We start from the raw sequence: 72,089 nt of genomic DNA, 5'->3' as shown, positions 1-72,089 counted from the left end.
GCCACCACCATAGGGGATAACTCATTCAGAGGCATCTCACCTACACAAGTTTGTCGAGCACAAGAACACCTCAACCTCAGGAGGCTGTTCTTCCCCTTGTACTATTCTTCATCAGCCTAAGAGGCAATCCACCAGCACACACTGGAGTAGGGTATTACACCACAACGGTGGCCCGAACCAGTATAAATCTCGTGTCTTTCTGTGTTGTGAGTTCGTCGAGTTCGTCCGCGAGATATTAGCAAGCCAGAGCGTAGATCGGTAGGAGGGAAAGAACTTCGCGCGCATCCCAGAGTTCGGACCTTAAGGGTTTTGCCGGAAACCAGATCCGACAGAGCGCCCCTCGGGCTACATCATTCCTAGGCCGCGTGGGTCCATCCCTGTGGCATGTACCCCTTTTTTTTATGTGTTTAGCTTACCTTGCTAGGGGTGCCCCTCGGGCTGCATCATCCCCAAGCCGGTTGGGCCTGACCCAGTGGCGTGTATCTTCCCTGCATTTACCTAAGCCAGTTTGCTTTCCATACCTAACCAATCTGTGGCTATCACCTGCTTGACTCTCGCCTCCCACAGGGGCTGCTCACGCTGGCACGACGCTTGTGCACGGGTCCGTCCCTGCAACGTCGACAAATTTGAGCGGCGGAGCTCTGGCTCGCGGCACGCCCCGCGCACGTCACCTCACCAGGCCCTCAGCGCCTTTGCCTCCTCGCGAAGCAACCGGGCGGACTGACAACCATAGTGGCAAACCGTGTTTCTCCTTGTGCTGGTTCGTAGGAATCTCATGAGAATGACAGCAGGCGGCACCGCGAGCTCCCTCTTCTCCCATGCAATCTGCTTGCATGTTAAAAGGGGTGCTCCTGAGCATCATGACTCAGGAGCTCCTACTGGCTCTCCAGCCCTCACCCCCTAGCCTTGACCACGGCACGCAACCTGGCATACCAGCGGCGGCTGAGCTCGCTCGAGGGCCGGGACGTGAGGACGTAGAGCATAAAGGAGAGCGTGGAGAAGAGGGGAAGGCTCGCATGGGCCTGGCCTAGCTACGCATCAACATGGCGCATCACAAGGAATCAACCCCAAACCGCCAAGATAAGTCTCATGCTCAGACTGGCTAAATGCTGGAGCCTAGGAGTCACGCTCACCACAGCCCTGTTGCGGCAACGTCGCCTCCCTTTCTTACCTTAGCACGGTTGCTTGAGCGCTTAATGGGACTTCCTGAGCATCGCGCCTCAAGGGCTCTTACTGGACCTTGGGCCGCTCACCTCCTGGCCTTGACCACGGCACGCGACCAAGCATACCAGCGACGGCTGCAGCCTGCCTGGGGATCGGGACCTGTCAGCGTAGAGCAACGAGCCGTCGCGAGGTTGGAAAGGGGAGACCGAGCCTAAACAGAGCATGTGTTCGCAAATTTTCTTAACAAGGATAGTATCAACAAAAGACATTACAGACCCTTTACACACCCCCGCGGGGTACTTCTTGATTCCTCGCAGGGAGCAAAAGACGAGAACTTAGGGGAATCCTATCTACACCCTCCCGTGGCCGACGCAATCATCAACAGTGGGCCGCGGGAGGCCGGCGCCAACCCCATCCAGATCAGCGACGGCGGCGGATGGGCGCCGCAGCCCTGCTCCAGGCGCGGCGAGAGCTCGGGGGCACGTAGCTGTCGTCGCTCGTCTCCGAAGTCTCGTAAAGCTCAAGAGAACCGCTGGACGCCCAAGAGTCGCTGCTGCTGGAGGAGCCGCAGGCCGGGCGCGCATCATCCTGGCGCTCCCCTCCAGGGCAGCACTCCAGGCGGCGGCCCTCCGCGTCGAAGACCTTGAAGAACAGAATGGAGGCGCCGTCATAATCAAAGTGGATCGCGAGGGCGCCCTCAGCACGGCAAACCCGCGCAACCTTGCCCCAGCCGCGGGTCATGAAGATCTTGCCGGAGGAGACCGCCTCAACCTCTGCTCCGGTCGCCGGAGCGTCGCAGTCAGCATGCTGCAGCCAGAGCTCGAGGGGTCCCCTTAGCGGCATCACGTCGGAGAAGAACCGCGGGAAGCGGATCCAGGTGCTTGGGGGCATCTCCGCCCACAGCACGAGCTCACGAGAAGAGTCCGCAGCGTGGATTCCAGGGGCGACAGCGTGTGTCGCCATGGCATGGCGGCCGCGGACGCGGCGCGGGCGGCGCCGCTCGTCGCTCCTTCCTCCTGAGCCCTCGTCTTGGGCATATAAGGGCAGCGGATACCCTGGAGGCGGCAGTTCGCACCAGGGCCTCGTCACTTCTGCCCTCACGACAATGTAACGACGGTGGGCTGGCCTCTTCTTCGGCGGAAGTGGCCCTGGCTCGTCGCGGGGAGCCTTTCCTTTCTCCCCGGCGGAGAACCTTCGGTTCGGCGCCATTGGTACTAGCAGAAGAGCAAGGAGGAAGAAGCAAGCAGACTGGGAAGAGATGGGCGACGGGGGCTCTGCCCCCCTCCCCATTTATAGCAAGAGAAGGCCAACCGGCGCCTCCCACGATCACAGGTAATGATGGTTTTCCCTTGCATGTCGCAGGGACTTGTCAAGTCGGGCAGTTGCCGAGGCAGCATGGGGAATCGGAGACGCACATGTCCAATCAACCGCCACGCGTCGACCAAGGCCGCAGGCTTTTGGGGTCCGCGGCGCTCCGCACTTGACCCTTGGCTTCGCCTCGAAGCCAAGCTCGAGTGCGCCTTAGGCCCGGGGGCTACTGTCGGCGTTCTGGGAACGGGGGTCCTTAGACTTGCCTGCTTGCAGCCCACGGCGTGGCTGTGCTAGCAGGCCTATATGACCCATCTTCATCAACAAGGCACTCAAGACCCTCGCGAGGGGCCAAGCCTCGCGAGGCGGACGACACAAGGCCTTTTCAAGAGCGGCCTCACCAAGTTGGCTCGCGAGGAGCGGAGAGATTAAGGCGAAGCAAACCTCACGAGGTTCTCGTGACATGAGCCATGACGATTAAGATCAGGCGGGCGCCAGGCAGGCGCCAACGTGCGCAGCGTCCTTGTTTCCTCTTTGGTGCTAAGGAGGCAAGCGCAGGTGCGGAGTACCGAGGCATCAGGCAAAGGTTCCCATATCGGTGCAACGAGACCAAGACTAGCAGGCCAGCAGTACAGAGGTCACCATGGAGGCCAAGACGGCGTCATCGCCAGAGCCCTTTCGCAGGCGAAGACCACTTTTGTCAGGATAGCTTGTACTAGCTGTCCCCTTTCAAATTGCCCGCCGTTGTTGGCTCCCTTCCCGCTCAATATTTGGGGAGAGGACCAGGGCCTATATAAGTAGAACTAGCCACCATCGTAGGAGGCATCTAGTTCGGAGCTCACAAGCAAGCCCGAGCTGAGCGAATCCACACACACAAGTTCGCCAAGCACAAGAACACCTCAACCTCAGGAGGCTGTTCTTCCCCTTGTACTGTTCATCATCAGCCCAAGAGGCAATCCACCACCACCACACTGGAGTAGGATATTACACCACAACGGTGGCCCGAACCAGTATAAATCTTGTGTCTTTTGTGTTGTGAGTTCGTTGAGTTCGTCCGCAAGATCTTAGCAAGCTAGGGCGTGGATTGGTAGGGGGGAAAGAACTTCGCGCGCACCACAGAGTTCGAACCTTAAGGGTTTTACCGGAACCCGTGATCCAACACCGGTGCTTTGACGGTGGCGACGAGGGTCTCCGCTCGATAGCGCGCCCCTCCTTCCCAAGAGCTCGTGGCGGCGGAGCCGGCCGCGAGGGGAAGGGGGAGGAGGCGAGGCCGAGGTCGCCGTGGCGCTCGAGGAGGAGGAGGACGGGGCGGTGCACCGGCCTCACCTCCGCCGGCGGTCCCTCCCCCAATGGAGGACCATGTCGGGGACCAGCCTCGCGAGTTCTTCATCAGGCTGCACCGGCCAGCGCACCTTCGTCTTCGTCTTCCTACTCCATTTGCTAGGGAGATGGAGCTTGACCCGCCACAAACTCTAAGATTGCACATGAGGGGCTGCGGGAATGGCGGCATGCGGGTTGATGTCGATTTTCCCGCCCCTCACGTCATGTTTCTTCGCCGCGGATGGAAGACCTTCGCTCGTATCCATAGCCTGACGGCGGGGCTCGTTCTCTATTTCAAATTAATGGAGAATGGCCTGCTCTATGTCAAGGTCTTTGGAGCCTTCGGAACTCGCCTAAAGTGCTGCGTGGAGAGCTCCTCCGATGACAAAGACTCTTCCTCAAGCGGGAGTGACGAGGACGACAGCGACGATGAGGGTAGTGGGCCGGAGGATGACGGGTCCGACTAGGCGTCGGGCCCACCGTTCCTGGGCGACGCCGGCAGCACCATCATCTGCATCGCCAGCTCCTTGAACTTCTCGGGGTCGTTGCCTTGGGCGGCTGGCGTTGGAGGGACGGGGAAGACGAAGAAGGCGGGTGGCGGGCCGTCAAGTCGGAGTATGATGGCCCCGACGCCTTCGTCGCGTATTGCCGGGCCGCTGCCTCGTCTTCCAGCTCTTCCTCCGGCACCGTCATCACCAGCCTCCTTTCGGACGATCGCCGATATGTTCTCTTGGCGTCTTCTGCTGCTCATACCTCGCCTAGGTGCTCCTTTTGCCCTTCTGCCATCTTGTTCCGTCTCCTGAGGAGAGTGACAAGAAAGGGATTACGGGCATCTTATCCCTTTTTAGTTTGTAAGCCTGCGGGCCTTAGTTAAATTTAAAACTTGTAATCCCCTTGCTCATGTTTACATTCCGTACGAACTGTACCTGTATGGGACGTATTAATGAAAAAAGGGTGCTTGCCGGGTTTTTTTGTGCGTGAGCGAAGCCCATGCCAAGGAGTGAAGCCTTGTTATTTTTAAGATAAACATTGTTGCCCGGCAACAGGCCTTGTCGTCCCCTTACTTCTCTCGACCATACTCACGCTCTTGGCGGAGGCAGGGGCGAAGTAGGGTTAGGCCCTTCATTTTGCCTCCTTGTCAACGCGACTACAACCAAGTACCGACCCAGGGAATAGTTCTTGGGTACAGGAAAGGGGGAGCACGATGGCCTAGGAATGAAACGAGGTTTCATATGTCCCAATTCCATATAGAAATGTATAACAGGGGATAAAGGACTTATCTGAATCTGCAGCCCTCGGCAACCTTGGCTTGCCGGGGCCGAAGCGCCGACTTGTTCTCTTTCTTCCAAATAGCTCAGTAGAAATGTCCATATACCCTGCGAACCAAAGAGGACGGAAAGGAACAGAGAAATGCACACTCGACCTCTATGCTAGGGGTTAGTCGCTGCTAAGCACTATCAACCCTAACCGAGGGAGAGACTTAACCTAGCATGCATGATAAAACTTAGGGCGCCAGCGCTTCATTTATTTATGCTCAGGGTCTGCGCCTGGCTTTGTAGAGAGGGTTACATGCCTCGCCGGCAAGGCTTGTACAAAAGGTGGTTTGCCAGGAGGCCCGGCAACCGCGCCTTATGGGTAAAACTTGCGAAGATGTTCGATGTTCCAGGAGTTGCTCACTGGAATAGCATCTTCGGTGTCCAGGCGGACTGCAACGGGCCTGGTGACTCGTATTACCCGATAAGGGCCTTCCCACTTCGGCGTCAACTTGTTGGAATTCTTGGCCGATTGAACGCGCCGAAGAACAAGGTCGCCTTCCTCAAAGCTTCGGGCATGAACCTTGCGGCTATGGTAGTGGCGCAAGGCATGCTGTTAGCGCGCTGCTCTCACAGCCGCCCAAAGACGATCTTCCTCGAGGAGCGTTGTGTCATCTTGCCGCAATTGCTCTTGCTCAAGCTCGTCATAAGCGAGCACTCAAGGTGACCCGTATGTGAGTTCCGTGGGGAGAACTGCCTCTGCCTCGTATTCCAGGGCAAAGGGTGTCTGGCCGGTGGCTCGATTTGGCGTCATTCTGATCGACCAAAGAACCGCTGGCAACTCATCAATCCAGCGCCTTCCACCCTTGTGCAGCCTGTCAAAAGTCTTTGTCCTCAGGCCTCGCAGTACTTCAGCATTTGCCCTCTCCGCCTGGCCGTTGCTCCGTGGATGTGCCACGGAAGCGAAACAGACCTTGCTGCCGAGGTCTTGGATGTATTGCATGAAGGTGCGGCTTGTGAACTCCGTGCCATTTTCGTTGATGACTCTGTTTGGCACACCAAAACGGCCGACTAGCCCCTTGAAGAACTTGACGGCTGACTGCGCTGTCACCTTCCTCACCGCTTCCACCTCCGGCCACTTTGTGAACTTGTCGATTGCAACGTACAAGTACTCAAAGCCCCCGACAGCGCGGGGGAAGGGGCCCAGTATGTTGAGCCCCAGACCGAAAATGGCCAGGAGAGAGGGATTGTTTGAAGGGCTTGAGCTGGTTGATGAAGCTTCTTTGAATGGAACTGACACGCTTCACACTTGGTTACTAGTGCCGTTGCATCCTGGAGGGCAGTGGGCCAGAAGAAACCTTGCCGGAATGCCTTGCCGGCAAGGGCCCTCGACCCTATGTGGGAGCCACATATGCCTCCATGTATCTCTGCCAACAGCTCCAGCCCTTCCTCCTGGGGAATGCACTTCAATTTCACACCATTTGGTCTTTTTCTATATAGGACGTTGTCAACAAACTGATACATGGCAGACCGATGGGCTACTTTCTCTGCTTCTTCCTGCTCCTCAGGAAGCTCCCCTGTTTGGAGGAAGCGAATGGTATGCTGTGCCCATGCCGGAGCCTGGGGCTCTACGGCAAGGACCAAAGGCATTTCCTCTGCCATGAGAGTGGCTGTCTCTATGGGCTTGACGCCCTGCCGGAGTCTGTTGCCCCATGGCAGGCTCAGTGTCCACGGCAACATCTTTGCCGGCGGCTCCTGGGAGCTCGGCGGGAAAGTACTTGCCGGGGCCTAATTTCCTTCGCTTGTTCTGCTCTATTGATGGTTCAACGGATGGCTGAGTTAACCAAAGCACAAAAGTACCTGGTTCCACAGGCAACTTGAAGGCAGCGCGTTTCGACAAGTAGCCGGCGATGCCGTTCTCCACTCGGGGAACATGCTCCGCTTGTATACCGTCAAAACGCTCTTCCAGCTTCCTCACTTCATCTACGTAAGCCTCCATCAATGGGCTTTGATAATCTTTGTTAACTTGCTTGACGACAAGCTGTGAATCACCCCTGACCATGATCTTCTTGATTCCGAGGTCTGCCGCAATCCTGAGACCGGCAAGCACCCCTCGTATTCAGCAGTGTTGTTTGTTGACATCTCTCTGGGAAAGTGCATCTGGACTACATACTTGAGGTGCTCTCCGGTGGGTGCGACGAGTAACACACCAGCACCGGCGCCTTGCTGCGAGAAAGCCCCGTGAAAGTACATAATCCAGTCGCGACTTGCTTCCTTGCCGGGGAGAGCGGTCTCCTGAATCTCTTTGTCGGGCGTTGAGGTCCATTCCACAATGAACTCCGCCAAGACTCTACTCTGAATTGTCGAAGTGCTTTCAAACTTCAACCCAAAGCTCGACAGTTCCAAGGCCCATTCCATGATCCTCCCGGTTGCATCTGGGTTATGCAATATCCGTTGCAACAGGAGGCGGGTGAGGATGATGATTTCGTGTGCTTGGAAGTAATGACGCAGCTTCCTCGAGGCCATAAGGAGGCCGAAGAGCAATTTCTGCACACCGGAGTACCTTGACCTAGCCCCCTGCAAGAGGGAGCTGACAAAGTAAACTGGGTGCTGCATCATCTTCTTCTTCTGCACCATCTTGTTTGGTTGCGTTGCTTCTGCTTCGCCAGCGTCGGACTCTGTCGGGGGCCTTGCCTTGCCGGCACCAGGCCCTCCCGGGGGAGCCCTGGTTTGCCATCAGCCAGCCCTGCCGTTGCCACTGCCTCTTCGTCGACCTCCCTCTATGCCACTAGCGCGGCGCTGACCACTTGGTTCGTTGCCACTAGATATAGCAGCAACGGTTCTTGTGCTTTAGGCGCAACCAGTATTGGCGTAGAGGAGAGGTACTTCTTCAAATCTTGCAGGGCTGCCTCGGCCTCTGCGGTCCATTCCATTGGGCCCGCCTTCTTCAAGATTTTGAAAAAGGGAAGGGCACGCTCAGCAGGCTTGGAGATGAACCTGCTCATGGCGGCAACGCAGCCAGTGAGCCGACGCACATCCTTGATCCGCCTAGGCGGCTCAATTTGCTCAATGGCCTTGATCTTGTCTGGATTCGCCTCGATCCCACGCTGTGACACACTTCTCAGGGTTTAGCTTGAGGTTGATCTTGCGCAAATTTGCAAACGTCTCTTCTAAGTCTTGCACGAGTGTTACCCTGTCCTTGGTTTTGACCACTATGTCATCCATATAAGCTTCCATATTTCTATGCAGCTGAGGCTCAAAACCAATCTGGACTGCTCTTGCAAACGTTGAGCCAGCACTCTTCAACCCGAAGGGCATTCGTAAAAAGCAATACGTACCACATGGGGTGATCCTCATCTTCTTTCATCATGAAGATCTGGTGGTATCCCGAGTAAGCGTCGAGGAATGATAACAACTCACACCCGGCTGTGGAGTCAACAATCTGGTCGATGCGCGGTAATGGGAAAGGGTCCTTTGGACAAGCCTTATTGATGTCTGTGTAATCAATATACAGTCTCCACTTCCCATTTGCCTTGCGCACCACTATAGGATTGGCCAGCCACGTCGGATGGAACACCCCTCTTACTAAGCCTGCCGCTTCCAACTTCCTAATTTCCTCCGTGATGAACTCTTGCCGTTCTAGAGCCTGCTTCCTGACCTTCTGCTCGACGGGTCGTGCTTGAGGACAGACAGCAAGGTGGTGCTCAATCACCTCCCTGGGAACGCCGAGGATGTCGGATGCTTGCCACGCAAACACATCGACATTCGCCCGCAGGAAAGTGACAAGCGCGCCTTCCTATTTGCTGTCAAGGGTGGAGCTTATGGTAAAAGCCCCTCCCGTGCCATCCTCCTTGACGGACACCTTCTTGGTCTCTGGTGGTGCAGCTCTGGATTTCTAGCTCTTGCTGGTGGAGCTCTCTGGCACCTCCTCGACGAGAGCACTACACTCCAAAGAGGTGCGCTTGCCGGAGTGGGTGCGAGAGGTCTTGCCGGTCTTCTTCCCTCCCGGGGCTTCGGCGGCAGGAGCAAGTGCCTTGGCGGCAGTTGCTGCAACTGCCTCTTGGTAGAGTTGGTCAGCGCAAATCAGCGCATCCTTCTTGTCGGAGGGGACAGTGATGACGGTCATCGGCCTAGGCATCTTCAGCGTGTTGTAGGCGTAATGTGACGCCGCCATGAACTTGGCTACTGCCGGGCGGCCGAGGATCCCGTTGTATGGCAAGGGGATCTCATCTACATCGAAAACGATCCTATCTCTCATGTAGGTTAACTCGCCTCCAAACGTCACGGGCAGCGTGACCTTACCCTTCGGCTGACTCCTTCCCGGGTTGACCCCTTGAAATGTGCCCGTCTCTTCGAGGTCTCCATCAGGAATCAGTAGCCTCTTGATCACAACAGGCGAGATCATGTTCAGACCGGCCCTGGCGTCAACTAGCATCTTTGTCACCTTGAGGTTGCGTATTGTTGGCGAAACCAATAACGGCAAACACCCGACCGCAGTCGTGCGATCCGGGTGGTCCTCGGTGTCAAAAATGATAGGCGCGCTGGACCACTTCAGTGGCTTTTGAGCATCGAATGATGGTTCCGCTACTGTGATCTCACACGCCCATTGCTTGAGCTAGGGGTGAGAGGTGTGCAGCGAGGCGCCGCCGTCGACGCACATGGCCTCCGTAGATTTTTGGAACTCATGCTCGCCGGACTCGTCGTCCTCATCATGATCATCGTCTTCTTGCTTCTTATCGCGGCCCCGAGCGGGCCTCTCTTGCTGGTTATCCTTGCCGCGGCGACCTCCTTGGCTGCCACACTTCTTAGCGGATCCCTTGGCACCATCCTGACCCTTCTCCTTGTCCCGCCTCTCATACTCAGCTTTTTGCTTCTCAGCAAGCAGCTCAACTTGCCGGCAGTTCTAGAGGTCGTGGCCCTTGGTGCGGTGGATCTTGCAGTATTGCTTGTCGGAGCCTCCTGGCTTGTCGGCAGCCGCCAAGGCCCGGCAAACGGCGCACCCGGCAATTTCCTTGCCGGGGTCGTCTTCCTTGGCCTTAATGGCGGTGCCGGTGTCCTCGGATCCCTCAACGGCAAGCACGGTCTTGCCCTTGCGCTTTCTGTTGCGGCGCCGGCCCTTCTTCGTCGGGGCGGCTGTGTCTTCGTTTGTGCAGTCGGTTTCCGCGCCGGCGTCCTCGCCGGGGTACTTCCTCCCCTTTTCAGCTCGAATGCACCTGTCGGCCAGAACATAAAGTTCAGCCACATCTTTGACCTTGTTCATCGCCAACTCTTCACGCGTCTTGCGGTTGTGCATGTTCTAATGGAATGCGCTGATCACGGCGGCGGGATGAACATCTGGGATGTTGTACTGCACCCGGCTGAACCTCTGTATGCACTTGCGCAGGGTTTCACCTTCCTTCTGGGGGATGATATGCAAATCGCTTGTCTGGCCATGAGCTTGGTGGCCTCTGATGAAGGCGCCAACGAACTCATGACACAAATCCGACCAAGAAGAAATGGAATCCGCCGGCAAGTGCATCAACCATGACATGACATTGGGTTTAAGTGCCAACGGGAAGTAACTGGGAAGCACCTTGTCATCGCGGGCTCCAACAGCTTGCATTGCGATGGCGTAGATGCTGAGGAACACCGATGGGTGGGTCTTGCTGTTGTACTTCTCGCCAACGTCGGGCTTGAACGTGCGGTGGGAGGGCCACTGGAACTGCCGCAACTCACGGGTAAAAGCTGGGCAACCCACCTTGTAGGGTAGGCCACCAGAGCCTCCCGGTGCTGGCTGGTCCGTAGTGGGCCCTGCCCACCTGTCTGACTGGTGGCGTGCTTCGCGCCGGCGTTCGACGGTGGTTCGAGCTTCTTCAAGGGCTCGCTCCCGAAGAACTTGGCGCTGATCGCGGCGGGTCCGTGGGTCGGACGATGCTATGGAAATGTTATCACAAGCGTCATCAGGACGGACCGGTACCCGCGGGAAGTGGCGTGGGGGAGGAGAGTGCACCGTGGCTGCAGCACCTCCGGTCCTTCCACCACTGGCATGCGGTGGCTCGACGAAGCGTCGGCCTGAGGGCCCCGCTGGTCGCGGCTCATCTTTGTTGGCGACACCGACGAGGCTCCGGATTGTGGCCCTCCACTTGTTGAGCTTTTCCGCAGCAGGAGGAAAGTCGAGGAGCAGCTGCACGCGCACCAAAGCTTCTGTTGGCGTGGGTGGTGGCGAAAACTGCGTGGACCGTGACGCGCTCCGACTTCTAACCATGTTAGAAGGAGCTCTATCACGGCCTTGTGGGTGTGTGCCATTTTTGCCAGCACATCAGCGTGCATGCTGGCCTCCTTCGTCTCGCGAATGATGCACGGGACTCTTCCCACAGCAGCGCCTGGGGTCACCAACGTGGTGACGCTGCTCGCCGCGCACAGCCTGGGAAGAGCACGTCGTGGGCGCCGGCGTGGGCGTCTTGGAGGTCGCCGCGCCGCCCGTAGGTGGCACGGCGCCACCCTTGGAGGGCCCTGCGCCGCCTACGGGGGGGCCAACTCTCTCTTTGGATTCGGCGGCGTGCGGTGCACGAACGATGCCGCTCGCCAGGCTTTGACTGCCAGAGCGATGTGGGTGTTCGCGGGCCGTGCCTCAGCTCCCGTCCGCGACCGCCCCGCTATTCGCCCGCACTGGTACGGGCCGTCTGGCTCCGGATGAACCGATCACCGTGATCGTCTTCTTCTTGGGAGCCATGGCGATGAAGAACTGCTAAACTAACTGCTAGACTGGATTTTCACAACTGCGCCCCCTACCTGGCGCGCCAAAGATGTCGGGGGAAAACGACACCTATGGAATCGCTGAGATCCCTTCTACAGTTGGCGGGCGCGAGGTTGTACAAAGAGCGGGTCTAGAAGTCAGCACAAAGATCGTTTACCCAGGTTCGGGCCGCGAGGATGCGTAATACCCTAGTCCTGCTTTGGTGTATATTTGAGTGTTCTTGAGTTCTTGAACTAGCGACGGGTGTCACTTGTCCAAAAGATCCGAATCCCTCTCCAGTACGCCTCGGGCCTCCTTTTATAGACAAAAGGGGTTGCCACAGTGGCACACAGGAGGTGGAAAGGTATACAGTGTACAAGCTTATCGCCTATCATTACGGGACAAGGCGCATTAAATGCGCTCCTTAGGTGTCTCGTTGCTTTATTGGGGACGGCAACGAGGCCCATCCCGTCCGTCACCGCTCCGCCTCGCTCCGACACGCGTCCAGGCCAACGAGGCATGCAGTGCCACGTAGGTTGGCAGGCTGCTGAGATGGCGTGGTGGTAGGGTCTTCATGAAGATCTGCATGCCACCACGTAGGTGCTTGCTGAGTTGGCCTGGAAGCCGCACGTCGCCACACAGGTGCCTGCCGAGTTGGTTGGGCTGGCAGCTGTATGGGAACGGTGGTGGAGCCTTGGCAGGCGTGGGCCTGGCTGTGACCTCGCAGGTGTCCTCGGCAAGGGTCTTGCCAGGGCCCCGACAAGGGTCTTGCCGCGGCATCGCGGTCGTCCCCGGCAAGGATCTTGCCGGGGGTCTCGTGGATTTCCTCGGCAAGGACCTTGCCGAGGATCGTCGTCTTCTGGTCCTCATCTGATCTTGCGTGCTTATGATCTTCGCAAAGATCTGCATGCCACCATGGAGGTGCCTCCCGAGCCTTGGTTCCAATGTGGTTGATGGTGTTGGAAACTGTCGGGTGGTAGGTGCGACATATGCCAACGGGTGGCTTATCATTGTGGGAGCCAGTAAGACGTCGCCGGTGCCTGGAAACGGGATGAGGCGAAGACATGCACGCCGGCGAATCTTACCCAGGTTCGGGGCTCTCCGTGGAGATAACACCCCTAGTCCTGCTCTGCGGGGTCTCCGCATGATCACTATATCAGAATGAGTAGCTACAAACGCTCCTTGAGCTGTCGGGTTGGAGGGAGAAGAAGGGCCAGGCTAGCTCTCCTTTTCTCTCAATGTGGTGTGTGTAATTCTATGAGACCAACCCTTTGCATGGGTGCCCCGGGGGGTTTATATAGGCCTACCCCCCAGGGGTACAATAGTAATCCGGCTGGGCGCGGGTCCCAGCCGTCAGTGTCTGAGTTCGCCGGCTTCTCCGCCGGTCATTGGGGCCCACCGACTGGTGGGTCCCGCCGGCTGCCGGCCTCTTGGTCGACAGGCCGGCCCCACCATTTGGGGGTCTTGTCGGCGGCTGGTTACTGTTGCCTCACCCCTGATGACGAGGGCTTCGTTGAGGTAAGCATGGCTACAGTGCAGCCGCCTTGCGGGCTCTCACTGTAGCCTTACCTCGTCTTGTCTACTTAATGAGGCACATGTTTCGAGGGAGGGAGGTAGCCGGCTCTTGGGAGCCGGCTACGCCCCTGGCCGACTAGGGGAGGCCGGGCCGCCTTCAAGCGTCTCTCTGGCTAAAGTGGCCCGCCGCCCGTGGGCCGTACTGGCGCTTGTCGTGGGTGACGTCGAGGTCAACATGGCTACAGTGCCGCGCCGGACGGGAGATGGCTGACCCGTATGGTGTCCTGTGGCCATGCCTGCTTCGGGATTCGGGGGTAGTGGGCTATACTGCGGCCACGCCCCGTCTTATCACCGTTACGTGGATGCAGTCTTGGTGGGTGCGATCTGGGCCGGCTTCTGGGAGTCGGCATTCTTCATGGCCGGCTTCTGGGAGTCGGCATTCTTCATGGCCGGCTTCTGGGAGTCGGCATTCTTGGGGCCGGCTTCCTGGAGTCGGCCATCTTGTAGCTTTCTTGGGGAAGGTTTCTGAGACTGGGTCGCCTTCTGGGAGTCGGCCCTGGGGATAGCCGGCCGGGGGAAGGCGGCCCCATGCTTTGTATGCTTGAAGGCTTAAATGGCCTGATAATTTTTGAAGAGCCTGGGGGAGCCGGCTACCCGTGGCCATTTACTCCGACAGTAGTCCCTGAAGCTGATTGGGCTTCGAGGTTGGGTGGAAGTCGAGAAGCTCGGTCAGCTTCCTATCTTGACGAGCCGGCAGCTGGGAGCCAGCTTCGGTTGGGCGCGCCGTCTTGACGAAAATTTTTAAAGTCAGAGGGCGGGAGTCTATTGGCGCGTGTGCCGGGTTGCGGGCCGGCCGCTCGCCGCCTGCGAACCACGTGGCATCCCTTGGCTGAAAAGCCTGCCAGCCCACGCGCGCGACAAGACGTCTCCGCAGGTCGGGGGCCCACCACTCCTACGCCCGGGCCCAGGCGCTGATTCTCTGCGGCCCAAAGCCGCCCGCATGTCTTCCTATGGCGGTTTCGACACGTCTTTAGGGCGCGGTAATCGCGGGACGTGGGGGAGTGGGTGCAGTTAATCCCACGTCCCACCCCACGCCTCGCCTCCTCGGCTTCGCCGCACGAGGCTATAAGTAGGGGGAGGGGGGAAGCGGCAGGCGCTCGCACGCTCCTCTCCTCTCCGCCATCTTTTTCCTCCTGCTCTCCCTCGCAGTAGCGCCTCGCCGCCGCGCCGTCCCACCATTCCTTTCCCACCGCCGCGCTCATTCTCGCCGGCCTCAGGCCGCTATGCAGTACGGCGAGGACTGGGACGGCTCCAACGTCCATGAGGACCACGTCAAGTTCCTCCGCAAGACGCGGCGGCTGCCCGGCGCGGACAAGGTGCGGGTCCGTCTCGCGCCGGAGAAGGAGATCACGCCGGAGCCGGAGAAAGGCGAGCGGGTGGTCTTCCGCTCGCATTTCTACCGCGGCATGGGCTTGCCAGCAAGTGCCTTCTTCCGCTCTTTTCTCGAATTCTACCAACTCCAGCCGGACCACCTCACCCCGAACACGGTGGTGCTGCTGTCCGCCTTCGGTATCTTGTGCGAAGGCTATCTCGGCGTCCTCCCCACCCTCGAGCTCTGGGGGAGTTCTTCCAGTCCAAGCTGGGCATGCGTATGCAGGGCGTGCCGGCTCAGAGTGGCGCCTTCATCGCGATGCGGAGGGTGACAGCCGACAACCCCTTCCCCGTCATCACGCTGATCCAGTCGGTGAAGCTCTGGCAGAAGTCATACTTCTACGTGAAGAACCTCGCCCCGCAAGGCGACTACGTCAATTTGCCGGCTTACGTAGCCGGCCCTCCGGCGGGTAGGAGCCCCAGTGGTCCTATCGGACCGTGACGCTGGCGCCGGCTGGAGCCGCGGCTGTCGCCCGACTGCGGGTGATGATCCAGTCGGAGGGCCTGACTGGGCCCGACCTGCTGGCCGCCTTCGTCACGCGCCGGGTGCTTCCGCTTCAGAGCCGCCCTCATCTGATCTGTCAGATGAGCGACCAGCTCGATCCGAGCCGGATGTGCACCAAAGACATGCCGCACGACGAAGTGGCCCACATGGTGAACTACCTTGCGAACTACAAGCTCTCCGCAGAGTGGCAGAGTGGCAGTTTGGCAAGGAGCCATAGTGCCGAGCTCACCCGCGCCCACGGTATGTTCCCTTTTCCCTTTTTTCTCTTAGTTTTGTCGTCGAGTTCCTTTTGGCCGACTCTGACTAGTCGACATGTCTCGACAGAGCCCTCCCCTTCGGCCTGCAGGCGGGTCGGAGGCGGAGCGCCGATTCGTCCCCGACCGGACGGAGCACGATCTGGAGGACCCCGACTTGGGGGCGGCCGCCATGGATGACAACACCGAGGCGAGCGGCGGCCAAGCCAGCGGCGAGGCAGGCGGCTCCGGGCTTGGAGTCAGCTTCGACGACTGGCCGGATGATGACGAGGCGGAAGTCGTCCCACGCCGCCAGCCGGCGTCTGGCCACGGCGCAGGTTCCTCCGTCGCGCCGCCTGCTCGGAGCGGCGGGCAGAAGCGTCGTGTCGCGTCAGGTTGTTCGGCAGTCGGCCGAAGAAGCCCAAGGGCGGGGCAGCGGCGACCAGGCGGGAAGAGGCGGCCGCGAAGGCGGCCCGCTTCCGCAAGGCGGTGAAGCAGCCGCAGACGGTGTCGGCGTAAGTATATACTCCTTCATGTATTCTTTCCTCTTTTCTCTGCTAGTTCCTGAATCCTTGTCCTTTCTCAAAAAATCAGGGCTCCATTGTCGCTCGAGCGGGTTGCTGCTGCCTCCGTCGATGGGTCGCCGGGAGGATCCGGGAGCACCACTCGCCGCGCGGACCCCCGTGCCGATCTTCAGGCAGCGACAGAGCGGAACGTGCGGGAGGCGCGGGAGGCGGAGGCATTGAGGGTGACCGCTGCCATGGCGGCACAGGAGGAGGAGGCGGCGAAGGCGCGCGCCGAAGCAGCGGCCAAGGCCCAGGCGGAGGCTGCGGCTGCGGCGACGGCAGAGGGGGCCTTGCTAGTCACCCCTCTGCGCGTCGCGGCGCCTGAGGCCCCAGAGCCCCCGCCAAAAGAAGCCGGCGGTGACCAGCCGGGGTTGGAGAGGGAGGACGACGTCGTCGTCCTGGAGAGGGAGGCGGCACCGGCCCCGCCGACTGGGGTGACCCAAGGCGGCCGGCCTAACTTGCCGCCTGCGCAATCGGCCGGGGGCGAGCCGGCTGCGAGGACTGATCTGGTGGTCCAGACGCCGTCGCGCCAGCGCGCGGGGAAGGCCGCATCAGAGCCACAGAAGGCTGCATCGGAGCCACAGAAGGCCGCGGGCTCCAGCTCGTCGGCCCAGGACATGGAGGCGGCCAGCGCCAGCTTGGGGTGGACACCGGGTGGAGGGACGGCCGTGATGAACGTGGCCGCGCAGGACGTCCGGACCCGGCTTCAAGCCCAGGCTGCGGCGCTGAGGAAGTACAACGACGAGTTCCTTGCGACGCGGGCGGCCATCCGGGTTAGTCTTCTTGTCTTTGCTTTTTTGATCTTGGTTTCTTACGTGGGGGTGCGTCAGCGCACCCACTGGGTGTAGTCCCCGAGTTCCGAGTCGGCTGCTGAGCAGGCGGCTTGGAACTTCCTAGCGGACCTTGTTTTGCTATTCTTGTTCTCATTCGCTCTTCTGCCTGGCTTGCAGGACTACCACAACCTCCGCGTGGCTGCCTTCAACTCCCAGGCTCGGGAGCTGACCCAGAAGACTGCTGACTTATCTGAGAGCCGGGGTAAGTGCTTCGTCTTTTATCTCACGTGGGGGCGCGTCAGCGCACCCACTTGGTGTAGTCCCCGAGATTCGGGCCGACTGCTGAGCAGTCGGGTCGGATCTTCCTTGACGACTTCCTCTTATTGCTTCTTTTTTCTCTGCCATCCCTGCAGCGGCCAACGCCAGTCTAAGGGAGCAGCTGGGCGGGACTCAGGCCGCCCTCCGCGCTAAGGAGGCCGAGTTTGCCGCCTTGGCATAGGAGCGTGACCGCCTGGCCAAGAGGTTGGCCGACCAGGAGGAGAGCCACAAGGCGGCCCTGAAGGCGGTGCGGGACAGCGAGGCCGCCCTCCAAGCCGAGTATGAAACAGAGGCGGCCAGCTGGGCCGAAGCGAAGCTGGCGCTGATCAACGGCTATGGCCAGATCGAAGACTTGGTTGACGGTAAGCCGCCTTCCTCTTCGTCCTTTCTTGCTGCTTGCCGTTTTGGCTTGTTTTTCTGACTTCGTGTTTTTCTCTTCTTTCTCTTTCTTCCTTGCGCAGAGTACTTCCCTGGCTACTCTACCGCCGCCAACCAGGTCATCGAGGCCCACCGCGAGGCACAAAGGCAGGCTGGCGCCGAGATCGCACCAAACGCTCGCCGGTCGCTGGAGGAGCAGCTCTTGGCGATCCAGGCCCGCCTCCAGCCGGCTCATCGCCTGCTCCGCCGGCTTCAGCGTGTCGGAGCGCAGGTATTGGCTGCTCTATGGCCTGGTGAAGTGATTCCCCGCACCCCCAGTTGGACTGCCGACTGGCTGGAGGTGGCGGTCGGCCGCTTCGAGGCCTGGAAGGCTTCGGCGGCTTGGTCCGGCGCCAGGCGGGCGCTGGAGTTCGCCAAGGCCTGGTATCCCGGGCTGAGTCTGGACCAGCTGGCGACCTGGCGGCAGCAGGCCGACACGGAGCTGGACCCGGCGCGGCCGGCTATCATCCGGTGGGCTTCGGCGATCGCCGACTACACCGACACCAGCGCCTTCGCTCCTGAGGTGGACGACAATGGTGTTGCCCAGCCGGAGGAGTGGTTTGGGCTGAACCCGGCAGACGGCGAGGACTCGGCGGAGGAGATCGACTCCAACGACGAGGGCGAGGAGGAGGAGGAGGGTGAAGACGCCGGGCCAGATGGTGGAGCGGCCGGTCAGCCTCAGCTTGACCGTGCCTCCAGCAACAAGGCACGCGCGAGTGCACCGCCTACAGCCGGCGATGATCAAGCCGAGACCCGCCAGCCGGCCACTCCTCCAGCCGGTGGCGCCGTCTCCACCTACCAATCCGGCTCCCACACCGCGCCCTTAGTCTAGTCTGCCGCCTTTATTTTCCTGTCATGCCACTCTTGGAACAGGATTTTGTTAGGTTTGCACAATTCCATCCATTGGGGGTGTATCCGAACTATATTGATTGCCGGCCTGTTGGGGGCCTTATATGTAAATATGATTATGCATGTGTTTGGCTTTCCCTTGTTCTTTGCTTTTCATCCTTCTGTTGTTTCCTTTGCCGCCCTCCCTTGGTTGCCGCCTCCCCAGTCGGACAGTTGCTCTGCAATCTGTGGCTGGAGAAGTGTTTGGCCAGTTGGGAGGGCAAGTACTCTAGCTTTGTTGGATTATAGCGAAGTGTTTGGGAGGCCGGCCAGCCAGCTGTTTTGACAGCCGGCAAGCGTGGTTGAAGGCCGTCTTCTCGTTATATAAGTTCGTTAGTCCTTAGCCGTTTTTCGTGTGGCAATCATTTCTGCCTTTGGCTCTTGCTAGTCGGATAGTCGGTTCTTCGAGCTGCGACTTTCAACAAGAGAGGGCTCGGGAGCCGGCACACTACTTGTCTGACTTCAGGTAGAACTTTAATATAACTTGAGGCGGCCAGTCCCCGGGCCGACTAGTCGAACCCGGAGCCAGAGAGAAAATCAAATGTAATAATACATTCATGAATATGACACTCGTCATTCATAGATAAAGGAGGGCAGTCCCCGAGTGCTCCTCGGGGGGCCCGTTGTTTCGTACTTAATACAAAAGGGTAGCATGATACATACTGCTTTTAACTGTAAAATCTTCTCAGGAGGTTCGCGTTCCATGGTCTCTCTGACTCCTTGCCGGAATCGTCCCTCTTGCGTGCTCTTGGTTTTTGTGCGTCGATCAGGTAGTAGGAGTCGTTGCCTAGTGCCATGCTGATGACGAAAGGGCCTTCCCAAGGGGCCGAGAGCTTGTGCTGGCCGGCTGTTCGCTGGATCAGCCGAAGCACAAGGTCGCCCTCTTGGAAAGATCTTGGCTTGACCTTGCGGTTGTGGTAACGGCGCAGCCCCTACTGGTAGATGGCGGACCGGCTGAGTGCTAACAGCCGGCCTTCTTCCAGCAGGTCGACGCTGTCTTCTCGCGCTTCCTTGGCCTCCGCCTCCGTGTACATGGTGACCCGAGGCGAGTCGAACTCGATGTCGGTTGGGATGATAGCCTCGGCACCATATACAAGGAAGAACGGAGTGAAGCCGGTTGACTTGTTAGGGGTTGTACGCAGGCACCAGAGGACAGCCGGCAGCTCATCGAGCCAGCAGCCGGCCGATCGCTCCAGTGGTACGACCAGTCGGGGCTTGATGCCGGAGAGGATGAGTCCATTTGCTCGCTCGACCTGGCCGTTTGACTGCGGGTGGGCAACGGATGCTAAGTCCAGTCGGATAACCTGCGTCACACAGAAACGTGCCAATGCTCCTTTGGCAAAGTTTGTGCCGTTGTCGGTGATAATGCTGTGCGGCACGTTGTACCGAGTAGTGATGTCGGCAATGAACGTGACGGCAGTCGGCCCGTTCAGCTTCTTGATTGTCTTTGCTTCGATCCACTTGGTAAATTTATCCACGGCGACAAGCAGATGTGTCAAGCCGCCGCGGGCTGTCTTGAATGGGCCCACCATGTCCAGCCCCCAGACGGCAAAGGACCAAGTGAGGGGGATGGTCTTGAGTGCAGAAGCCGGCAGGTGTTGCTTGGAACTGAAGACTTGGCATCCTTTGCAGCTCTTGACTATCTCTTTGGCATCTTCCAAAGCAGTCGGCCAAAAGAAACCGTGGCGGAAAGCTTTGGCCACAAGTGATCTTGAGGCTGCGTGGTGGCCGCATTCGCCTTGATGGATATCCTTGAGGATTGCCACTCCTTTCTCTGGCTCGACGCAACGCTGGAAGACTCCAGTGACGGTGCGCTTGACAAGTTCTCTCTTTATTATTGCATATGCTCCGGCTCGACGTTGCACTAGTCTTGCCGAGATCTCATCAGACAGCAGCTCTCTGTTGACTAGAAAGTTGAGGATGGGCTGGGCCCATGATGGAGCTGTGACTTCTTCTACTGTCAGTACGGCCACCGTGACTCGGGTGGGTGGGGAGTTGGAGTCGGTCACCGCTTCTTGTGTCGCTGCAGTCCCCGGGCCGACTGCTGCAGTCCCGGGGCTGGGTTGTGAAGTCCCCGAGCCGGGTGCGACTACGGCAGTTCCCGGGCTTTTTGTCGAAGCCCCCGCGCCGCTTGTTGGGTTTCTCCAGTCGGATCCGACTGCATCGGGGGAAGGCGGTACGAAGATAGAGTCCGACTCTGGGGACGGCTTGATGGACGGCTTGAGGAGGCGCTGAAGAGAGACATCGATCGGTATAGTCTGTCGGGTGGAGCCGATCCGCGCCAGGGCATCTGCTTGGTCGTTGTCGGCCCGTGGCACGTGAAGGAACTTGCACCCTTCAAAGTACCCACTAATCTGCTGGACGAGGAATCGATAGCTCGCCATGTTTGCATCCTTGGCGTCCCAGTCGCCAGATGACTGCTGGACCACCAAGTCTGAGTCGCCCTAACACAGGATCCGGCGTATGCCGAGTTCTTTGGCTAGCCGGAGCCCGTGTATGAGCGCCTCGTACTCGGCCACGTTGTTGGAGGCGGCGAAGTGGATTTGCAGCGTGTATCTCAGTTTGTCGCCTTTGGGAGAGGTGAGGACGATGTCGGCTCCCAAGCCGGTGCGCATCTTGGACCTGTCGAAGTGCATCCGCCAATGGGTAGAGTCGGGAGCCGGCGGTAGGTACTGGGTCTCGGCCCAGTCGACGAGGATGTCGGCCAATGCTTGGGACTTGATGGCGGTGCGGGGCTGGTAGAAGATGGTGTAAGGTGCCAGCGCAATGGCCCATTTTGCCACCCGGCCGGATGCATCCCGGCTGCCTATGATCTCGGCAAGCAGGGCGGTGCACACGACCGTGATGGGATGCTCTTGGAAGTAGGGCTTCAGCTTCTTGGCGGCGAAGTACACTTCATAGCACATCTTCTGGTAATGCGGGTAGTTTTGCTTTGAGCTGGATAGTACTTCGCTTAGATAATACAGCGGCCTCTGGACTAGCTGGGCTCGGCCTTCTTCCGGGCGCTGGACCACAACAACTGTACTGACCACTCGGCTAGTCGCGGCAATGTAGAGGAGCATGGGCTCCTTTTCAGTTGGCGGCGCCAGGACAGGTGCAGTAGTCAGCATCCTCTTCAACTCATGGAAGGCTTGGTCTGCTTGGTCATTCCACTCGAAATGAGTGGATTTCTTCATGAGTCGGTACAGGGGGAGAGCCTTCTCTCCTAGCCGGCTGATAAAGCAGTTTAAGGAGGCCAGGCACCCAGTGAACTTCTGCACGTCCCGCAACTTGGTAGGAATCTCCATTCTCTCAATGACCTTGATCTTCATAGGGTTGCACTCAATGCCGCGTTCGGAGACCAGAAAGCCTAGAAGCTGGCCGGCTGGTACTCCGAACACGCATTTCTCGGGGTTGAGCTTGATCTGGAATCGGCGCAAGTTGGCAAATGTTTCTTTGAGGTCCTCCAGCAGGGTGCCGCGCTTCTCTGTCTTCACCACAATATCGTCTACGTAGACGTGGGCATTTCTGCCGAGTTGCTTGAGGAGGCATTTCTGCATGCAACGCTGAAAAGTGGCACCGGCATTCCTTAAGCCGAATGTCATAGTCAGGTAACAGAAAGCTCCGAATGGTGTGATGAAGGCGGTCTTCAGGTGGTCTGCTGGGTCCAACTTGATCTGGTGGTATCCTAATTAGGCATCCAAAAAACTCAACAGCTCGCATCCGGCTGTGGAGTCTATCACTTGGTCAATCCGTGGCAAAGCAAACGGATCTTTGGGGCAGGCCTTGTTGAGGCTGGTGTAGTCTATACACATACGCCATTTGTTGTTCGTCTTCAACACCAAGACTGGGTTGGCAAGCCACTCTGGGAAAAATACTTCCATAATAAAGCCGGCGGCGAGGAGCCGGGCTATCTCTTCTCCTACGATTCTTCGCTTCTCCTCTGATAGTCGGCGGAGGGGCTGCTTGACCGGCTTCACGTCGGCTCGGACGTGCAATTTGTGCTCGGCGAAATCCTTCGGAACACCCAGCATGTCCTTTGGGGACCATGCAAAGATGTCTCGATTCTCACGGAGGAAGTCGACGAGCTCGCCTTCCTATTTACTGTCCAGGTTTGCACCTATGACTGCAAACCTTTCTGGGTTCTCCGGGTCCAGAGGTATCTTCTTCGTCTCCTTGGCCGGCTGGAAGGAGCCCTGCGCATCATAATCCTTGGGGTTGGGGGACAAGGCCGGCTGCTTGCCGGCCATGGCCACAACTCGTTCCAGTATCTTCTTCTCTTCTGCCACCACGAGGGACTCGGCCAGCCGACTGCTGGCTGCAGCGCACTCGATGGACTTCTTGTAGTCGCCGGCTACAGTGATGATCCCCTTCGAGCTCGGCATCTTCATCTTCAGGTAGGCGTAGTGGGGCACAACCATGAACTTGGCCAGAGCAGGTCGGCCAAGCAAGGCGTGGTAAGGGCTCTCCAGATCTACTACCTCGAACCAGATTGCTTCTCAGCGAAAGTGATCTTTGTCTCCGAAGAGAACATCCATCTTGATCTTGCCGATCGGGGAACAGGACAGGCCGGGTACGATGCCATGGAACACGGTCCGGCTTGGCATGAGCTGCTTTGCCTTGATGTTCAGCTTCTCCATGGTATCGCGGTACAGTATGTTGATACTGCTTCCGCCATCAGTCAGAACGCGGGAGAATCGGGCAGCTCGCCTCTCCGTTGCGAGGGTGACATCCAATACTAATGCGTAGGAGCGAGGGGACGGGATCACCTCTGGGTGGTCGGCCCGGTTCCAGTTGATAGGCTTCTCGCACCAGTGCATGAACTCGGGGTTGCTGGAGGCGACTGCGTTGACCTCTTGGTGCTGTCGGCGCCGGCTACGCTTGTCTTCAACTTGGCTTGTGAAGATGACGTAGGCGGCGTGCTCCTCAGGGAACTCATCTTGAATGGCTCCGACTGCTGGTCGAGCAGCCGGCTGCTGGGGGGCTGGAGGCGGCGGGCCGGGAGGCGGAGGCGGTACCAGCCCCTCGCCCTTGGAGATCCGTGTGAGCCAGTGGCACTTTCGGGTCGTGTGGTTGGACGGCTTCGCGCCACTGTGGAACTTGCAGGGGCATCGAGAGTCTACTCGTAGGAGAAGGCCGGCTGCCAAGCCGGCCTGCCGCCCTTCTTCTTGGGGGCGGGCCGTTCTTCGGGTTGCTCATCTTCAACTGTGGCCACCTGCCGACTGGTGGAATGCGGCATAGGGGCCTTGCGGTTCTGGTCGTTCTGGTAGGGGCGCCGATTGGACTCGCCAACCGGCGTCTTGGGAGCCGGAGCGAGCACATTCCCAGAGGCGTCCACTCGGAGCTCGGTCTTCATCGAGGAGTCGGCCGTGGCGTACTTGTCCGCGATGATCAGCAGTTCGTCGAGGGTAGCCGGCTCGTCGCAGAGGAGTCGGTGCTTGAGGAGGGTGCCCTCTCGGCACCCGGCGGTGAAGTACTCGATGGCCTGGAAATCGTGCACCCCCTCGTAGGAGTTTCGGAGCTCGGCCCACCGCGTGAGGTAGTCGCGGGTCGACTCGTTGGGCCCTTGGATGCATAGGGAGAGCTGGCGAGGCTTGGGAGGCCGCTTGTACGTGCTGGTGAAGTTGCGGACGAAGACTTCCGTGAAGTCCAGCCAGCTGTTGACGCTGTAGGGCTTGAGGCTGTTGAGCCAGGTGCGCGCCATGCCTTGTAGCATGAGGGGTACGTACTTCACGGCTACGCGTCGGTTGCCGTTGGCTATGCTGACAACAGTAGAATAGTCGATGAGCCAATCTTCCGGCTTCACAGAGTCGTTGTACTTGGGCGTGTCTCTGGGGAGCGAGAACCCTTTGGGGAAGGGCTCGTCGTGGATGCGGGGGGCAAAGCATGGCGGGCCGACATCGTCTTCTTCTTCTAGCGCCAGGGATCGAGCTAGGCGGTCGATCCGGTGGCGGGCGTCGTTCTCGCCGACTCGTTCGCGGTGGCCTAGTCGGCCACCAAGAGTCGGATGCGTGACAGGCGGCGGGGTGGGACATCTCTCCCCTCGAGGCGGGGGAGCAGGTGGATTTCCTTGGCGCTCCACTGCTCGAGGGCGGCCTTCCGAGTCGCGCTCGATGGTGATCCGAGTCCGGCTGCAGCTAGCAGCCGGCTCCTTGTCTTTCCTCGCGCGGGTGCCGCTCGCAGTCGGCGACCGGGATGTCGCGGCGTGCTCTCGGCGCGGGGGAGGACTCTCAGCGCGGGCGCCGGCTTCATGCCGCTCCGTGGCCGCATCGATCAGCTGCTAGATTCGCCTTGTCATGTAGGGGAGCTCATCGGCTCCCAGCCCATTTAGCTCTTCAGCGGCCGCCTGAGCGGCTCGCAGATTCTCGAGTGGGGTGGCGTAGATGGGGCGGTCCGCCCCCAGCATGCTGGCGATGGCCGCGCCGCGCTTCTGGATGAGGCCGGCTCGGCTCGGCCCGCCATGAGGCGGCGTGCCAAAGGTGGCGCGGTCGACTTCGCGCTGGTGAGCATCGGTGAGGCGTCTCATGGAGGCTATCTTCTGGCCTTCCGCGATGAGGGCGAGGCGGCGTGCCTCCAGGGTCTCGGCGTCGGCGTCACCCGGGATGGGGACGGATAAGTCATACATCGCCGCTTGCAGGGCGTCGTGGGTGTTCTCGCCCGAGTTGGCGACGTAGCTGATGACCAGCACTTCGGTGACAGCGCTGCTGCCGCTGTCAGCTCGAGGGAGAGGGTCGTCGAAGACTACCACGTCAGAGGGGTAGGCGTCGAGTGATGCCGTGTCGGAATCGACAAGCATCGGGTCGGTGGAGCCGACCGACTCCAAGTCTACAGCAAGCTCGCTGGAGACGTGAAGTTGGTCGAGGAGGCTGACGAGGCGGATCTCGAGGTAGCCCGTGCCCGCGTCGGACGCGGGCTCGTCGGAGATGCGAGTCTTGCCGAGCAGATCGGCGAGGCAGCTCGCTGCACAGGTGTCGTCGACGCCTTGCAGCGCGTCGGGGCAAACGTCGTCGGGCGCAGCAGGCTGGCTGCGTTCGCGGGGGAGGAAAAGGGTTCCCGTCCAGAACAGGTCTCCGGACGACGGTGCACCTGGCCCCACGGTGGGCGCCAAATGTCGGGTGGTAGGTGCGACATATGCCAACGGGTGGCCTATCATTGTGGGAGCCAGTAAGACGTCGCCGGTGCCTGGAAACGGGATGAGGCGAAGACATGCACGCCGGCGAATCTTACACAGGTTCGGGGCTCTCCGTGGAGATAACACCCCTAGTCCTTCTCTGCGGGGTCTCCGCATGATCACTAGATCAGAATGAGTAGCTACAAACGCTCCTTGAGCTGTCGGGTTGGAGGGAGAAGAAGGGCCTGGCTAGCTCTCCTTTTCTCTCTATGTGGTGTGTGTAATTCTATGAGACCAACCCTTTGCATGGGTTCCCCGGGGGGTTTATATAGGCCTACCCCCAGGGGCACAATAGTAATCCGGCTGGGCGCGGGTCCCAGCCGTCAGTTTCTGTGTTCGCCGGCTTCTCCGCCGGTCATTGGGGCCCGCCGACTGGTGGGTCCCGCTGGCTGTCGGCCTCTTGGTTGACAGGCCGGCCCCACCGCTTGGGGGTCTTGTCGACGGCTGGTTACTGTTGCCTCACCCCTGATGACGAGGGCTTCGTCGAGGTAAGCGTGGCTATAGTGCAGCCGCCTTGCGGGCTCTCACTGTAGCCTTACCTCGTCTTGTCTCCTTAATGAGGCACATGTTTCGAGGGAGGGAGGTAGCCGGCTCTTGGGAGCCGGCTACGCCCCTGGCCGACTAGGGGAGGCCGGGCCGCCTTCGAGCGTCCCTCTGGCTAAAGGGGCCCGCCGCCCGCGGGCCATACTGGCGCTTGTCGTGGGTGACGTCGAGGTCAACATGGCTACAGTGCCGCGTCGGACGGGAGATGGCTGACCCGTACGGCGTCCTGTGGCCATGCTTGCTTCTGGATTCGGGGCTAGTGGGCTGTACTGCGGCCATGCCCCGTCTTATCAGCGTTACGTGGATGCAATCTTGGTGGGTGCGATCTGGGCCGGCTTCTAGGAGTCGGCATTCTTCATGGCCGGCTTCTGGGAGTCGGCATTCTTGGGGCCGGCTTCCTGGAGTCGGCCATCTTGTAGCTTTCTTGGGGAAGGTTTCTGAGACTGGGTCGCCTTCTGGGAGTCGGCCCTGGGGATAGCCGGCCGGGGGAAGGCGGCCCCATGCTTTCTATGCTTGAAGGCTTAAACGGCCTGATAATTTTTGAAGAGCCTGGGGGAGCCGGTTAGGCTACCCGTGGCCATTTACTCCGACAGAAACCATGGGCTCAAGGGTGGCGTGCTCCGCTGGCGTTGGGCAAGTTGCCCCGGCAAGGGTCTTGCCGGGGGAGTCTGCCTCGCCTTTGCGCTCTTTGTGCTTCTGGTCTTGGCGTTGCTCTGCTTGTCTTGTTCCCCCTGGCTGGAGCGCTGTTCTGGTATTCTTGCGCTTCTGCTTCCTCCCTTTGCCCTGCTAAGTGTGGCCGCTGGCGCGGCTCTGACTGTCCATGCACAAGTAGAGGGGTCAAAAGGAGAGCCCCTACATTTGTACACGACAGCTACCGATATCCTGAACAGTGAGCAGATATAAGCCATGGGATGAAACTAACCTTGATGGAAAGTAGCAGTCGTTCCCAAAATTGTCCTGTGTTGGTACATCGAGAAGCATGTGAAGCACAACAGGCTAAACATCAACCAAAATTATACATGGCAGACAAAATAATCTCCAAAAGATAGCTTCAGTGTGTAGGTTTAAGCACGCTAGTAAAGCAAAACAAGTGAAAAGGTGTGCTAACTGCAACAGGCCTAACATTTAACAACAAGCAAACATAGTCATTCAAACTGGTATTGTGCTGGTCTAAGTACACTGGTTATGGTTAAATAAAAATGGAAAGGCGTGTTAACTACAAGATGCATCAACCAAATGTAGTCATTCATAGTGGTATTGTTGAAACTGGTACTGATGAAATTGAACTGCACAGTTCATACTTGCACATATAGAACATCACGTTGTGAATAACTGGAATAAACAAGGCATACTACGAACAACCAAAGATAGCATTTGAAACTAAACATATGCTAACTACAAACAACCGAACAACCAAAAAACTTTAAAAGAGGCATATGCTAGCTATAACAGGCTTAACAACAAGCAAATATATGCATTCCTGTCGATATGTTTAAAACTGGATTGATGAAATGCACTGCACAGTAAATAATTGCACATATAGAGCATCACATTGTGAACAACTGAAATAAACAAATCATGGGTTTCCTCACTTTTCATAGATGGGCTCGTTCCCGTGGGAAGAGCACGGACCCTGGATGCGCTCCATGTTGTCGCAGATGGGCTCCTTCCCCTTGGAAGAGCACGACTATAGGGTGCCCTCCCTGATGTCGCAGACGGGCACTTTCCCCTTGGAAGAGCAGATGGGCTCTTTCCCCTTGGAAGAGCCGGAGAGGGTGCCCTCCTCGTGGTCGCCGTCAATGAGGTCTGACTTGGAAGCTGTGGATCCCAAGCTAGCATCATAGAACGTGTCCTTCAGAAATGACAAAAGGGGCTCGATGGCGATGTAGAATGGCAAATTGTTGACAGCGAGCCAGAGGAGATCAACGGCGGGGCCATGGATGAGATCGACGGCGGTTGAAACCGAGGGGTTGGGGGTGGGCCACTTAACCTGTGACACAGCCCGCCTCAGGCCGTCGCTGTCGATGACCTCGATGTCGTCGCCGGCAGCCGAGACATGCCCGCATACTCTAGCCCGCTGCTTGAGTGCCTGCTGCTAGTAATGGTCGTCAGCTTCCTCGGCAACGTCGGGCGAAGAGACTGCTATACACCTCTTTTGGGCCAGTCGCTCCTCGAGCTCCACGGGAAGCGTACCCGGGCTTAGGCTGCGATGCTCTGGAGTGGGGGATGGGGATCTGTGGGAAAGGGGGCGTTTGGCAGGCGTCATCTAAGAAACTCAGGGCGGCCTGGGTATGAGATCGGTGGGTAAGCTGCACGGGCAAACCGGCAGATGTTGACAATGGAGGCCTTGCGGCGGCGGCGGCAGCGGCGGCGGGGACCTTGCTAGTGTTTCGAGCGACGGAGGGGGTGTCTGTGTGCGCGCGCGCACGTCCGAGGAGGTTTTGGTGTGTGTGTGTGTGTGGAGGGGGGCGCGGGGTGTTTGAGGAAATGACGTGGGTACTGAAAATTTTACTACGCGGGAGTGAAATGCCGGGCTATTGAAAATTTTGATGATAGTGCATCGCACACGGTCCGGAGATAACAACCATGTGTTATGAAACAGAAAAACCCTCGAGACGGGCACATATTTTCTAGGGATGCATGCGGGATTGGGAACAAGAAACATCGCACACGGTCCGGAGATAACAACCGTGTGTTATGAAACAGAAAAACCCTCGAGGCAGGTAGATATTTTCTAGGGATGCAGGCGGGATTGGGAACAATAAACATCGCACCCGGTCCGGAGATAACAACCGTGTGTTATGAAATAGAAAAACCCTCGAGGCGGGCAGATATTTTTGGGAGGGGGAGCCTCGTGGAGCCCAATGTACTGTGCGGATGTGTGCATGACAGGTGCACCGGCGTGGCACACGGTTAGTTTGAGTGAACCGTGTCTGTTGCGTCATCCGACTTGTCTAATGTTCATAAGTTTGACGAAAAATGACGCGAGAGAGGGTTAGAACACGAACACACTTGCATGTGGACCAAATTTATGTATCAAAAGGGTGGTTTGGTTTTCAAATAGCAAATGCAACTTCGATGTGGCACCTCTCTCGCAAAGCGCACGGTATTGCTTGCCCCCACCCCCTCGTGTCGGCACGAAGGGAATCCTAAGCTTTGAATGCATGCCCCCTCCCCCCCAACCGAGGTTCACCTAGCAAAGTGCGAAGTAGCTAGCAGCCCCCTCCTCCCTCTTGTCGGCACGAAGGGAATCCTAAGCTATGAATGCATGCCCCCCAACCGAGGTTCATTCACCTAGCAAAGTGCGAAGTAGCTAGCAGCCCCCCTCCCTCGTGTCAGCACGAAGGGAATCCTAAGCTATGAATTAATGCATGCCCCCCCCAACTGAGGTCACCCTAGCAAAGTGCGAAGTAGCTAGCAGCCGCCCCACCCTCGTGTCGGCACGAAGGGAATCCTAAGCTATGAATGCATGCCCCCCCAACCGAGGTTCACCCTAGCAAAGTGCGAAGTAGCTAGCAGCCCCCCTCCCTCGTGTCGGCATGAAGGGAATCCTAAGCTATGAATGCATGCCCCCCAAACCGAGGTTCACCTAGCAAAGTGCGAAGTAGCTAGCAGCCCCCTCCCTCGTGTCGGCACGAAGGGATTCCTAAGCTATGAATGCATGCCCCCCAATCGAGGTTCACCTAGAAAACTGCGAAGTAGGTAGCAGCCCCCCTCCCTCTTGTCGGCACGAAGGGAATCCTAAGCTATGAATGCATGCCCTCCCCCCTCCAACCAAGGTTCACCCTAGCAAAGTGCAAAGTAGCTAGCAGCCACCCCTCTCTCGTGTCAGTAGGAAGGGAATCCTAAGCTATGATGCATGCCACTCCCCCAACCGAGGTTCACCTAGCAAAGTGCGAAGTAGCTAGTAGCCCCCCTCGTGTCAGCATAAAGGGAATCCTAAGCTATGAATGTATGCCCCCGTCCCCCCCAACCAAGGTTCACCTAGCAAAGTGCGAAGTAGCTAGCAGCCCCCCACCCCCCTCGCGTTGCCACGAAGGGCATCCTAAGCTATATATGAATGCATGCCCCCCAACCGAGGTTCACCTAGCAAAGTGCGAAGTAGCAACCCGTCCCCCCACACACTTTCAGTCGGTGGGCCAGAGAGGCATATATCTCACCAAGATGGATCATAAAACGGACCAAGAATAATCCACCTTGGTCCTACAACCTCGCTCTTGTTGTTGGTCAAAGTGATGGCCGTCCATGCGACCCCGGAGATGGGCTAGCTCGCCAATAATCACACAAGTAGCTAGTCCCCGAAGACAACCACTTCATGCGTGTGGCCCAAACATATGTATGGAGAGGTGTGGCACCGTGATGAATGACTTTGATGTGGCACCGTGATTTCGAACTAGAAATCCACACACTGAGTGAGGGTTAGGTTGACGATGCATATGTATGTTACACCACACTTCAAGCCAGCGACGAGGATTCATTCATGCATGCGTGCATAGTATATGCGCTCAAACTTAATTAGGTCTGAATCTCACCATGACCTATACTACGATAACAGGAACCAAATGAAGAATCCGCCATGGTAACCTATCTTTTTGTTGGTCAAGGTGGTCATGGATGTCCACGTGGGCCCACGAATATATAGGCTTGTCGCCGATAACCACGCGAGGGAGTGTATCGTTCGAAGGCAACCACTACATGCATATGTATGGAGGTGATGCGTGCATGCATGTTTGAATACACAACATTGATGTGGCGCGTGTGTCAAAAATCGTTCACTAGCTCCCCACACAGAGCGAGATCGGTTCATGATGTGTCGTTGTACTAGCCACTTCGACTCGATGGGAGGGATTCATGCGTACACATGCATGTGTGTGTGCTCAAACTGTATCATGCATGTCATCCCAGAGCAAAAATAATAATCCCCTCCTAAGTCAAATTAACCTCTCTTGTTGTTAGGAAAAAAGTAGTGATGGACCAAGCGGGCCCACGGATGGAAAGCATCGATATCGCTAATAACCGCTTAAGTGGGTGCGAGAGGACAACCACCACCTATTTGCATGTGGGCCAAACATATATATGTTGAATACCCAAAATGCACAACTTTGATGTGCCATATGCCTCAAAAACCGTAAACCATGCACCCACACAGAGTGACGTTCATATCAAGCGTACTACATATGATGGTCCCCTTCCCCCTCTTCACCGCATACCATATGCTCCTGCCGTAATATATGTACAACCCAAAAGAATCCTCATCGATGGTGAAATTAATTAACCTCTCCCGATGTAGGTCAAAGTGATGCATGCATGCATCAACGATGGCCTCGTGGGCCCATAGATGGAAGCGTCACACGTGAGTGTCCTAGCTAGGATATGCATGTGGCCCAAAAAGGTGTTGTGCGATGTTTGAATAACCAATTTCACAATTTTGATGTGGCACGTGCCTTGGTAACCAAAAAGTCCCGACACTGAGTGAGTTGTACTTGTTCACGGACGTGTACGTATAGTATATATGCTAGTCCCCTCCCACCTCTTCGACGCGTACTATATACCACCATAACACAAACAAAAAAGATTCTACCTTGCTGGTCAAATTAACCTCACTGCCGGCGGTTCGTCAAAGTGATGGACGACGACCTCGCGGGCCCATAGAAAGCGTCACACGTGAGTATCGAGTGTCGTGTAGGACAACCATCGACTGCATGTGGCCAAAACATTTATGTATGAAAGGGTTGTGTAATTTTTTAAATAACGATTTCACGACTCTGATGTGGCACCGGCCTGCCTAACAAAACGGCCAACCCACACGGTGGCTCACAACTCGTAGTGTACTGCAAGCCACCCGCCACCCCCAGACGCACACACCCACACACACACACACACCACGAATCCACTGCAACTACGATGCATGTTAAATTAATTATCCCGCGGTGAACATACATGTTACCAAAGGAGGGACGTTTTAATTTCAAAAAAAATCACAGAGATCATTAAGACGTTTTAGTACATTGATTGATTTTCTACAGGTATAATGTGCAAAAATCAAATTTGAGCTACATGCACACGTGACAATGCACCTAAATGGATTGCAAAAACACATGTGTCTCACTGGGTGCATGTTTACTCCCCGTGCAACAAATTTCAAACATTGAGAATCTTGATTTTTAAATTCTAGTAGATCCAAAACTTATTTGAAGTTCATGAAACTTATCGTGTTGTCATATGGACACCAATACAAAGTGGCATTGGACATTTTTTGGGTCAAATTTGAGACCAGTTTTGATGTAATCTTTATCTAATTACAGACGGGAGATTACTAATAATTGGGAACCAATATCCCAAACGGATTATTTATTCGAACCTTGAGCGTTAGACCAACAATGGATACGTGCCATGCTTCGGTTAAGCAATAAAGCGGCAGCATTAATCATCCAAATAGAAAAACAATATACGTGCCGCCGCGCGACCCGTGTGGCGTGCGAACAGGCGTGAGTTGACGGGACGCATGTGAGCAGTCCGCCGCACAGGCGGACGGAAAGGCGTGCGTGCAGGTGTGTGAACTGACGGAGGCGTGCTCGCTGCGCAGTGTCATCGGGAGGCGTGCGAGTAGCTGTGTGAAACTTTGGTAGGGATTCCAGCAGTCCGTTGCGCAGGCTCACCAGGAGGCGAGCCATCGGTTTAACCGCCGCCCTCCTCTCTCCCACAACTCCCACTACTCCATATTAATGGTGCGCCCGAGCGGCCACACCCCCATCCTCACTACACACACACAATCCTCTCTCTCCGGTTGCATCCTCGGCGCCGCTCTCAGTCTTCAAAGCCGTCAGTGTATGAGGATGCCGCCCAAGCGCCCCATCGGAGGGAGTGGCGACGCCGGGGCTGCTAAAGCACCGGAGCACGGTGTGGATATGGAGACAGAGGTTGCCGTCACCGCCGGCGAGTTATCGCTGCACCCTGACGTCGTCGACGGCGTCGAGCTTCCACAGCCGGAGGCGGAGTTCCACACCGACTCCGACGACCACTCCGGCGACAACTCCGACGACCACTCCGGCGACGACTCCTACGACGACGGACAACTGGTTAGTCATCTATACCCATTTATGTGTCAAATAGATCATAGGGTTTCTCTAGTTACTCCTGGCTCCCCCTTTTTGGAATAGAAATCCTGTGGTTATGTTCTCCCAATCCATGAAATCTGAGTAAGTTTCGTTAGATCCGTGTAGTGTATTGATTGTTTGAATGGTACATGTGATAAGTGATTAGTTGTTTCATCTGTGCAAATGATTTCTGCTAGTAATCCGACTAGGGTTAGTGTTCGTGCTAATAATTCCTAGTAAGGACTTGACAATTGATTTTGAATGACCTACATATGTTTGTGCCATTATTTTCTTCAAGATTGGTCTGTACATAGACGACTATGCTTAAAAATTGAACCATAATCTCTGGATATGTATAAATAAATAGCCATAAATTCCTAATCCTACTTCACGGCATGTACTCAGTGATTTGATGCCAAATTTGTTTTACTATTTGTATTGGTGTTGTCTGACGATGTGGACAGCGAGGATGAAGATGCCCAGAGGAGGTACAAGAGGCGAATCCTGAGGGAGCTTTATGCGGGAATGCATAATAGGCGTATTAGGACCTGGAACCACGGCTATGGATGCCCATTTTGCAACCACAAGCTTCATGACGCGTATCTAAGTGTTCTGGCGCATGCAAGAGGACGGGCCGTTGGCTCCTTCAAGCAGAAGTATTCTCGCAGGGTGGCGCACGGCGCGTACGCCGAGTACCTGGAGATGCTTCAGGATCGTGCCAGCCGCATGTGAGATGAGATGTGGGATGGATCGAACTATGTACGCTTGAGTATGCTTAATGACGGTTGAACTATGTACTTATGGTTGAACTATGCTTATGTACATGTAAGCTTATTATCTATGTCCGAGTATGTTAAATATTTGGTCAAAATTTGGTAAAAATTGCAAACGGGGACCAATAAACCAGGAAACGGAGGTAGTACGTCAATCACACACGGTTCCCAAAATTGGAACCATGTGCAATGGCTTTCATTTTGCCTGTTGTGTCTATCACACACGGTTCGCTCTAGCAAACCGTCGCCCCCAAAATTCTTTGTGGGAAAGAAAACCCTCACCACCCAATTCAAAAAAGAAAAAAGAAAACCCTCACCATTCCCACGTCACAAAAACCCTCAGCCCGCTTGCCACCCCCTCCAGTACGGTCCCTATTCACACCTGCACAAGCTCCTCCGCGTCTATGCCATGGCACCGCCTATCGCGGCGGTAAACACTTAGCTCGCTGCCTGACGCTGCCACCAGGCTGCCGGCAAAGCCCACCGCATTTCGCCACTTCCGCTTGCCGCCGCCTATCACCATCGCCTTTCTCGACGCTGCTCGCGGTCGACCCAGCTCCGCTCAGTTGGGGAATCTGTTGTACTGAGGGTTCTTTCTCATGGACGACGAGGTAACTAATTTAACGAGATATCATCTCATCTCTTATCCCAGTTCATCTGCCTCCTTTAATCACCCGGCGGAAATCGCCGTGAATTCATTTTTATTCGAGCTGATTTGAGGGTTTTCTTTCATTCATAGAATGTACAGTGCGCCGACACTTCAGGACTTTGCGACCGCCGCCAGAGATTCCATCTCATCGTACCAGATAACTTGAGGACGCACGCGGTATGTTCAATCTCACCCTAAATCGGTTGGCATGGCCTACTTTCCTAAACATATTCTAAATATTGCTACATTTGGATAAAAGGTGCCACATGCACCATATACGTCAAAGGGGATTTTCCCCCTCTTCTTTCTATATTAGGCAAATTAATGATGTATTGTTCTTTCGATTACTCTCATTTTTCCATGACATCATGTTTACCCTATCTGTTTAATTATAGATTTTTGTCCTTCGATTTCAAATGTTGTACAGTTCTTTCAATTATGCCCATATTTGCATGTTACCATATTTTCTTTAACAATCCTACCATTTTCTGCAGAACATCGCTCGCTATGCAACAGATTATGTAGTGCACAATTTTTCCCTTTACATACATCAAGGCTCCACGAATGTCATACTGCACACAAACCATGGATTTACAATCGTAGCTACTGTAAGACTTGATGAACGTGGTGACTCCTATTTTGGCACCGACTTTTGAAAAGAAATTGCAAAGTTTTATGTACTGAAAGCTGGCACTAAAATTGCACTGCACATAGAAGGGCTTGGTCATGAGATATATGCTAACTTCCCTGACAACATCATCCATCCAGACTTTGTTCGAAGTAAGTTTTCTTTTCAACTATCTGCATATGTTGACTTACCCAGCAATGTCAATGAATTGTGTAGTATTTAAGCAACCAATTGTTATTCCCTTTTCTTACTATATTCCTACCTAATAACTTCTAGTTACCAATACACTTTTCTATTGCCCTGTTTTAACTAAATATTCCTTGTACTCCCATTTCTATCAAAAAGCGCCGCTGACAAGGAGACTCCGGAGGTGGAGAATGGGGCTGGCAACAAGCGGAGGCGGGGTGAGCTAGAACCGCAAGCGACTCCATCAGGCCTAGACTTAATCAGCAGCCTCCCCGATGATATGTTGAGAGTCGTCATCTCCCTCCTCCCAATCAAATATGGGGCGCGGACAACCCTCCTTTCCCGGCGGTGGCGCCCCCTATGGAACACCAGCCCTCTCGACCTCATCGACACCCACGATCTCTGCCATGGCTATCGCAAAAGCTTGGATGCGTTCTCCAAGATCCTCAGCAGTCACCTTGGCTCAACCAGAGGCCTTAGAATGGGCAAGTTCCGTTCCAATGGCAAGGACCAAGCCAAGCTTGACGACTGGTTCCGATCCCCCGCCCTAGATCAGCTCGAGGAGCTCACTTTTGATGATGGGCATATGCGGTTGCTGCCAACGTCCGCACTCCGCCTTGCGCCCACGCTGCGCATCGCCAAGTTCAGCAACTGCCATTTCCTGCCCCTTAATGACGCACCCGCTCTTATTCTACCACGACCGAAGCAGCTCGAGCTGCTCGTCGTCTGCCTCTCAAAGGGTGACATGGAGCGCCTTCTCCGTGGTTGTACTGCACTAGAGTACCTTCGTCTTCAGGTGATCAATGGGTTGAGTACCTTCCACATCACCTCCATGACTCTGGATTATTCATGTGTGTTGCTGGTGCGGCAGGAAGACATCACAAAAGTTGCTGGTGTGGTCATCCAGGACACACATGCACTTGAGAGATTACTTGTAGTTGATCAAGAAGGTCCAACAAGAATCAATGTCATTTCTGCGCCAAAATTGACAGTGGTGGGCCACTCGTCTGACAAGTACTCCGAACTCGTTATTGGATCCACACCCGTTCAGGTACAATAGTCGCCTTCTACCTCTCCTTCTAAAAATTAACATTATTTCTAATTTTGAAGATGTTTGTTCGTCTGTCATTCAGAAAATGATTCCAACAAGCTTGACCCCGAAAGTGCACACAGTGAAGGTCTTGGCACTAGAATCTATCGGCCCCGACCTGGAGCAAGTTTTCAGTTTCCTGAGATGCTTTCCGTGCCTGGAGAAGCTATATATCGAGGTGATGTTCCTTTCCTGTTAAATGTTAACCATAAGGGAGTTCAATTTGTGACACCTTTTTCCAACTTTACAATGACAATGTACTACGATTTCTGAAGGTTCTTTTGGAGGATTTCAGTACATACATGCCCCCCATATTGGTTGCTTGATCCATATGGTTACAATCAATAAGCATTTCTCCTTTGGATTCATCTGTACTAGTTTTCTTAGGGAACTTTTCATCCACTCCAACCTCTTTTGAAGAAGGCTACATTTTCCTAGAATGTAATCAAATGCCTATGTTAATCATGTCAGATCGAAGATGGCATGTTAGTGCATTTTACAAATCCTGCAAACCAAATAGGCCTGTCGTAATGTTCAAAACTGCATGTAGGCACTAACACGTTCTCTTCTTTTGCAGATAAGATTAGGCCTAGTGGTGGATAATGTGATACAATATAACAATCACGTCGAATGCCTAGATCTGCATCTCTCAGAAATTACTTTGAAGAACTACCGAGGGACCTTACCAGAGATTATATTCACCAGGTTCCTTGTTCTCAGAGCAAGGGTGCTGAAGGAAATGAAGTTTGACCTACATTTATTTCGCAAAAATGAATGTTTTGTTGATCAGCGCCGGCGCCTGTTGAGGGAGTCCTGGACTAAGGGGTCCTTGGGCGTCCGGCCTATTAACCATGGGACGGACTGATGGGCTGTGAAGATATCAAGACCGAAGACTGTACCCGTGTCCGGATGGGACTCTCCTTGGCGTGGAAGGCAAGCTTGGCGATCGAACATGTAGATTCCTTCCTCTGTAACTGAACTTATGTAACCCTAGATCTCTCTGGTGTCTATATAAACCGGAGGACTTAGTCCGGAGGGATATACTCATTACCATAGTCCTACAGGCTAGACTTCTAGGGTTTAGCCATTACGATCTCGTGGTAGATCAACTCTTGTAATACTCATATTCATCAAGATCAATCAAGCAGGAAGTAGGGTATTACCTCCATAGAGAGGGCCCGAACCTGGGTAAACATCGTGTCCCCTGTCGCCTGTTACCATCGACCTTAGACGCACAGTTCGGGACCCCCTACCCGAGATCTGCCGGTTTTGACACTGACATTGGTGCTTTCAATGAGAGTTCCACTGTGGCGTCGATGACAGGATCGATGACTCGCCTCGTCCTTAAAGATAATATCACCGCCGGAGGAGGCCTGGCCCCAGGCCAAACCCTCCGGCTGGGCGGCTTTACTATGACTGCCCGTTCGGTCGTTAAGCCGACGATGACCTCTCGGGCCATCGAAAATCCCCTTCGTATCGACTCCAAACACTCCAAGCAGATGGATCCGGCGGAGTTCTCGTCTTTAAACGAACTCCTGGATCGCATCGCCGCCGTGGGAATTGCTACAGATTACGATCGGATCGGGCTTAAACCCGACCAAAGAGAAATTAAATCTCCACTGGTCACCCACCAGATAGCGGTAGTCGAGGAGCAAGACGGCGACTCTTCCCCTATACTGAAGACGGACTATGTTCGGATCGCCGACCCTGCAGAGCCGGATACCCGCCAGCGAAAGGATGTGACCAGCCTTCTGAACATAGAATCGGACAGCGGGCATAAGAAATCTGAAGATACTCCGGAGTCCGGACTGTTAAGTCTGAAAAACTTCAGACTCCGGATCATCGGTCGGGTCAGGGTCCAGATTCAATTCCACCCACCCACCCAGACGTAAGCGCTCTTATGAGCATACAACAGCAGTCTCAGGAAACGGTCCACCACTTCTGGGCAAGATTCCTCCTTGTCAAGGACAAGGTTAAAGATTGCCGCGACGAGGACGCGATATCTGCGTTCTGCAACAATTGCATGGACGAAGGAATCCTCAACGCCATTAATCGCCGCCATATACTACACTTCGCAGACTTGGCAACTATCGTACAGAAGTACAGCGCAATGGAAAGCGCCTGGAAAGATCAGGCAGCTTGCTGGGAGCCATCGATCCCAACTCAACCGCTCGTCTAGGCGAAAAGGGCGCATCCCCATGACACACCCAATCCAATATCCAAGAAATATAAAGCCATTACGCGGCACGGAACCGTTCTGGAGGGATGGCTCGATGGCCCATGCAAAATACACACAACACCGGATACCATATCAACCCACAGCCTTAGAGCATGTTGGATACTCCGACAGGTAGCCAAGAGCAGCGAGGACATCCTTACCAAAAATGCCCCAGAGCAACACCCTCCAGAAGACGACGACCCCAGAGTATTGACGGTCTTCAAGACATTCGCTTCAAACAATAAGCGCAAAAGGGCACTCCGCGACCTCATCGAAGTCTGTCAAATCGCCGCGATAAACCCTTGGAACGACACGGCTAGAACCTTTAATTCCGGTGACGAACCAAAATACAGGACAGTCCGAGCACCAGCCGCATTAGTCCTTAGTCCCATCGTGGACGGCTTTCGACTCACCAAGGTCCTCATGGACGGAGGCAACGGACTAAACCTCATTTACGAGGATACACTCAACAAAATGGAAATAGACAGGAGCCGCATCGAGCAAAGCAGCACGACCTTCCAAGGAATCATTCCCAGCCGGGAGGCACGGTGCGTGGGAAAAATAACACTCGACATGGTATTCGGCACGCCGGAGAATTATCGGTCCGAAGAAATAACTTTCCAAGTGGCCCCTTTCAATAGCGGATATCACGCCCTCTTGGGGTAAGAGGCATTTACACGCTTCCAAGTTGTACCTCATTACGGGTACATGAAGCTTAAGATGCCCGGGCCCAACGGCATAATCACTCTCGCCAGTGATCCGGACATAGCACTCTGCGCCGAAAATAAAACCGCGTGCCTGGCCCTTGAGGCATTATCTAAAGCCCTCGCGGCCGAAGAGTTAACCGCACTGCGCTCCACGGTGGACCGGGACGATGTGATCCTAGACAAACGCCCCAAATCCACCTCCTTCAAGCCAGCGTGAGAGATAGTCAAATTCCAGGTCCATCCAACGGATCCCAAGAAGACAGCATCTATTGGGGTGCAACTAGACCCAACGGCCGACACCGCGCTACGGGATTTTCTTCCCGAAAACTGGGATATATTCGCCTGACACCCTTCTGATATGCCAGGAATCCCGCACAAGCTGGCCGAACACAGCCTCAACATATTAAAGGGATATAAACCGGTCAAACAAACACTGCGGCGCTTTTCCAAGCCCAAACGCCAAGCCATGGGAGAGGATCTAGCCAAGCTAATCGAGGCCGGATTCATTATAGAAATAAAACATCCGGACTGGCTGGCAAACCTGGTAATGCTACCAAAGAAGGATAAATCCTGGCGCCTGTGCGTCGATTGCAAAGACCTCAATAAAGCTTGCACTAAGGATCCCTTCCCCCTCCCCCGCATTGACCAAATCATTGACGCTACCGCAGGACACGACTCGCTGTGCTTTCTCGACGCATATTCCGGATACCATCAAATCAAAATGGAGGAGTCTAATCAAGCTGCAACAGCATTCATTACCCCATATGGGCCATTCTGCTTCAACACTGTAACGCCCCGGATCCGATGCGCCAGGTGTCATCCAGTTATTCGCCGTTGTTGACATGTTATTTGCTTGCTTGTTGCACTTTGCCATGTCATCATGTGCATTGCATCATCATGTTTTTCAAAACTTGCATCCGGCCTTTTTCCCCGTTGTCCGTTTCACGATCCGACTCTCCCACGCGCGGCCGTCGCCCCTCTCAGACCTTGTTTCGTGAGTGGGACAAAAACGTTCTCAGAATGGGCCGAGATTTGCCGAGTGGCCTTGGTATATCACCGGTAGACAGCCCGTCAAAATTCGTTCCATTTGGAGGTCGTTTGATGCCCCAACGGTTAACCATGTACCCCATAACCCCCTTTTGTTTTGCAGCCCAACACCCCTCCAAATCAGCCCACTAACCCAGCAAACCCCCCTCCATGCTCTCCGTCGTTGGATCACGATCGTGTGGGCGAAAACCGCACCTCATTTGGACTCTCCTAGCTCCCTCTACCTATATAAACACCCCCTTCAAAATCGCAGTCCAAACCCTAGCCCCGCTCCCTCGCGCCGCCGAACTTTTCCCCCGCCACCGACGGACATGTCCGCCGCCGCCTCCCGACCTATCACGGCGTGCCACGTCGCCCCACCGGCACTCTCTCTCCTCCCTCCGCCGCCGGGCCCGCGGAGCCCAGATCGGGCCCGCCCCGGGCCGTGCCGGGCCCGAGGGAGCCCGCGCCTCCGCCGCCGTCCTCCGGCCCCGCCGCCCATCCCTCCGGCCGCCGCCTCTGTCGGAAGTTCGCCGCCGCCTGGCGTCCCGCGGCCGCCCGCCGCCGCAGCCCGCCGGCCGCGCCCGTGGCCGCCGCCGCCCGCGCCCGCTCCGGTCGCCGTGCCTCCCCCGGCGAGCTCCGCCCCGACCGCGGTTGCGCCGCCCCGGCCTCCTCCGGCGAGCTCCGCCGCCCCGCAGCCTCTCCTTCCTCGTCTCCGGCCGCCGCCACGTCAACCCCGACGAGCTCCCGATCTCAGATCTCAGATCCATTTTCGAAGGTTGCCCCCGATTTTCTGCCAAGTCCTTTTTATTTACATATTATGTTGCCCTGTTCATCATGCCATAACTTTGTACTCGGTGCTCCGACTCATGCATATAATATATCGAAATGTTCACTCTGAGATACTCTTCAATTTGTTCCATTGTTTTATGCTTGTTTGAGTCCATCTTGATGCCCTAATAATCGTTGCAAGACTGCTATGTGATGTTATCTGCTGTCTGTTAACAGAACTTGATGATTTATCTTTTTCATTGCCTTTTATGTGTGCATCCTATGAGCATGAGCTCTACATGTGTTTTGTACTACATCATGCCACCTTTACAGGGGTGCTTGTATTGTATTTTTTGGTCTATTTGGTGACTAGCACAAGCATGCAAATAGCCTCCGTGATGTTGTTGATTTCTGTGACCATGAGTTCTATAGCTGCTGTCACCATGAGTTCTATGCATAATCTGGAGATGTTCACTAAGGGTGTTTTGTTATATATGTTATTGGTGTATCCATCCATGCCTTGTTTGCATTTATAGCCTGCTGTAGCTTGTTGCAAACTTGCTCTCAAATTGCTAAATAATGTTGTTGTCAGCCTGTTAACATGAAGTTCGTTATTGCCATGTGTTTTGCTAGTGATCCATGCACCCTATGAACTTTCTGTTGCCATTCTTAGCTTCATAATGATGCCTTCTTACTGTTGGTTACCTTGCCATGCCATGTAATGCTCTGTGGTGAGTGGTTCAAGCTCACCAACATGCCTACTTATCGTTGTTTCTGCCATGTACTGTTATTTTCACCAAGTTTGAATCTGTCATATAACTTGCTATGTTTACATGGGTGCCATCATATCTTCTGTGCCTTTTTCGCTCATGTTCACTAAGGGACTTCTGTTCTATGCTTTGAGTAGAATCATGACATGCCTTTGGTTGCCTTGATAAGTTCCTGTAGCATGTTGTTTGATAGCTCTAAACTTAGCAACCTGATGTTATTTCTGCCATGTCCAGTGATTTCTGCCAACTCTGTGAAACTGTTATTATTTGTAATCTTGCCATGTCCTTTTGAGCATGTTATAGTGGTTTCTAAAGATAGCTTAGTGTTCATGTTTTGTTATGCTTTACCTGTACATCATGTCCATGCCTTTTGTTTTCATGTTGAGTTGCTGTAGCATATTGTTTTGATGCTTGCAATATGCATAGTTGCTGTTTTAGACCGTTTGTTGTTATATCTTGTTTGGAGTGTATGTGTTGCATCGTTGCTCCGTTTTGAGCATGATCTATATGAAACTTGTTTAGTGCTGCATTTAATTTCATATTACCTTGTTGCATCCTTATCTTGAGTGTGTTTGCTTGATGTTTGAATGCATTTTGCATCAATGCCATGTTTAACTTGTTTTGCTCATATCTTCTAGGCCGTAGCTCCGAATTAAATGAACTTTATATGTAACTTGACTAGAATTTCGTGTAGATCATCTTGGTGCATCTTAACTTGCTGTTTAACCACTTGAACATAATGTTTATTCAGTTCTGGACCAATTTCGAAATTTGCATACGAGGACTTACCGGATTTGTTATATGTTAGTTCCGGCCTCATTTAAACTTGCTTTGATGTGTTGTCCTTGTATGTATCATCTCTTGCCATGAGTAGCCTCATGTAGCCTTGTCATGCATCATACTTGATTGAGCATCATGCCTTGTTCATGTGTGGTGTGTTTACCATCTTATGTGCTTCTTCTCGATAGTTTCCGTTTCGTTGCGATCGTGAGGATTCGTTCGTCTACACTTGGTTCGTCTTCGTGGCTTCATCTTCTTCATGGACTCGTTCTTCTTCCTAGCGGGATTTCAGGCAAGATGACCGTCACCTTGGATCTCATTACTATCATTGCTATGCTAGTTGCTTCGTTCTATCGCTATGCTGCGCTACCTATCACTTGCTCTTCAAGCCTCCCAAATTGCCATGAACCACTAACCTTTGTCACCCTTCCTAGCAAACCGTTGTTTGGCTATGTTACCGCTTTTTGCTTAGCCCCTCTTATAGCGTTGTTAGTTGCAGGTGAAGATGAAGTTTGCTCCATGTTGGATTATGTTTATGTTGGGATATCACAATATCTCTTATTTAATTAATGCATCTATATACTTGGTAAAGGGTGGAAGGCTCGGCCTTATGCATGGTGTTTTGTTCCACTCTTGCCGCCCTAGTTTCCGTCATACCGGTGTTATGTTCCTTGATTTTGCGTCGCTTACGCGGTTGGGTGTTATGGGAACCCCTTGACAGTTTGCTTTGAATAAAACTCCTCCAGCAAGGCCCAACCTTGGTTTTACATTTGCCTCACCTAGCCTTTTTTCCCTTGGGAGTCGCGCTCCCGAGGGTCATCTTATTTTACCCCCCCCCCGGGCCAGTGCTCCTCGGAGTGTTGGTCCAAACTAGAGCACCGTGCGGGACCATCCCTTGGCAACTTGGGTTACGTCGGTACCTGTACGCTTAGCTTATCCGGTGTGTCCTGAGAACGAGATACGTGCGACTCCTATCGGGATTGTCGACACATCGGGCGGCTTTGCTGGTATTGTTTTACCATTGTCGAAATGTCTTGTAACCGGGATTCCGAGACTGATCGGGTGTTCTCGGGACAAGGAATATCCTTCGTTGACCGTGAGAGCTTATAATGGGCTAAGTTGGGACACCCCTGCAGGGTATAAACTTTCGAGAGCCGTGCCCGCGATTATGTGGCAGATGGAATTTGTTAATGTCCTGTTGTAGAGAACTTGACACTTGACTTAATTAAAACACATCAACCGCGTGTGTAGCCGTGATGGTCTCTTCTCGGCGGAGTCCGGGAAGTGAACACGGTTTCTGGGTTATGTTTGACGTAAGTAGGAGTTCAGGATCACTTCTTGATCATTGCTAGTTTCACGACCGTTCCGTTGCTTCTCTTCTCGCTCTTATCTGTGTATGTTAGCCACCATATATGCTTAGTTGCTGCTGCAACCTCACCACTTTACCCCTTCCTTACCCATTAAGCTTTGCTAGTCTTGATACCCATGGTAATGGGATTGCTGAGTCCTCGTGGCTCACAGATTACTACAACAACAGTTGCAGGTACAGGTTTTGCGATGATCATGACGCGAGAGCGATGTTACTTGTTTTGGAGTTCTTCTTCTACTTCTTCTTCAATCAGGGGATAGGTTCCAGGTCGGCAGCCTGGGCTAGCAGGGTGGATGTCGTTTGAGCTTCTATTTGTGTTTTCATCCGTAGTCGGATGTTGATCTTATGTATGATGTTTTGATGTATTCTTGTGGGATCTGTATGCCTTGTATGTATCCCCATCTATTATGTAATGTTGATGTAATGATATCCACCTTGCAAAAGCGTTTCAATACGCGGGTCTATCCTTGGTGGGACCTTCAAGTTCCTCGCGGATAGGGTCGCATATTGGGCGTGACAAACACCATGCCCTTCGGGCTCAAGAACACCGGCGCCACATATCAACGCATGATTCAAACATGCCTGGAGAATCAGATCGGCAAGACAATTGAAGCCTATGTGGATGACGTCATCATCAAAACTAGGCACGTCAAAACACTAATAGACAATTTACGTCTCACATTCGACAACTCCGCGCGTATGACATTAAGCTCAATCCGGAAAAGTGTGTTTTCGGCGTCCCCGCTGGAAAACTGCTGGGCTTCATTGTTTCCAATAGAGGAATTGAAGCAAATCCAGCCAAAATCCGAGCTCTGTCACAATTGGCTACGCCAACAGACCTTACACAAGTCCAAAAACCCGCGGGTTGCGTGGCAGCTCTAAGCCGCTTTATCTCCAGATTGGGAGAAAAAGCACTACCACTCTATCGCCTTCTACGGCGAACCGATCACTTTGAGTGGACGGACGCGGCAACAGCCGTACTGGAAGAAATAAAAACCCTTCTAGTGAGCAACCCAATCCTGGCCGCGCCAAACGTCGGCGAACCCATGTTGCTATACATGTCGGCAACACATCAGGTGGTGAGCGCCGTACTCGTCATTGAACGAGAACAAGACGGACACAAATTCTCGCTTCGGAAGCCAGTATACTACGTATCCACTGTCCTTACACCAGGCAAATCCCGGTACCCACATTATCAATAGATAGCATATGCGGTCTTCATGGCACCCCCAAAGCTACGACACTACTTCCAAGAGTGCTCGATCACGATGGCTTCCGAAGTACCACTCAACGGCATAATAAACAACCGCGATGCCACGGGCCGGATTGCCAAATGGGCAATTGAGCTCCATCCATTTGATATTACATACAAACCACGTCGAGCTATTAAATCCCAAGTACTGGCTGACTTCGTCGCCGAATGGACAGAGGCCGAACTCCCTAAAGAGTACGGCACATATTCCAATTGGGTTATGTATTTCGATGGCTCCAAAATGCTGGCAGCGCTAGGAGTGGGCTTCGTTTTAACGTCCCCCACTGGAGACGTCGTTCAGTACATACTCCAAATACTATACACAGACTCCAATAACGCAGCCGAATATGAAGCCTTATTGCATGGTCTCCGGATGGCTGTCTCCATGGGCATACATCACTTGGAAGTGCGCGGGGACTCGAACCTCGCAATATCGCAAATAAATGGAGACTTTGATGCCAAAGATCCGAAGATGGCAGCTTATCGTAATGTCGTCCTAAAAATGTCGGCTCGGTTCGAGGGGCTCGAGTTCCATCACGTGGCCCGAGAAAGTAATCAAGCAGCGGACGTTCTTGCTCGTATCGGCGCTAAGCGCAACCCCGTCCCACCTAATATCTTTCTGGAAAGGCTTTTTAAGCCATCCGTGGTGTGGCAGGGGGGAAGTAGCAACACTAGTCCGGATCCAAACACAACCCCAGATTCCTAACACACAGATATCATCGGCGGCTCAGCCACCGAAATAACACCGTCGGCCCATCTCATTATGACAGTCATCGACCCATGGACCAAACCATTCCTGGCCTACCTTAATAGGAAAGAACTCCCTGAGGATCAGAATGAGGCCCGCCGCATTGTCCGACGTTCGAAGGCCTACAAGGTCCACGACGAAGAGCTCTATAAGAAAAGCGCCACTGGAGTCCTTCAAAGGTGTATCTCCGAGGAGGAGGGGCGGCAGCTCCTGGCTGAGATTCATGCCGGTCTCGGCAGGCACCATGCCGCAGCTCGGGCCCTTGTTAGCAAGGCCTTCCGTACAAGATTCTACTGGCCGACGGCCCGAGCAGATGCACAGGACCTTGTCCAACGTTGTGTCGGATGCCAACTCTTCGCCAACCAAAGCCATATGCCTCCCACCGCCCTACAAACAATCCCCATCACTTGGCCTTTTGCGGTATGGGGACTGGATATGGTTGGACCCCTTAAAGGAGGAAGCCATAAGAAAAAATATCTTCTGGTCATGGTGGATAAATTCACTAAGTGGATAGAGGCCAAACCAGTTAAAACGGCCGAGTCTGGGCCGGTGATAGAATTCATATCCGGTGTCGTACACCGTTATGGTGTTCCGCACAGTATCATCACCGATAACGGCTCCAACTTCACAGCGGACGAAGTGAAAACCTGGTGCGCTAATCTGGGCATCAAGCTCGATTACGCCTCTGTATATCATCCACAAAGAAATGGTCAAGTCGGAAGAGCCAATGGTCTTATTATGAGCGGCATTATGCCCAGACTAGTGCGGTCTTTGAAAGAATCAGACAAGCACTGGGTTGAGGAGCTCGACTCCGTACTCTGGGGGCTGCGGACCACGCCCAATCGCACTACGGGATACACACCTTTTTTCACGGTGTACGGCGCAGAGGCAGTGCTACCCTGGGACATTATTCATGATTCACCTCGAGTGCGCATGTACGAAGAGAGAGAGAGGCCGAGCTCGATCGGCAGGACAGCCTAGATGCCCTGGAGGAGGAGCGCGACGTCGCAAAATCCCGTTCCGCATTTTATCAACAGCAGTCTCGCAGGTATCAAAGCAGAGAAGTGCGGGCCAAACATATAACGTCGGCGAACTTGTTCTACGCCTGCCGGAGAAGAAAAAGGACAAACTCAAGCCCAAGTGGGAGGGTCCCTTCATCATTGACAAAGTTCTCACTGGAGGAGCGTACCGCCTGCGTGATGCATTAGACAATCGCCTAGAGCCGAACCCCTGGAATGCGGTCAGACTCCGAAGATTCTATGCCTAGCACCGAACACTTTGTTTGTTTCCTTCTCCCTATTGTTTCCATTACTTTTTCCTCTTTTTTGCTTTTTCCCTCTTAGCCTTAAAAGCTTTTCGTGCGGTTAAACCGTGCACCTGTGACATACACATCTTCAAATATGTACGTCCATTATACCCAGGGGCTTCTTGGACAGAAGCTTATTATTGTTATTTTCCGAGCATCAAGCTCATCACATATGTGTGTTTTCCCCATATGTACCTTTTCTTCACCATTATATGCATCAATATGACTTAAGTTTTGGCCAAGCTGGGTTGCCTGGCTCCTGTGCTTATGCCCTACGTTCCCGTTAGTTCGGCTAGGGCATAAAGGGAGCACCTCTGCGATTGTTACTGCCGGGTCATCCGGATGTGTACCTCAGACTGGGTGAAGCCAAAAGCTAGCGTTCTTAAGGGAATATTCGGTCGTTGAACTAAAGATGTTTTTGCATTTGTCCCATCGTGAACCCCCCTGAAGCTATACACATTGTGATTTCTTCATCACAGTTCGGACATGCACATCGATGCATGCACACCCAGGGAAAGGAACCCTTAACGGAACTATTCTCTCTTAAAGATGTTTCTTACACTCTTAATGTAATATAACATAACTAGCCGGATAATTGTCTGTTCAAGCAACTATGACCCCTACGCCCAGTTTCCACGCATACCCGGTCTACTCGGCCGCTCTCGTATTCGGAAATACTCCGCACCTTCGGGTCTAGAGGTCGAAGCGAAAAGGTCTGCCATGACAATCATTTTATAATATAGATAGAGTTGCGTATGCAAAGGAAAGTACATAGTCACTTAGGACTTAAAAACTTCCTCCTCTATGCTGTCCAGCAGGCTATCTACCTTACAATCCTGCTGGGAATAGTTGGTGGCTAATGTTACTTGGTCATATACTAAACTAATGGGAATTTCTTCCCCATTTGACCCTAGCGGTCCGACCCGGGCCATGTGATTTGGATCCAGCTTGGTATACCGCGTTTTCACCATGGCCCAGGCCTCTCGCGCACCCTCTCGGCAGGCCAATATCTTCCATAGTCGGATACGCCGCCGCGCTCCCTTGAACAGCTCTACAAGCTCCTCCATACTCCCTGGAGGGGAGGTGGACGGCCATAAGGTTGGCTACACTCCTCATTGCCTGCAGAGCTTGCTCGTGCAATTGCGACAGCCCTAGCAGAAGATCACTTGATGATCCGGACACCTCCTCTTCAGGATGTCCCGTCAACATACCTGCAATCATAGCTATATGAGCTACTTTTACCTCCAAACTATTATAAGGTAAAATCCGGCCACGTACTGAATATGCCGCCTCGCAGCTTTTTATTCTCCTTCACGGAGTCGGCTAGCTGGGCCCACACATCTCTCAGTTCTTCGCCCAGTTTGGTGTTTGAGTCCTGGAGTTTGTGTTTCTCCTCTCTGACTCGGGCCAAGACACGCTCGCCTGTGGCGTGTAGTCTTTTTTCCTCTTTCTCTCCCGCTTGAGCGGTTTTCAACTTATTCCAGTTATCTGATGATCCTATTATGAGATAAGCAACAGTATTAGCACAGCTACTGTATAATTATTATTCCTTGATGGAGGGGATCATTACCAGAAGATGCCTTCTTGGACTTTTTCTGTTCGGCGGTAGCAGCATTTAGCTGTGTCCGACACTGCTCCAGCTCTTGAGCTAGCAGGTTGTTCTTCTCCGTTAGAACCTGGTTATACAGCAATCCTTAAATCACTTGTGCCAACTGCTTTCAGTCTCGGGGGCTACTAGCATGTGGTTATCCTTTCCGGACAAAATAAACCTTACGCGCACATCCGTTAAATGTTGCTTTGTGGCTCTGCCAAGCCCATCTCGAGCAGCTCGGATGTATGCGTCAGCCGAGCTGAAGGCATCAAACGCCTCTTTTGAGAAGCCAGGGTCTTGTAAAACGGCCCTCCGTCGCCGATGATTCATGGCGCTCTCCACTTCCGAGTTGGTAACGGACATATCTTCCGAGCCCTCGTCCGAAGGACTGTCCGGTGTCATTCCCGTATCGGCCCCTGTCTCTCCGGCAGGGTCCGCACCCCGGCTGTTGGGAGTACGACTGGCCGAGTTCCCGGACATAGTTCGGCGAACCTTTTTCCTGATATAGGACAAACATAACAATCACAGTTGGATGTGACTACTAAAGCATACTTTCAAATCCGTACCTCTTTGACGAAGGCCCGGTCGTGCCTTCATCGGCCCTTCTTCTAGAGGCCTTGCTCGGTGCAGGAGCCGCTCTCTTCGGAGTCGCCCTCAGGGTAGCATGACGTGCCGAACGCCTCCCCTTTGGAGCATGAGACAGTGAGGTGGGTGAAGCAGTGTGAGGAAACTCTTTCAGGGGGGATTTCTCCTGATGACTTACGTGGGAAGAAGGAAGAAGACCAGGATAATCGGCGATAATGGCCACTTCTGTTCCATCGTAACTCGCCTGGTAAAACACCCCTTCCGCAAGTACCACGAATATATCCTGGTCCTCTTCGAACCCTGGATCAAGCTCTCAGTCGCGGTGCTCTAGCTGTGGGGCGGGGCTGTGTAGCCCCTCGATCGGTGATCTTTCGCCAGTGCTGTTATAAATAGACGGACTAAGAATTCATTAAAGGTGACTTGGAGAGCGGAATGAGTAAAAGTGGAGGGACCAGGACTTACCCAGCTGGGAGGGTTATACATGGAGTACCCATCTCTGCGATGCGAAGAAATTCCTCTTCCTCCCCTTTGAACAGCTCGACCAGTATCTTGGGCAGAGCTGCGGGGGTATCCGGACCTTTCCGACCACAGCGGGAGGCGTCATCCTCCCCGTTGTAGTGCCACATTGGGAGCCCTCTATATTGAAGTGGCTGAACCCCTCGCGCTACGGAGGTTGCCATTACCTCAACTATTATTAATCCGGACTGGGCGAGCGTCTTTATCTTGCCCATGAGCTGACGAACTTCCGCACTATCATCCTCTTCAAGACTTCGGGGATGCCAACTATGGCGTTTCTTCAGCGGAACGCTGGCAAATTCGGGAAGACCCTTTCGAAATGGGTCAGGGAGTGCGACGTTCTCAATTTAGAACCATTCAGAAGGCCATTCTTCAGATGCCTTCCTTGGTGTGCCGGGCAGGTATCCGGTATTGGCGATGCGCCATACTTCGGCTCCGCCCACTTCAAATATTGACCCCTCGTGGTTACGCGGGACAAGGCAAAACAACTTTCTCCACAGTTCAAAATGGGCCTCGACGCCCAGAAATAGTTCGCATAAAGCGACATAGCCCGCAATGTGCAGGATGGAGGCGGGAGTAAAGTTATGCAGCTGGAGGCCATAGTATTCCAAAAGCCCCGGAGGAACGGATGGATTGGAAATCCAACGCCCCTTAGCAGATAGGGGACGAAACACACTCGCCCCCCGGATGGATTGGGGAAGTCCTCCGCCTGGGTCTCGCCATTAAAGGAGGCCAGCCCTGCTCGAACCGGGACCAGATCCGCAGGGGGAAGAAATCCCTGCGTTTGCAACTTCAACAATTGACTGTGGGACACAGAGCACCTCTTCCACTCACCTTTCTCCGGGTCGGAACGGGAGGAGGAGGTGGGAATGCTAGCCATGATGGAATGGTCTTTCCTAGCAGTCTCTGAGGATTTTCTCCGCGTGGTGCCGAATGGATCTAAGATCCAATCTCTTAAATAGACACTCTTTATGGTCGGGGTGTTATTTGCAAAAATACCCTGACCTTCCGCATTCATTCAACACGTGGAAGCTGAAGTCATTGATACACGGAAGCCGAGGAGGGCGACATTGAATGGAAGGCCGAATACATTACTTAAAGGTCATCGGAGGAGGAACCCGCCTTGCAATGCCGAAGACAATCTATGAGCCGAACACCTCGTCATTGTAGACTGGTTCGGGGGCTACTGAGGGACTCCTGGACTAAGGGGTCCTTGGGCGTCCGGCCTGTTAACCATGGGCCGGACTGATGGGCTGTGAAGATATCAAGACCGAAGACTGCACCCGTGTCCGGATGGGACTCTCCTTGGCGTGGAAGGCTAACTTGGTGATCGAACGTGTAGATTCCTTCCTCTGTAACCGACCTTAAGTAAACCTAGATCTCTCCGGTGTCTATATAAACCGGAGGACTTAGTCCGGAGGGATATACTCATTACCATAGTCATACAGGCTAGACTTCTAGGGTTTAGCCATTACAATCTCGTGGTAGATCAACTCTTGTAATACTCATATTCATCAAGATCAATCAAGTAGGAAGTAGGGTATTACCACCATAGAGAGGGCCCGAACCTGGGTAAACATCGTGTCCCCTGTCTCCTGTTACCATCGACCTTAGACGCACAGTTAGGGACCCCCTACCCGAGATCTGCCGGTTTTGACACCGACACCTGCGGCAGAATGGAGTAGGCTCGAAAATGCTGAATTTCATTTTGGAACTTCGTATGACAGAGTAATCGGAAGTCATTCCGTCAAGCCCATACATGACTTCTCAGTGGCTGACCCCTTTGCAGAAATTGTGAGGTTTCGAAACCAGACTTAGAAGCGGTGATATTAGTTTGAACCTCTCTGATATCCATGTTCAGCGGATCAGCGCGAGCGTTTGCAGCTGATGAGCTTAATTTCATTTCTAATATTAGTTTGAACCTTGTAATCTTCGAATTTGAGCCATATAACTCTGGAATTTGAACCTTGTAACATTTCGAGCTTTTGTGGTACAATCATTGAAATGGCATCGTATGAGACTCGTATATGCTAGCACTATTTTGACCTTAATATGCAATGGTCTTAGATTTTATTAACCATTCTCGAATCATTTTACCTTGTCGATCTCACAGCACACAATCTGTATAGCTAACTCGACTGCGATCTTCGACATTATTGCACATAGTTGGTTTCTTCCACCGTGTGCACTGTAGAGCGCATAATTAATTATCGCACTCGAGTGTCCATCATCACCCTTCTGTGTAACTTTGACCTCATCACCCAAGGGTAAACTTATGACCGAAGTCATTCCACACACTTTGTTTTTACAAAGCTTTTTGCCAGTAGATGCCCATGATTTTTCCCTCTTCTAGCTGACGCATGGCCAAACTAGCCGGGCGGGAAGCTTGCAGGGTAAACAGCGAGGTAGCGCGGGAACAGGCTCACCGACAATACATTTGGCGCTTGTTCGAGCCCACGCGTGCGGTGTGGTGTTGTCAAGCATGCACTAGAATCCTCCGCTATGAACGCCGTGACAAGACGTGACGATTACAAGCCGGCCGGCCCCCATTTATTATAGCAGCCATTTAACCTACCCTTGTGTCTCTTCAACCTTTCGATCGCGCCCCACCATTGCAAGAAGCACACCCACCACGAGAAATTCTTAGAGGGTATCCTGCGCGGCTCCAATGGCGCTCCGAGCGGCTGCCGACGACGAGAAGCAGTTCACCATGCGTGCCATGGTGGACACCCACAGAAGGTTCGTGGACCTCTCGGTGGTGTACACCAACGATCCGGTCTGGGTGGAGCACTCCATCCACATCATGGAGCTGTTGCTTGCCGAGGATAAGTACAAGGTGGTTGGGTTCAACCTCGAGTACACCCGCGCTCGTGCCGGGTCTCGTCCCAAGGTCGCCGTCGCCCAGATGTGCATGCACCACCACGTCCTCATCTACCACTACTGCCTGGCCACAAGGCCTTGCGAGTGTTTTGCCAGGTTTGTCAACAGCCCCCACTACATGTTCGCTACGGTGGACATCACCAATGATGTAAAGGCGCTCGAGAGTTCGGGCATCGCCTCCCAGAATCTTGTCGACATCCAGGGCCAATACAAGATCTGGGGCAGCAAGGAGCATGAGAAGGACTCACTGGTTCACCTCGCCGAGGCCATCATCGACCCCTACTACAGAGACATGAAGGATTCGTGCAACAAGGACAAGCGTGCCTGGCACTCGGCCTGGATGAAGAAACTCGACAAAGCTCAGGTCGTGTACGCGGCCAAGGAGGCGTACACGAGCTACGACATGTACAGGCGGATCGTTGACATGAGGAAGTGCCTCCTTCCCCAAAACGGCCAGGGATCCAGCCGGAAGCAGAGCAATGGCAAGCGTCGTCGCAACAATAAGTGGATGATTAGATCCTCATTTCTCCTACTTTAGAATGCATGTAATTGCTTACTTTGGTGTGTGCAAATGTTATGTGTGTAGTCACTTGTGTAATTGTATGCTTAATTTGGTTATGCAATGCTGTCTTTTTAAGTATATATGTTGATGCTCTGTAGACAGAGCGTAGTCGCACACAGACTAAACAATGGAACCCGTCGGTGATGTTTTCATCAATCACTCACAATTGTATACTAGCAACCGTTTGCTCACAACACACACGGCTTGTTAGCAGTAATCGTCTGTGTTCTTATCGGTCTTCACACACATTTCTGATTACAGACCTGTTTGCCGCATATCACACATCTTGTTAAGTTGAACTGTTTATGTTCTCATGTCTCAACGCAAATAGTTCATCCGAGTGAACCGCATGCCATATATCGCACACACCTTTGATCTGGCTGACCGTTTCTTCTGTATTGCCTAATCACAAACAGTTCATTCGAGTGAACCGTATGCTGTACATCACACACACCTTCATCTGGCTGCCCGTTTCTTTTGTTCCTCCTTATCACAAACAGTTAATTGAACTGAACCGTATGCCCTTCATCGCACATGCAACTAAAACCTGAACCGTGTTTGATGCATCCGTCATCGCAAACGTTTTGTACATTTCTGACGGTTTTCATACACCACCGTTTGCGATCATTGCATCGCACACTGTTTCTCGAAGGGTCTCTGATCGTAGTGTCGCGTTAGCAGCATCCTGCAGTAGTGCATGTCTAGCCTCTATTCTATCAACAAGTGCACTAGTCTAATCCCTAGCCTCTATGCTAGCTAAAAGTGCTAGAACATCTACTAAATTGCGCTCTATCAATATATCGATGTACTCTTCTTCCCAATACCAAAACTTGCACCCATTCTACACAATAAAATATTAAGTTAGCACAACTAGTCTAATCCGAGAGCACAACCGAAGCTAAAGTAGCACATACCCCATCGGTTGAGCACTTGATGAACACCCATCCGGGATGTTCCGGCGTTGTAGACTGATAACCCACAAGTATAGGGGATCAATTGTAGCCTCTTTCGATAAGTAAGAGTGTCGAACCCAACGAGGAGCTAAAGGTAGAACAAATATTCCCTCAAGTTTTATCGACCACCGATACAACTCTATGCAAGCTTGACGTTCGCTTTACCTAGAACAAGTATAAAACTAGCAGTACTTTGTAGGTGTAACGGGATATGTTTGCAAGAATATAAAGAGAACGTAAATAAAATCTAGGGGCTGTTTAGATAAAGACACAATAAAGTTAGTATAGTGAGTGTGGAAAAGTGGTGGTAGGACTTGCGAAATTGTCCCTAAGCAATTGACTACTTTACCAGACCGATAGCAAGTTTTATGTGGGAGAGGCCACTGCTAACATGACATCCCTGACTTGGAATTCTATGCACTTATGATAGGAACTATTAGCAAGCATCCACAACTACTGAAGTTCATTATGGTAAAACCCAACCATAGCATTAAGATATATTGGTCCCCCTTCAATCCCGTATGCATCAATTTCTATGCTAGGTTGAAGCTTCTGTCACTCTTGCCCTCCAATACATAGTCCTATCAACATACAACTAACCCTATGCTGTGATCCACGCGCGCGCTCATATCATGGGCACCAAAGGACAGCAACATAACCATAAGCAAATTAAACCAATCATAGCAATTCACCAATTACCGATAGGACAACGAAAATCTACTCAGACATCATAGGATGGCAACATATCATTGGATAATAATATGAAGCATAAAGCACCATGTTCAAGTAGAGGGTACATCGAGTTGCAGGAGAGTGGACCGCTGTAGATAGATGGGGGAAGGTGATGAAGATGTTGCTGAAGATGACGGAGGTGTTGGTATAGATTGTGGTGACGATGATGGCCCCGGTGGCACTTCGGCGCCACCGGAAGCGAGGGGGGGAGAGACCCCCTCCTTTTCCTTCTTCCTTGGCCTTCTCCCTAGGTGGGAGAAGGGTTCTCCCTGTGGTCCTTGGTCTCCATGGCATGGGAGGGGCTAGAGCCCCCCCGAGATAGGATCTGTCTCTCTGTCTCTCTTTGTTTCTCTCTGTTTCTGCGTTCCAGATTCTGGCCTTTCACCGTTTCTTATATTCCCGGAGATCCGTAACTCCGATTGGGCTGAAATTTTAACACGATTTCTATCCGGATATTGGCTTTCGTGCGGCGAAAGAAGGGCACCAACCACCTTACGGGGTGGCCACGAGGGTCAGGGGCGCGCCCCCTGCCCCGTGGCCCCCTCGGGCATCGTCTCGCGTTGATTCTTCTTCCCAAAAATCACATATATTCCAAGAAAAATCTCCGTAAGTTTTTATCCCGTTTGGACTCCGTTTGATATGGATTTTCTGCGAAACAAAAAATATGCAACAAACAGGAACTGGCACTGGGCACTGGATCAAGATGTTAGTCCCAAAAATAGTATAAAAAGTTGCCAAAAGTATATGAAAGTTGTATAATATTGGCATGGAACAATCAAAAATTATAGATACGACAGAGACGTATCAGCATCCCCAAGCTTAATTCCTGCTCGTCCTCGAGCAAGTAAATGATAAAAAAGATATTTTTTGATGTGGAATGCTACCTAGCATAATCTTGGTCATGTAGTCTAATCATGGCATGAATATTAAGACATGAGTGGTTCAAAGCAATAGTCTATCATTTGACATCTATTATATATAAAAAGTATTTGACGGGTTGACCAATAAAAAGAGAAATAAGCTAGAAATTACCACAATAATTAGAATTATCCGACCATTGATTAAGTTAACCGTTCAATCGCAACCGAGGGATCTATTTACATTAGAGATCAAAATAATTACCCACCTATGCCATTGATAAGTTTGTTATTGTACCTCTTCGTTCTACAATTCTACAAAGAAAAGAATTACAAATTAGGGTTACCAACAGCTCAAAAAAATTAGGGTTACCAACGACCCTTGCATGTCCTCATGTACGCCGCCGTCGTAGCTATGCCTCGGCCAGTTGACCGATTGTTTTAGGCACCACCAGAACACATGCACGGAGCTTCGCAAAGCTAGCTCTGTGGACTGGCTACATTGGTGTGTGCATGGCTGGAAACTCCCCGCACAACAAAGCTAGCTTTGTGGGATATATTTCTTGATCTGTACGTGTGCATCTAACCTAGCTTTGTTGGATGTATTGCTTCATTGGTACATGTGCAGCTAACTGGAAACTTTCCAGCCGTTAAACTATTAGGGCTGGCTTGTTCTAGATAAATTGGATCGATCTCTTCCGGCCGAACGATCGAGCGTGCAGGCAGGATGTATACGCTGACAACTCACGTACACAACCAAGTGGGCAAGCAGGTGGATGGATTTTGTGTCTAGCTAGCTTAGCACACTAGCAACATCAAGTCGTTGGCCGGCTTGATTTCTCTAATCACACACGCGACGACGAGACACTGAGATATTGCCACCGGAGCGTGTCGCTCCTGTTCTTTTTTTATTGATTGTCGCTCCTGTTCTTCTTTTATTGATCTTCACGGTCTGGTATTTATGACATAGGCACATAGCTCTTCTGATATTCTACATATCTACGATTATACATAGAAAATAACAATAGGATGCATTGTGTAGGTATATTCAAATATTTGAGATATTTAGAGGAGGAATTCCATTGCTTGAACTCCTATGTTGGCATGGGTTTCGACCTTCATGATGCGGTCACGATGTGCCCGTGCAAAGCTAATGGCGGCCGATCCCTGGCGGCCGATCGAGCATGTACGTAGGATGTATACGGCGACAACTCACGTACACAACCAAGTAGGCAAGCACGTGGATGGATTTTGTGTCTAGCTAGCTTAGCACACTAGCAACATCAAGTCGCCGGCCGGCTTGATTTCTCTAACCACATACGCGAGAACGAGACGCTGAGATATTGCCATGGGAGCGTGTTGCTCCTTTTTTTCCTTGATCTTCACGGTCTGGTATTTATGACTTAGGCACATAGCTCTTATGATATTTTGCTAGCTACAAATCTACGATTATACATAGAAAATAATAATAGGATGCATTGTCTAGGTATATTCAAATATTTGAAATATTTAGAGGAGGGACTCCATTGCTTGATTTTGTGGCAGTAAATAGATGAACAGTAGAAACCCCATGATCGCCCAAAAAATTATTCTATGATAATGTCCATCTTTTAAGAGCCATTTTTGTATTATGATGTTTGGCCATTGAATATTGTTGTACTATTATACTATTTTGAAAATATGGAATGTGAATCGTTCACGCAGTGTTCACATCTGTAATGGCACTACGCCTGATGAGGTTGGTCGATGCAATGGCGCCATTTATTTCTCCTTATTTGTTTCATTAAAGTAAAAACAGTACTCTAATTTTTGTGGTGAACATACCAGTATTCTTATTGTTCGCAGTGAACTTATCAATATTCTTAGATAAGGAAGCTAGCGAGAGAGCCATCCTATTGGTAAAAGAATTTATTTCCCTATCTCCAATTCATGTAAGAGACAACAGTTCATATCTATATCTTCACTGGTTAACCATTTCTCAATTAAGTGCCTACTTCAGATTTTGTTTCTACTAATGTAGTTGTAGTTGCACATCTATGTGTTCTACACCATAGGAAGTTACAGTGGAACTGCATAACTACGCCCATTTCATTTGCTCGACTAGAATGATCATATTGCCATGAGTCACTACAATGGATCTTTTATTTATGTATCAATGTATATTGTACAAAGCTACAATAGCTCATCTATGTGGCAAAAACATATAGATATAGCTTAGTTGGGAATGATCAAGGATTCAGTTTCTTGGATGATGAATTATGCTCTCGATTGGCATGCATTATTTCTAGATAACCACCATCGATGTTTAGTTTACCTATTTTCTGATGTGAACAGGAGAGTCTTGCAAAGTAGCATTTTACGCTAATAATCTGACAAGAATTTATGTCCTATAACCGCAAATCTTTTTTTGTTTAATTATCACCGAGCAAATGTTTGTGAGTTTGAAGTTATTTTGATACAAATGATCTAGACAGAGAAATTGGAACATACGCTACAAAAAAACAGGAGTTCCTTCATTCTCTAGGCAAATATGCAAATTATACTGCATTATGGCGAGTACCCTATATTTAGTTTTTGTTCTAACATATTATAGATGTGGTCAAATCAACCTACCGCTCTGAACAATATAGACATTTACATAAACCACCAAATTCCTCTTGTATTGTACAAAGTGATATCGATCATGATAGAATCAAACTTAATATAGAGAGTACGCATATAATCGTTTCAGTCCTATACTAGCAAAATGATATTAGTAAACTCGCACTTCAGAAGTTATACTTGCATTAACATTTATTCTTTCAAAATGGGTTGACTTTAGTATTGCTTTGTATAATTATAAGAAATTTGAACATTAAATATAGTACACAACTAAAAGATGCAATGGCCCCCGCAAATGTGAGGGCATCATATTTAGTGCATAAATACATTAAAAATAAATTTATATTTTCATACATGTATATACTATGCGATGAAGAGGAATAACATTATATAGCCATGACAAATTAAATTGTATTTAATTTCTGAACTAATTATTATGAAAAATACAATGCTATAATAACTTTGTTTCTCAAAACTATTATAGATGATGGTGTGATAGAGTTAGAATAGCTGTTATTAAGCTTATTTATTTTACTTTCACACTTTCATTTAGGCGCCTCACAATTTTCATGGTCTATACGTCCTTTAGCACGCAAATTCTGCGTCACTATGGCCATAAAGGCTTGTAAGGCATGGTTATGGCTCTCAACTTTAACCTTATTTTTTAAATCGGTCATCAATTTTTCATGTGATGCAACTACTCGACGATAGGAAACTAAATACTGCCCGCCTTATAGTCAATGATTTGGTTTTCTATCCAGCACATGCACATACAACAACTTAATAAAGATATATAGGTTATACAGCAGGGACGATGACCATTCAAGAATACATACCATAAAGACTTTATTATTAGTGTTTAAATATAAAATAGCACCCTAACATTCATTCTATCTCTCCACATTTACTCGCAAGTCAGAGCAGATCAATCATGTGTTTTCGATGCATGTAATTTGTATGTGAATTAAATAGTGCGTTAGCATAGATCCAAGTAGGTATTAGCTATGCAATTACTGTTAAAATAGTGCACCCTCATATGTGGCAAAAATAATGAAAGTAATACTTTTTATGAATACTCAGTCTCAAAACATCTTAGGGTAATTTTTTTTCTCTTTGATCTATCAAGAAAGTACATTGTATGTTCTCCATCTTAGTTCTTTTACAGCAATAAAGCAAAAAAAATGTTGGTGTTTATTTGATTGAGCATTATGGTATAGAGAAATATTATAAAAATATCATTAATATGTATCAAATTATAAACCGATGAAATTTGGTATTCCCTGCTCATTTTCTTCATCCTGTTCACCACCATCTTAATCTAGGAGCACCTTTGAATTTCTGACGCATGCACATGCATCTAAAGCACATACTAACAAATTTTATAAAGTTATTAAGAAACAAATAATTACAATTGCCGATAATCCAAAGTAAAAACCAGAAAAATATTCATATTAATAATTAGGTGGCCCAATAGGCTAACATCAAGCACCAACGTTCGTACTCCTATGACTTCACAAAAATAATATGGTCATCTTTTTACAGACCAAAAGGAGTACTTATTTTATTTTGAATGGGGGCCTAAATGTTTTGAACTATTATGGTTATCTTTTTATAGAACAAAAAATGTCATGTACATCTTAGTTCAACATTTTGGGCTACTGAAGGAAAGAGCCATTTTCACAAATTACTATCTCTCATATCTTTATTAGAAAGTCGATAGTCAAAATACATGCCAAAAGATACTTTATCAGTGTTGATTAGAGAAACATATTAATCTTGGTCCAACCATAAAAGACGGAATTCATGAAATCTTATATTTGTAAATACCATCACATTCAGTTTAAATTTTTGCATAGAAAAATCAGATAATCTATTCTCATTATTAGACTTTATAATATTCTAGCCCGCGCATCGAGCGGGCCACTTTGCTAGTTAAGACAATAATACTTCAAGCATACTAATAAAGCAATCATGTCTTTTCAAAATAACATGGCCAAAAAAAGTTATCCCTACAAAATCATATGGTCTAGCTATGCTCCATCTTCACCACACAAAATATTCAAATCATGCACAACCCCGATGACAAGCCAAGCAATTGTTTCATACTTTTGACGTTCTCAAACCTTTTCAACTTCATGCAATACATGAGCTTGAGCCATGGACATAGCACTATAGGTGGAATAGAATATGATGGTGGAGGTTGTGTGGAGAAGACAAAAAGGAGAAAGTCTCACATCGACGCGGCTAGTCAACGGGCTATGGAGATGCCCATCAATTGATGTCAATGCGAGGAGTAGGGATTGCCATGCAACGGATGCACTAAGAGCTATAAGTGTATGAAAGCTCAAATTGGAAACTAAGTGGGTGTGCATCCAACTTGCTTGCTCATGAAGACCTCGGGCATTTGAGGAAGCCCATCATCGGAATATACAAGCAAAGTTCTATAATGAAAATTCCCACTAGTATATGAAAGTGAGAACTCAAGAGACTCTCTATATGAAGAACATGGTGCTACTTTGAAGCACAAGTGTGGTAAAAGGATAGTAGCATTGCCCCTTCTCTCTTTTTCTCTCATTTTTGTTTTGTTTTTTTGGTGGGCTTCTTTGGCCTCTTTTATTTTTTGTGGCTTCTTTGGCCTCTTTTATTATTATTTTTGTAAAGTCCAGAGACTCATGCCAACTTGTGAGGGAATCATAGCTTCCATCATCCTTTCCTCACATGGGACAATTCTCTAATAATGATGATCATCACACTTTTATTTACTTACAACTCAATATTACAACTCGATACTAGAACAAAAATATGACTCTATATGAATGCCTCCGGCGGTGTACCGGGATGTGCAATGATCTAGCGTAGCAATGAAATCAAAAAACGGACAAGCCATGAAAACATCATGCTTGATATCTTACGAACATGCAAAGCAATATGACAATAAATGCTCAAGTCATGTATATGATGATGATGGAAGTTGCATGGCAATATATCTCGGAATGGCTATGGAAATGCCATGATAGGTAGGTATGGTGGCTGTTTTGAGGAAAATATAAGGAGGCTTATGTGTGATAGAGCGTATCGTATCACGGGGTTTGGATGCACCGGCGAAGTTTGCACCAACTCTCGAGGTGATCAAGGGCAATGCACGGTACCGAAGACGCTAGCAATCATGGAAGGGTGAGAGTGCGTATAATCCATGTACTCAACATTAGTCAAAAAGAACTCACATACTTATTGCAAAAATCTATTAGTCATTGAAACAAAGTACTACGCGCATGCTCCTAGGGGGATAGATTGGTAGGAAAAGACCATCCCTCGTCCCCGACCGCCACTCATAAGGAAGACAATCAATAAATACCTCATGCTCCAACTTCGTTACATAACGGTTCACCGTACGTGCATGCTACGGGAATCACAAACTTCAAAACAACTATTTATACAATCCACAACTTCCCACTAGCAATACTCTAATATCACCATCTTTATATCGCAAAACTATTGCAAGGAATCAAACATATCATATTCAGTGATCTACAAGTTTTATGTAGGATTTTATGACTAACCATGTGAATGACCAATTCCTGTCATCTCACTAAATAGCTATAAGTGAAGCAAGAGAGTTTAATTCTTCCTACAAAAGATATGCCCACGCTCTAACAAATATAAGTGAAGCAAAAGAGCATTCTACAAATGGCGGTTTTCTATGTGAAGAGAAACAGGCAATCCAAACTTCAAATGATATAAGTGAAGCACATGAAGCATTCTATAAAGCCATACTCAAAAGAAGTGAAGTGCAAAGAGAATTCTATAAATCAACCAAGGACTATCTCATACCAGCATGGTGCATCAAAGAAAAGTGAAAACTAAATGCAAAAGACGCTCCAAGATTTGCACATATCACATGAACGAAACGAAACCGAAAACATACCGATACTTGTTGAAGAAAGATGGGATGCCTTCCGGGGCATCCCCAAGCTTAGATGCTTGAGTATCCTTCAATATTTACTTGGGGGTGCCTTGGGCATCCCCTAGCTTGAGCTCTTGCCTCTCCTCCTTCTCCTCATATCGAGACCTCCTTGATCTTTGATCACTTCATCCACACAAAACTCAACAGAAAGCTTAGTAAGATCCGTTAGTATAATATAGCAAATCACTACTCTAAGTACTGTTGCAAACCAATTCATATTTTGTTTTTGCATTGTCACTACTATAATGTAACTTTTCCATGGCTTAATCCACTGATAGAAATTGATAGTTTCATCAAAACAAGCAAACTATGCATCAAAAACATAATCTATCTTAAACAGGACAGTCTGTAGTAATCTGAACATTCACCATACTTCTGGCACTCCAACAATTCTGAAACAATTAGGAAAAATAAACAATTTGTCTAGAAAGACAGTGCAAAAAGTTTTAGAACCGTTTGACGTTCCAGTAAAAAAATGTAAAATCGCGCACTACAGCCAAAGTTTCTGTTTTGCACCGCACAAACCAACAAGAAATGTAAACATCCTAAAGGCAAATCTTGGCACATTATTTTTATGATACAATGGATTTGTACAAGGGGATAATTATTTTTGTTGAAAAGTTTCTGTAATCAAGGGTCACAAAGTTTCCATGAGCATGAACAAAGTTCAAGGCTAGCTCCCATTTTAACAATGCTCGTCTTTCTCACTTTCGCTTTTCTTTTTGAAAAAGGTTTAGGTTCCCCTCTTTATTTTTTTGTTTCTAAACTTTATAAAAGCACTCAACAGAAATAAATGACTCTCTAAAACTTCCGGATTGTCTCCCTGGCAGCGCTTTCTTTAAAGCCACTGAGCTAGGCATATAGTGCTCAAGTAATGGATCCACCCGGATCCCAAGGTATATCAAAGCCAATTTTAATTAACAATAATTTGTGATTTAGTAGTGAGCACAAAGTAACATATATCATGCAACAACGAAGTCTAACTCTCTTCCTATGCATCGGCATGTCATAAAAGAACAATTCATGCACACATAGTAAAGGCCAATGCATAGCATAAGAAGTTTCTTGCAATTTTATCGTGTTGGAAACATAGAGAGGCGGAGATGAAGTTCCTCCCTCATAATAATTGCAAGTAGGAGCAACAAGCACATGCATATTATATCTATCAAAAGCATCATGTGTGGTAGTAAAATGCAACCCATCAATATAATCCTTAATAAGGGCAAACTTCTCCGATATAGTGTAGTCGGGAGAATTCAAAAAGATAATAGGACTATCATGCGGGGGTGCAATAGAATCTATTTCATGTTTAACATAAGGAATATAGCAAGGTCATCTCCATAAGCATAATTCATATTGGCATCTTGGCCACAAGCATAGCAAGCATCATCAAAAAGGGATATTTCAAAAGAATCAATGGGATCATAACAATCATCATAGCATTCATCCTTCGGTAAATTCGAAGGGAAACTAAACAATGTATGGGATAAAGAGTTACTCTCATTAGATGGTGGGAACGGGTGGTCAATCCGCTCTTCCTCCTTTTGTTCTTCGCTCTCCTCCTCATCTTTTTAATCCAATGAGCTCACAATGTCATTGATTTCTTCTTCATAGACTCCTGCAAAATATTAGTCTCTTCTTGGACAGCAGAGGAGTCCTCAATATATGGTTTAATATAAGGATTAGAAGCATAATTATCATAGCAATATTTAAGTATGGCCAAATTTTCAGATTTGTAGAGAGTAGTATCACACTCTTCAATAAAAGAAGCAATTTCACAAGTACCCCTAAAAGCAACAAATTCTTCAATTTGTTGAACATCATAGTAATTATAAACACCCTTAGTATACGAAGATACAATTCCATTATCACTAAACTCACATTGGTAAGGAAGGTGTTCCTTAGGGTCTTTAGAACAACAAGTACAATCATATATTTCACATAAATTCCAAGCATAACACTGCAGACGATGAATTTGATCCAGTAAAAGTTTCCCTTTTTTAGATATGCGGTGTCGCACATAACAAGCATGCTCATCTAAAGATTTGCCCTCAACTAAGCTAGTTGGGGTTTCAGCCCGAGCACATAGGGATCGAAGATGATCCAAGTAAAAAGCTTCAGTAGTGTGATAGATTTTGAGTGGTTCTTCAACCATTGGTTCTAGGTACCACTAATTTTTTTTGGTATTTTGCGTTTCCACCCATAACTAAAGGTAGAAAACAAGAGCACAAAATAAAAACTACTTAGTGATAAAGCAAACAAGCACACACGAGAATATTCACACCACGCTATAACTCCCCGGCAACGGCGCCAGAAAAAGGTCTTGATAACCCACAAGTATAGGGGATCAATTGTAGCCTCTTTCGATAATTATGAGTGTCGAACCCAACGAGGAGCTAAAGGTAGAACAAATATTCCCTCGAGTTTTATCGACCACCGATACAACTCTACACACGCTTGACGTTCGCTTTACCTAGAACAAGTATAAAACTAGAAGTACTTTCTAGGTGTAACGGGATAGGTTTGCAAGAATATAAAGAGCACGTAAATAAAATCTAGGGGCTGTTTAGATAAAGACACAATAAAGTTAGTATAGCGAGTGTGGAAAAGTGGTGGTAGGAGTTGCGAAATTGTCCCTAAGCAATTGACTACTTTACTAGATCGATAGCAAGTGTTATGTGGGAGAGGGCCACTGCTAGCATGTCATCCCTGACCTGGAATTCTATGCACTTATGATTGGAACTATTAGCAAGCATCCGCAACTACTAACGTTCATTAAGGTGAAACCCAACCATAGCATTAAGATATATTGGTCCCCCTTCAATCCTGTATGCATAAATTTCTATGCTAGGTTGAAGCTTCTGTCACTCTTGCCCTCCAATACATAGTCCTATCAACATACAACTAACCCTATGGTGTGATCCATGCGCGCGCTCATATGATGGGCACCAAAGGACAGCAACATAACCACAAGCAAATTAAACCAATCATAGCAATTCACCAATTACCGATAGGACAACAAAAATCTACTCAGATATCATAGGATGGCAACACATCATTGGATAATAATTTGAAGCATAAAGCACCATGTTCAAGTAGAGGGTACAGCGGGTTGCGGGAGAGTGGACCGATGTAGATAGATGGGGGAAGGTGATGAAGATGTTGGTGAAGATGACGGAGGTGTTGGTGTAGATTGCGGTGACGATGATGGCCTCGGTGGCACTCCGGCGCCACCGGAAGCGAGGGGGAGAGAGCCCCCCTCCTTTTCCGTCTTCCTTGGCCTTCTCCCTAGGTGGGAGAAGGGTTCTCCCTGTGGTCCTTGGTCTCCATGGCATGGGAGGGGCTAGAGCCCCCCCGAGATTAGATCTGTCTCTCTGTCTCTCTCTGTTTCTGCGTTCCAGATTCTGGCCTTTCACCATTTCTTATATTCCCGGAGATCCGTAACTCCGATTGGGCTGAAATTTTAACACGATTTCTATCCGGATATTGGCATTCTTGCGGCGAAAGAAGGGCACCAACCGCCTTACAGGGTGGCCACGAGGGTCAGGGGTGCGCCCACCCCCCTGGGGCGCGCCCCCGCCTCATGGCCCCCTCGGCACTACTAGGAAAAGGCCTGTTAGTGGCGCACCTGTTTTGGCCATTAATGGCGCACTACAGGTGTGCCACTATCATCACGCCATTAGTAACTAATACTAATGGCGCAGCCCTGGTGCGCCATTAGTATACCAGACAGTAGTGGCGCACGAGGGAGTGCGCCATTAGTACGTCCCCTGGTGCGCCATTAGTATGCCTCCCAGGGGGGCATATTTACCTTGTGCTCTGGGTTACTAATGGCGCACTAACAGATAATGCGCCACTAGTATTTTTTATAGCAGTGCGCCACTAATGTGCTGTATGGTGCGCCACTAGTATGAATATTAGGATTTTTTTTCTTTTCTGATATTTGCACAGGTTACAAAATATATTACTGCACAGAATATAGACAGCAAAACATATAAACAGCAGATTCATCGAATACAATAGAAGATTAGTCTCCGAATACAATTCATCATATTAGCTAGTCTCCGAATTCAAAATACCGAACAAAGTTAGAACATTACAAGTCTTGAGACCGCGAGTAGCGAGTTTGTCTTCACATTACAAGTCGATATCGATCATCTAAACTACCACCACATAGAAGAGAGCTACGGTCATCACGATGAGCATCATCGCGATGAAACTGGTCTTCATTCCGTTCCTCCTCCGCTCCCTCCTCTCTCCCGCTAGATAGCGCGCGTATCTAGCTTCCGCCTCCGCCCTAGTGGTGTACCCTTTGTAACTGTTACCACTGAAACGGTGAACCTGTCTCCGACACTCCTCCCAGTCGTCGTAGACTCCGGGAACCTTACCCTTGTACACGACATACGACGGCATCTCTATGCACTAGCCAAACAAAACGTTAGTAGCAATTCACAGACAATACATAAGCAATATATAAGTATGCAACAAAAGGATCGGAAGATAAAAGCAAGACATTAATAGCACGATTCATGGTCCTACTAATAAGTAGCATCGATTACATATAAGTTGAGCGACTGTCCAAACCAAAGAGACATACAAGTTCATTAAAGTTTAATTACAACATGAGCTAATCGATATTTCGGAACAACATAGCATCACTACTTTCGACTCGACTCAGGGACCGGAGCGTGGATGAAGCCGCCGTCTGTCGTGATGGTCATGAAATCGCGGGCGTTGTCAGCCTGCATTTGTAGCGTTGTTTCTATCTCACTGTTGGACAGTTGATATCTGAGGTAGAACTGCCCCGAGGTACGAAGGACATCTTGATGGATGATTTCCGCAAACTCCGACTGGATGCGAAAGAATTATTGTCTGATGTCCGCGTCCTGGATTGCCGACAAGCGTGCGGCCCAATCTTTGAGATTATTTGGTAGCAGAAGGTGATTATGGTCCCGTACGATCGCCCGCATGTGATGGAGGGCGTAGTAGGCATCCTTCTGACCGCCAGGCGGCTGCTTGACGCAGGGGAACGTCGTATTGTGGGTGAACACGTGCTTGCCGTTCCTACGAACTGCCCTGCTGAAGGTGCCTCCAGATCTGGCGTAGCCAGGGAGAACATCATCAAGAACTTTCTTGATATTTGTGTAGTCTTTCTTCGACTGACGGTCCGAGTCGAAATACGTGGCCATGGAATATTTCGGGCTTAAGAGGATGAGTGTGCAATGTGTGTCACTGCACAAAACACGGAATGTTAGAAAAAAAAGAACGATCGAAATCTAAGAAATCATATGTTACGGGGCGGTGAGGGGATGACTTACTCAGGAAAGTAAGGCACGAGGAAGTTATCCTTATCCGGGTTTGCCAGAATGACGCCTTCGAGGTATGAACTCGCGACTTGCCGGTCCCCAGCGCTGCCCAAGATCTTGGCACGCATGTAGAAGGGGTCGACTATCACGATGTCCGGGGTCTTGTCTCTAATGATCCGCATCTCCATACTCAGCGAAAATAGCCGAATGAAGGTGTAGTGCAGCGGATGAAGGTTAAACATAGCGAAGATGTCATCAAACTGCAGGATGACCGTACCCCCGATGGCGCTATCCACAAAGCCCTTGCCCTCTGGCACCTTGGCCACGAAAACCGGGTATGCCACATCATTCTCGGAGAGACGCCGCTTCTCCAAAGAAAGAACACTGTCATGCAGACTCCGCATAGCACCGGTTGCAGCATTGAGCAGATTAGTCGGTAGCATCGGCCTACCCGCCACATGCACCCTCCTCGAGATATCCTTAGGTGAAGGTGGACCGTCCTGAGCACGGATCGTACTCGGTGTCGGCTGGCTCGCACCCTTGTTACTCTTTCTTTTCCGTCCCTTCTTCTTCTGCTGTAATGGGATCGAGTTCTGCTCAGAGACCGCCTTCTTGAGTGTATTGGGGCTGATAATATTTCGCACCTCGGCTATCTGAGGCTCGGTGAAGGCGGCAGCTGGAGGCGTCTCCTGAGAACTGAACGCCAGACGACGCCTGTTGCAATTGGGTTTCTCCGCGGTACCAGCTAGATCGTCTTTTGCAGGGTTGGGTTCTTGAGAAGGAGGCCCCAAGAATTCGTCACCGTACCCATGTTCGTTGAAGTACTTATCGACGTTGGTAAATGTACCGTCGTCGTCGTCCAGATCCTGTGCCATATGCATGTCCAGATCCTGTGCCATTGCATGCCCGGTAGCGTTGCGGGGGTCTTGCCATGGCTTGGCGCCGACACGACTGGCGGTGTTGTCTGTGGGGTGGTGTCCCCCGCCCCCAAACGAATCTGGCTCTTCAGCCAAAGCATGGGCCAGCTTATGCAGGCACTGAGGGTCATCACATCATCTTCGTCGGCCCCATGGGGTCGATATAGAGGTAACATGTCGTCGAAGCCCGGCAGCACCCGAACCAGTTGAACCCTATAAACGGTGGGTGGCATCGGATTACCGTGGAACACGCGGCTGCCCGGTTGAACGATTCTGCCCTTGGCGACATCGACCAACTCGTCGTTCACGAAGTGCAGGAGAGTGCACGGAACGTCGGCGGCGCCCTGCGAAAACATGTAGGGCATCAGGGATGCCCAGTCAAAGGCAAGGAGATGTAGTCATCGGTCGAGAGGCGTAATTAGTTACCGTGATGGCGTCGAGCTCGGCTAATGTTGAGGCACTGCCAACAGCGGGCGTGCAATTGACGGATGGGCCGCTTGCTGCCGAGGTGCCGGCCGACGTATTCTTCCCACACCCGGGTGCATTAAGCTGCAATGCCGGCGCCGCCGCGGGAGACACCAATGCCGCCTCCGCCGGAGACACCAATGGCGCTGCCGCGGGAGACACCAATGCCGCCTCTGCCGGAGACACCAATGGCGCCACCGGCGCGTTGCGTGAGTTGCTGCCCGTGAAGCTGGGAATCGGGGCCGGCCCCTGTTGGCCGCCCGCCACCCACGCCTGCAGCCCAGAAACCAAGGTAGGTATAATGGCGGTGATCGTCGCTTCGAGTTGGTCTCGCACTTGCTCTTCGACCATCTCCGGAATCCATGCCACTTGTGCCTTGAGTTGTTGAACCTCGCGCTGCTGGCTTTCCGAGCTGGTCTTTCTCTCCTTTTGCCCAGCGGTATAGTATTCCGACCATTTCGTGGACAAGCCTTTGCTGGCCACACGACCAGTTGACAATGGCTTACTGAGCTTATCCTTGTTTTTCATTATGTTCAACACCCTATTTAAAGGGGTGTCGAAAGGGGAGCTCTGAGGCGACCCTGCGCTACTGCTTTCAGTGTCCTGCGGAAGGAACGTGAACCATTTAGAAATTTGGCTTCATTAACTAGAATGCAACCATATGGAGCTAATTACGCGGGGGTGTATTCCTTACTAGAACACGCTCAAGCGCCTTGGTCTTCGGATCCGTCGTAAGCACCTTGGTTACCAGGTCAATCTTGTACCGGGCCCTGACATAGTTCCTGGTCTGCTTGTCATGGTATTTCTCGAAGCGGGGCGGTAGGCCTTGCTCGGCACGCTCCGCGTCCTCCTTGTCCCATATAGGTTCCGCCACTCTGTAACCGCCGGGACGGAGTTTGTGGACCCCTAAGTTCAAGTCCCGCATATCTTTCCCCCACTGACTTGATTCCTCGGATGCGTTGCTCTTGCACTTGATCTTGAACTCCCGGTAGTCATCTTCGCTGATCGAAGGATTTTTCTCCTTGATCTTCTCATAACTATCACCTTTTTCAATCATGCTCTTCACCGCGCCTCTCCAAGTAGCCAGGGCCTTGCACATCTTCGTGAGGGCGGCACTGTTCACTTTATTCCCTGAGAGGTGTGTGTTTGCGAAGTCACCGGGGAACTTGTTTCGTTCGTGCAGCTTCGTGAAGAGGAGGTTGCGCAAATTCCCTCGGTCACGATGCCTTAGGTTCTCGGTGTTGATCGAGACGGTGCTCCGGAGAATGCACCCGAGCTGTCCCGCGTACCCCTTGCCTATTTCTTTGGGTGCCGTTGGATGCCCCTCGGAGGACACTTCAGTAAATTCCTCCTTGACAGTGCCGAGCACGTTCGGGTGCCGGTCCTTCCGTTGCCTCTTCGGTTGGTTGCCATCTGTGCGTGCGCCACCATCATTAGTGGTGGCATCCTCGGCGACACCATCAGTGGTGTCATCCCCGACGCCACTAGGGGTTGTGTAGTCAGGATCGGTGTCTTCCGCGGCGTCCTCATAGCGGTGAGGTTCTTCCTCCATCTCCTGGGACAGCTCCCAAAATGCCTTGCCCGAACCGCCGTCCTCATCGTTGTGGGTCATGTTTCGCTCTAAATAGGAAAAAAGTTTGGTCAAAAAGTTGGTTATTGTCAAGGAACAAGATCATGGTCTCATCATTTAGGGTTTGTCGACACCGAGGCATCCTAAAAGCTAAGCTTTTATCATTTAGGGTTTGTCGACGCCGAGGCACCCTAAAAGCCTAAGCTTTCATCATTTAGGTTTTTATCGACACCGAGGCACCCTAAAAGCCAAGGTTTTATCATTTAGGGTTTGTCGACGCTGAGGCACCCTAAATGCTAAGTTAAGTTTTCATCATTTAGGGTTTATCGATGCCGAGGCACCCTAGGTTGACTGATATATATGGGTACTCTAAATGGCAGGTCGCATCGGCACTACCGCCTACTCGAGTGCCTAGGAAAAGAGCTCTGGTGCTTCCGATCATGCTACCCCCTCACAGCCAGAGAAACAGAGAAGGCAACTTGCAGGTTAAACTATCCCAAACATAGTATTATATCACAGGCACATACATATGTATATATATTACACATACTTGAGTTAACACAGACTACAAAATGAAACAAGTTCACAAGGTTGGATACACATATATGGTGACAGATAGAGTAATAGCTATGAGTTGATATCACACTTCTATATGTATAACACAAGAGGCAGTTGATCCTACTTAATTAAGTACTAAGATACCCCGGCCCATGCATTAGTCGCAAGTACCCCATATGTCCTATTTTTAGCAAAGTCATGCTAAAATTCACGGAAAACTTCGGCATGACCTTTGCTGAAAATAGGACATATGGAGTACCCGAATTTGCTGGAACGGAAGTTAATCGACATTCCGGCAAACTCAAGGGCCTCTCGGGGTACCTGCAAAATCATTATCCTAGGTGGACAAGGCAATGTGCTACTTGCTTTAATCTCTGACCAATGCTATTTAGAAGACAAACAACAGGTGGCAAAGCCCAGTGTTAAATAAAAAGGCCTCCATCACAACATGGAAAATACGTTGGCCTGTGAAGAGGTGAAACGATATATGCATCTCCAGGCAGTATCATTCAACATTTTGGACAAACCACTACAAGCAATACTGGATCAGATACAAGAAGAAT

The sequence above is a fragment of the Aegilops tauschii genome, chromosome 6 (genome assembly GCF_002575655.3).
Source record: "Aegilops tauschii subsp. strangulata cultivar AL8/78 chromosome 6, Aet v6.0, whole genome shotgun sequence".
Taxonomy (NCBI): Eukaryota; Viridiplantae; Streptophyta; class Magnoliopsida; order Poales; family Poaceae; genus Aegilops; species Aegilops tauschii.
The sequence above is the reverse complement of the archived record's forward strand: the minus strand, read 5'-3'. Positions refer to the sequence as shown.